Below are 72,089 nucleotides of genomic sequence, written 5' to 3'. Positions count from 1 at the left end.
ATGAGTTTTTGGAACGATGTACTCACCGTGGAACGATGCAATAAGTATATTGACCATATTGCGACTGTGTTGCCCATTGTGATCGCGCGTAATGGGCAAGCATCAGGAAGGTAGTATGGTACAGTATACTGTAGTACTGTACTGTAGTATTGTAAGTACAGTATGATACAGGTAAGTATGGCACAGATTTTGTCTTTCATAGTAGTCAGAGTATACAGTTATTCCAGTATAGACTAGTTTGACAGTACTAACTGCATACTGTAGTCCAATATGGCGTAGCTATACAGTACACAATGCCATAATATGCACCTGACTGCTCAATTTTTTTCTTTCCTGAGAGAGCAGCACCAGCTATCAAAGTATCTGGTTGCAAAGTATTTGGTTGCAAAGTATTTAACAGTAGTCAGAGTATACAATAGTTCCAGTATAGACTAGTTTAACAGTACTAACTGAATACTGTAGTCCAATATGGAGTAGCTACAAGTATACAGTACACAATGCCATAATACAGTATGCACTTAACTGTAACTGCTCAATTTTTATATTTCCAGAGAAAGCAGCACCAGCCATCTGGTTACAAAGTATGTTACAGTAGTCACAGTATACAGTAGTTCCAGTATAGAGTAGTTTGACAGTACTACAAGCATACAATGCCATAATACAGTATGCACATAACTGCACTAATTTTTTGTTTTCTTGTCTTTTCCGAAAAAAAGGATGGCCTGGGGGAGAGGAGGGGTATCGTGTAACGTTTGAACTGTTTGTACAGTTAAGTGTACAGTATATAAACTGCAGTCATGATGTACACAAAACCTCTCCTCTCTCAATGAACAACTGTACTGTTCACAGAATGAGGAAGAAGCTAAAGACAGAAAAAATTGTATTACTATATCTATATTATTATTATATATTATTATTATTATTACTTAATATTATTATCAATGTGCATTATTCATGATTATCCACCGGCCCTCAATTTCCATCTGACAGAAGAACTTAATAAAGACTGCATTTTGTATTATTCATGATTATTTTTATATTGATTTTTTTTGTTCCTGATAAAATAAAATAAATATTTATTTACATTCATGATAATCATAATCATTGACAACAACCCCCCCCCCCCCCCCACATCTACACCAAATAATTTTTTTTTTATTGGTCACTCACTCTTGAACTTCGCATTCGCATTTGCAACAACCCCCCCCCCCCACACCTACACAAAAGAAAAAGAAAGAATGACAAAAAGTGGTAATTTAGTCAGTTAATGGTTTTTTTAACTCTCAATTCTCACAGTGCTGTGCAAATCAGATTGACATATCAAATTCGAGAAGGGGTTTTCAAAGCGTAACCGTAAACAAAGCCTCAAAGGGTTGGGGGGGGGGGTTGAGTAATGCGCAGTAATCATCAACTCCTCCCATCCCAAAGAGGATTACACGCAGGCACAGTGAGATGACGCTCAGCTAGGGACGGATTAAAAACACAATGGCAAACTTCAGAAACTGAATGACTCTGTAGAGGTGTCTGTCGATAAGAGGTTCAAATCAATCCTTGAGTGAACCTTGTGTGTGTGCGTGGGGGAGGGTGGTACAGGGTACAGCAGCATGAAGGATTAGCTGAACTGCAGTTCAAAGAAATGGCATATTTTCAAAAGGCAGGTCATAATAATAATTTGATCCCTACACCCCCAAATACAGTACTGTACATAAAAAGCACACAAATCAACCATGTGCGGTCAAACGCACAGGGTCGCAGTCAAAAGATAAAGCACAGATTGAATATCGTAATATCAAGTTGGTCTAGGCAGGCTTGTGGAGAAAATAAAAATAAAATATGAGGAGAATGTTTTTTTTTTTGGTCACTAACTTGAACTTTGCAAGCAAGCAGTGGTGAATTTACAGAAGAATGCACAGTAATCATCTGCTATCAAGCAGGAATCTGATTGAAACCAAAAAGATACACATTCAAAGGAATGGTGTGGGAGAGGTGTACTGTATTGTAGATAAGATAAGAAGTTGAACTACTGCAGTGCAATAAATTATCCTGTGTTTGCGGGGCGAGCGAGGGGAGAGCGCTGTATATGCCGAAATGTGATACTGTTACAGCACACGCCTATGCGTTTCAACAATTTTCAAATGAGACATACTGTACAGCACTGCAAATGCATGTATAAATATGCAAATTTACAATTACTGCGCACGCACACGCAGACTGTGTACTGACGTAGGTTGAACTGCTAAAGTATTAGACTTCGAAGACAACGCCCCCCTGAGTTTTTAGATGGTATTGCAGTATTGCAGACGGCGATAATAAAATGCTAATATTACGAACGCTAAAATAACGCAATTCACCCCGGACCAAAAAAAAACGAATCAGCCCGCGATTATCAGAGCGCCGCGGATCCGGCCGCATTAGGATAAAGGCAGCCGCCACTGTATTATCATCCACAATGTGCTGTTTCTGATAACATCTTTGTTTGCTAGATTATTACTTCCTATTATTTTGAGTAGTGGGATTCAGGTGTATATATATATATATATATATACCTCTTTACCATCAGAAACCCGTTTTGGCCCCTAGGGGGTGGACTGTACACTATATCGCATTTCCACAACCCTGGCACGCTCTACTATAGTGGCTATATTACCGTATACATTTATCCCTTACATCATGTCCATCTGGACATGCTACTATTCGTGTCATGTATATCTTGATGTTTCATCTGTATCAAGACTATTATCATGCTCAATATGCCAGTTTGTGTGTAACTTTAAAATAACTAATTTGTTTGGCTATTTATGCATTCACTCACACTGTATTGCTATATCTACCTAATTACATGATACACTGTCTCTCTTAATAACCCCCTCATATGTGTGGGAATAACCCCCCTCCTCCCCATTTGTGGGTGGATACAGCACAGAGCAACAAGCCGTGTATGTTAATTACAGACAGGCAACACCAGAGATCAGCCCTTACTGTTTGCTCCTCCCTCTCACTAGAGAGTATATTAGGCGCATAGACACTTGAGTGTATAGCTCCTCCCCCCTTAAGAAGTGTCTCACGACACGAAACGATCATTGGGTGTTGTTATGTCACGTCGGTGGCGTCCGCATGAGGTTTGGTGTTAGTCAGCGGTTGTAGTGTCCACATCCTCAAAGCAGCAAAGGCAGTAGATACGTTTGTATTATTCACGGCTACTCATAGCCTGTCTCTGGTGCTCACGTTCTGTGATCCCTTAATACTATTTGCAACATAGTTGTATTATTGTGTACTCAGCCTGCTACTTTAGTGTGTTACATATTACACTGAGCTGCTGTCTGTGGTTGATGGTGTGATTTATATTGATGTTATACATACAGTGCTTACTATTGCCTATTTGCCCTATCATTACTGAGCCAATTATGGCGTGATACATTTTGCAACTTTATTGTATAACACCATTTACCATCCAGCTATGTTTTAGTGATTTATAGAGGGCTACATTAGAGTATGACAAGAGCGTTTGGTTCGCTGTGCATTTAACCCTGTCATTACTAGCCAGCTCTATCATTAACCGCACTAGCACCTCCCAGCTTGGGGAATATTTTATTCTAAGTTTTAATTCACTTTTACATACTTTTCACTTGTTTCGGCGTATTGATATCCTAATAAACATTTATTATTTTCATTTTAACAGGTTAGACGTCCTGTCGCCATATAGCCCTGCCTTTTGTGGGTGATTGGCATCAGTTAGGCACCTTTAAGGATTACTATATCCTCCCTACTATTCATTATTATTGCACCATGAGTGCGTGCTAAAAAGGGACTTATGTGACCTCGGTCAACATCGTTTTGCATTCTATGCTGGCTTACCTGCCTGATTGGCAGGAGCCGCAGTCCGTGGTGCCACCCACGTCCTATGCTGGGTTGGGTGGTCACAAACTCATCTGTCATGGTGGCTGCTTCCTCGCAGTTGGCTGGCTTGCGGTCAAGGACCCACTCCCGAGCATCTGGCAAGCATCTGTGGTAGAACTGCTCATGGAACATCAGGTTGAGCAGCTCCGGGTAGGTACGGGCATTGTACCCCTCTACCCACCGAGTATCCTGGTGAATGATCCGGGCCATATAGTCAACATGAGTGTCCTTGCAAGTCTTGTCCTCTGACCGGAACCGCTCCCGATCGGTCCCGAGAGTAATGCGGTACCGCCGTAGCAGGACCGTCTTCACGTACTCATAATCCTCACTGGCATCCGAGTTGATTGCCTTGTATGCCTCCTGTGCCTGGCTGGTCAGCTGGGGGGGCAGGAACTTGACCCACTCAACTGGTGGGAGAGAGTACCGCCGGCACTGCTTCTCAAAGCTCTGGAGGTACCCATCGATATCCGTGACCCCATCAATAAATTTCCCAAAACTCTGTTGAGTTATCTTGGGGGGACGGTACTGAGTATAGTCCCGAGGGGTGCTAGGCACAGAAGCTGCCGGGCAATGCTCCAGGGAATGCAACAACTGTATTTTGTCTGCAACAGTAGCTCCTGGCCCCAGGATGGCTACCATAGCCGCCATATCCTCAGGTGAACGACGAACTGGGGTTCCTGAGACAACAAGTACGCCTTGAGCCACCAGGGCGACCTGGACTGGTCCCCCTGGCTCCATTATTCTGCTCTCCGCAAAGGCAACAGCTCCTGCTGGGTTAGCACTGGCAAGGGCATCTGTAATGCGTAGCTCACCACAAACCAGACGCGACCGCAAGGCTGAGGTAGGGAATTGTATAAAACGCCAACCCACAACTGCGAGGGTGCGCCTAGAGTGTAGAATGGTCTTGCAAGCCAAATCAGGAGTATAGAAGGTAGAATAGTCATTATACTTGCCGGATCAGGATTGGAGAGTAGCGGGTAGTTGGAGTACTTTGCCAAGGTCAGGATTGGAGAGTAGCGGATCTTTGGGGTACTTTGCCAAGGTCAGGATTGGAGATGGTAGAATGGTTGTACGTAAGCCAGTTCAGGAGAGGAAAAGAGCGGAAATCCAGTAAACGTAGCAGGGTCAGGCAGCAGCAGGTAGGAAGGAAAAGCAAGGGACAAGGCAGAATGCAGCAAGGCACGGCGTCTCACATGGTTATGCTCAGCAATGAGTGAATGAGCAAAGCAGGTTATAAGGAGCCTCCCTCCAAGGGTGAGCCAGGACGGAGCAAGCAGAGGAAAACTGATAGATTGCTGGGTCGCGCAGGTGCGCCCTATTGTGCAGCCAGATTAGACTCGGGGGCGGAGCAAGATCCCGCATGCGTCACCGATGTAAGGGGATGGCGACCCAATCTCACACATCTCGCGCACTACGCATGCCCATCCGCCGAGCGAGAACGAGTCTGGAGGCGGGTCCAGAGAAGAGCTGTCCTGCGCGTGTCATTGGAGTCAGAGGGTGGCCACTAGACCGTGTGTCACTTGCACACCACGCATGCCCATCACTGGAGCGGGGTCGTTGCCAGGGAACATCCCTGGAGGGTAGGCTGGCCAAACAGATGCGATGCACATCAGTGCAGGGGCGGAGACCGAAGGTAGAGTCCACAGAGGGCAGACCGATCGAGCGCCGACCGCGCGTGTGCATGCAACTGGACCTGTCGCAATTTTGCACATCCTGAGTGCCTGTCGTGGCTGACGCAGTAAGATGAGAATATGGGCTCTAGCCACAAGGATAGCGAATCCTCACAGCATCATCATGCTCCTCCAGTATGGCTATCAGCTCAGCTGCGGCCCTCCATTTGCAGACCACAGTTCTTCCCTCCCTTCTCTTTTCCCTTCTTTTCGTTTCTCTTTCTTTTTCTTTTCTTTCCTTTCCTTTTCTTGACATTTAGGACTTTTATACCCATTTAGCAATTGTATTACTCTATAAAATGTTATTACTAACCATAGAGTTAAACTGATTTGGTCTAATTCTTAGACCTTGTCTTTATTAAGGGGTTAAACTTGTTTATAGTCCTCATTGTTTCTTTATCACCAGATATGTTGCATACAGTGTTTTATTTTATTTCTCCTATGATAATTTACCAGTGTAGTGCACTATTCCATATTGCTATTTAAAAGTATAATTAGGGCTTATGTGCATTTAGTTTAAAGCAAGTAATTATGGTATTAAGATTGTGGTTCACTATTACAATAAGTTAGGACACTGGTAATTCATAGGTTAACATATTTTAAACCGTTTTTTTCGCTGGCTTTTTTTATTACAAATGTGCAGGCTCAGGCCACAGCTCCCCACTCCAAGACGAAGCGCTGCTTTGAGCGTGAAACGCGTTGAGGGGAGACTGTGGTGTAGCCTGTGTTCTATTGTGCGCTGAATAAAGATTTTTCACTCAAAACCGAAAGTGCCTCCGACTCAGTCACTGGCTGTGGCGCCGGATATCTTCTCCTTCAAGCCAGAAAAGCCTGCCTGCTAGAGTCTAAATCCCGACTTTTGAGGCCAAATTCTCAGAAACGATCGTAGCGGACGCGGCTGGGATTTTATGCCAAGTTGTGTTCCAAGAGATTTGGAGTAACTCATGGTCAGGAGAGACCAAGTTCTCAGAAGAGAACGTAGCGGTAGCATGTGAAACTTTATGCTGATTTGGGTTCCAGGAGATGACGGGCTACTGTAAGTCCCTGACAGGGTAAAACTCACCCCAAAAGTTCCCTGCCCCCCGGAAAGTCTAGTTTTCAACCCCAGTCCCAAATTAAGTGTGTATTTTTGTCTGTATTTTGTGTATCATTGTGTGTAAGTGAATTTCTACCAAATAAATTACAATTTATTTCAATACCTTGTTTTGCTCAATGAATGATCCCGGTAAAAAGATGTAAATAACCTGGTCTCCTGTGACACTGATCTTCCCCACAACTTTGCACACTGCATTCATTTTGTCTGAGTGAAACTTTACTGCTGAGGTCTTCATTGTTTGGGAAAATAATGTCAGACCTCTGAACATCGTTCTGATCTCTAGAATATTCATGGGTAGTTTTGATTCTTTTTTCATTGCGTCTTTTGTTCTTGTCTCATTCTTTGAGATATATTCTCTTAATCCTTTTTCCAGTTTGTGAAGAAATTGTGCACCACCAATAACCGGTTTCTTTTAGTTGTAATGCTAAACTCATAGCTCCAGTCTTTGTGTGGGTAATTATAATCACCCATTATGAAAACATGATCTAGTTTTGCTGCCTTCTCCATTTACAAAAGTATTTTCACTTCCTCAATCTCACTGATATTTTATGGTTTATAACATATCCCTACAAACGTTTTCTTTGTTCTTTTACCTCGACTGCTACAGTAATTTCTATCCACAAGGTCATCACATTTTTCATGAATCCCTTCATTAACATCTTCCCTTACAATGGGTTTTAAATCCGGTTTAACCTATGATATCATATTGCTCCCTTCTAGCTATTAACTCAAGCCCCTATTTTATCTGTCAGGCTTCTTGCATTAGCAAGCATGCATTTAAGGGTTTTAACAGTCTGTTCTATTGTTATCTTATCTGCTCCTGCCTTTCTACTCCAAGTATTTTGTCTTTTGACGTTTATGAGTAATATCTGCATTTAAGATGGGTTATTACCTGCTTGCTAAACTCACACTTCCCCCGCACTCCACATCCATGACACATTGCTATTTCACCATTCCTATCTATTCTGTCTAGTCTAATACTTTTTGCTTGTCCTTCCCACCTTCGTCCTAGTTTGAAATCTCCTCCAACATTTCTAACATCCTCCCCCTAGTACAGAAGAAGGATTACAGAGATGGGCGAAACTGTAAAAATAAGTTTTGCAGAATTTCCCAAGTTTCCTTTTATAATCCGTTCCATGATGTAAAATTTGTCGACAGATTGTGCCAGTTTCAATTTGTGCGGATTAATAGAAAAACGCTATTGGATACAATCCGTTGACGGATTTGTAGAATCCAATCTGCAGATTCAGCAATCTGTGAGAGGATTTTTAAGATTGTGGAGTCTGCAAACTGGATTGTCAATGATAAAAAAAAAATTGGCCTTTTTGAAACTGATTTGCGGAAATCTTTCGACCAAAGGAACCGGCCGATCCGAGGCGGATTCAAATTCACAAAAAATATTCGCCATAAATGATAAACCTTCTTTTTAAAAGTAAATTTTTTTTATTAATATTGTTCATCACATTAAGAGATTGTCTGTGCTATATTTGAGTTAGAATCAACCTTATAAATCACATCTTTGTCCTCCAACTTTTGATGTCAGTGAAGCCGCTGTAGACTCCCACCTATTTGAGAAGGAGAACAACTGCGCATCTATGACACCCGTGGAGTGAATGGATACATGCATAGAGAGGACAACTTTGCGATTGGACGAGGAGTTCCATGAATACAGACCCACCCACAGGATGACGTCACACGCACCAAAAAATCGCGGGATTATAGGATTTGGAGAGGCCCAAACAGCGCAGACGATGGAGGGATGCCGTGATGACGTCACGTGCTAACCAGGCGCGCAGAGGCTAGGAGGATATTATGAGGACGTCTTTAGCCAACCACAAGATGGTGGCAAGACCAGATGGTCACGGAGGACAGTAGGGGCTGATAAAGAATGAGGGACACCTGTGGACTTTGTTTGCGCTATAAATAAGAGACACTGAGGGGTGTTATTATGCCAGCTACATTTGAGAAAGGCAGTTGTATCTGCCGAAACATCGGAACATTGGCTAAAGAAGTAGTTTTGTTTTTGCTGAAATCTGTAGTTCCCTGCTACTAATTTGGCCTGATAGAAGTATATCACAACATGTTTCTCTGTTATAGGAAGGGGCAAATCAACAGTCACCTTTATATGACATTTTAAAGTGGCCCAATCAAGAAATTGACTACTTTCATAACATAGAAACGGTGTCTGGGTGTATTACTGTGATTACATGAGAAAAGTGGTGCATCAAAACTTGTCTAATGCTACTTTGGTACCTACGCCATTTTGTATGTAAAAAAAAGAACTAAGCAGATGAAAATCTATTAAAATGTTATATTTTTCTAAAAGGTAGACAAAATAAACATAAATGTTATGGTGTGTAACATAGCTTCTTCAGACTAAATTTGGATAGCCATACTACATACTGCACTACAAAGTTTAAAAAAAATATTCCTTTTTTTTGTTGCATACTAATAAGATTGGTGAGGTCTACTGTAGTAACCAACTTTTTGCACATGGGACCAAGACTAGTTTCAAATTCAACTTTGATATGCTGTATAATCTGTTAGGACACACCCAGTGGCAGATCTCCCATTTGTCCCGGGCTTAAGGCGGCAACATTTGGGGGCGGCGTGCCGATTGAGCATGCGCGGCTGGCAATGTGACGTCACATGGCATCATGTTGCCATGGCAATGGGAGGCGCTGGGGGATGATGGCGGCACCAGGTAAGTGCCTACGGGTGGCATTTTTTTTATATCCAACACTGGATACACCACAACACTTGCACAGAAATCCCGGTTTGAAAAATTAATTGCAAAGATGCGAACATTATAATGGCCCATATTTGCACTTCATTGGGTGGGTAGATTAAGAAAATATACCCTTTAGTGGGGGTATTTTTATGCTTTAGGTGTGTTTGTCCTGTAGCAGAATGTAGCTAGGAGAACAAATATTAAGACCACTGTTTTCAACAAAGTTTCCTAGCTTGAAATACTTTTTTGGGGAAACACTTTACCCACATCTAAGTATGCTGGTGTAACAGGGTCCCCCCTGGCGCCCCTCACCTGCGCGGAGTAGCGAGTACCCCTGCACTGTGTCAGGAAGTGGAAGGGGTGAGCGCATTGCCGGGAGCTCTCGGCATCTACAGCCAGTTACCGCCATTTTGTGTGCGTTCGCACATATGCGGACGTTTGCGCCTGCGCAGTTTAGCCCAGTAGATGCGACGGCTATTACACAGAGGGAGACAGGTCACCGATGGTGCTCCGTAGTGCAGGGACCCCTAGAAGTCACGCATGAGCAGTTAGGGCGATGCGGCAGCCATTAAAGAGTGGCGCAGGCTCAATGGAGAGTAGCGGCGGCCATTACACATAGGGCATGCTGCCCCAATGCTAAAGAGGTCCTGAGTGGACTACAACTCCCAGCAGCCTCTGGGGGCTGCACTTTCAACCTGGTCACAGGCAGCATTGAAGCCAATAGAGCTGGCAGATTCTCATGCTGCCGAGTTGCAACAATGTTGTGTGCAGACAGGGTTTTGTCAGTTGGAGCTGGGGAGCTGTGAGGGAAGGAAGGGTGCGGGGAGCGAGAGCAGCTCCTGCACCCAGATAGGTACCCACATCCCAGGTAGGCCCCAACTCCCCACCAGGTTAGTGGGTAATTGACCAGGGACGGCCCTAGATTAGGGACGCTGCCCGAAGTGTCGTGAGGTGCCTTATTGTCCGGTCACAGCGGTCAGTGCTTTGAGGCCTGACAAGAAGGCATAGTGTTAGCATGCAGCAAGTTTGCTGTGCATATCTAGTAGGTTGTAACGCGTAGCTGCCCCATTAGTTATATGTCAGTGAGAGGCCCCTCATAGGAATAAGGGGGGTTGCTTTGTAGTTAGTAAGTGTGTGTTATATCACCAGTGCCAGTTGCCCGTGGTGAGCTGCCAGAGTCTGGGATCAGACAGAAGTTACAGGGAGAGTTCTTCTGCGTGCAGGGACTAGGGTAGAGGTACACCCCAGGGCCCAGTTAGTCCCCTATGACACCAGAGGAAGCTGTATGGTATTGGGTTGGCCTTAGGACAGGGAATCCTTCACCATAGTTAGAGCAGCAAGAGGGTTGCTGTCTGACAGCGTGTTCAGAGACTGTGTTAAAGAAGCACTCCGGCTGGAGATTCCTTTCCTGTGGATGCAGAGTGTGCACCAACTCCTGCAGAGAGCAGTGCAGCACGCCGTGCGATCACTGTGCGGTGTTGCAGAGCTCCAAGGATTTTCCTGACCAGGACTGGTCAGGGAGGTACTGTAGTATATATTAAGTGCACCACCGGGCCCCAACACAGGGAAGCGCTATCCCTCACACTCACACTGGTCTTTATTGTTGGGGACACTCAAGAGACTGCGGGGAATGTGATGATGGACATGTGTGTGGGGGGATGGTACGCAGTTGTATTGATGCACTGTTATTGATATAGTGTTTTGAAGTAAGGTGTTGTCATTGTTCATTCAGTAAACCTGTTATCCATAATACTGTGTATGTGGTTTCTGAGTGGGTTCCTATGTTAGGGTCATTCTACATTCCCATAGAATCCTACATAGGTGGAGGCGCTGAAACCGAGAACGTTCCAGAGGATTCACCCCAGGCTCTCACTAGCGGAGGCTCAGGCCTCCTGTGAGCCTGCAGGTATAAGCACCACACCTGGTAACACCGTATGTCCTTGCACCCCCACACTATGTCTGAGATTGGGGGGGGGTGGGATACCCGTTACACTAGGGACTAGTTTTTCTTTGCCAATGATGGTACGTTCATAAAACATTCAGATGTGAAGAGCCTTATATGGTCTTACTAATTTGTGGCCTCTATTTGCCAAAATGGTATTTAAAGCTATTTATAACTGATATCAGTGTACTCAGTGGAGCCAGGGTGATAAAATATAATATTCCTGAGGGCATGTGGTTATGCTGCTGCTAAGGGGAAAGTCACTAGTCCACCACAAGTTATACATGAATTACTGACCTACATGTAAGTCAACAAAGCCTCCTTTTATCCATGATAGACAGTATACAGTATATTGATATTAAAAAAGACAAGGTTACAACTTACCTTACAGTTAGTACTTTGATTTTTTTGGGAACATCTGGATTGTCTCAGTGCTGGTTCACATATAAAGTTACCAGGAGTATGTCTTTGTTTGGGCACTAAAGTATCACCTATTTATTGTCTTTCTTGGTTCAAATGGTGAAAGAGGGGGTTAATTTGAGCAGCTTATGATATCAGTAAGAAAGGTGTAGAAATGTTACCAATTCAAGGAGATTACTTGGAAGATACAACATTGTTTTTTTTTAAGTTCCTGGGTATCTGTTTCTCCTATTGTTGTATTATATAACAATTTTCTCTTATCTAATTCAAATTACATTTAGATTGGGCTTTTGGAGGTTTGACTCCTAATTGTGGCTGTGTACCACATATCTCTATAAAGATCAAATCCGCTCACATTATTCGATTTAAATGTTTGGAAACTTAAAATATCTACTTCATGGTGTTTTTTTTTTTTATTACTTAAGTTTTTATTCATCATTTTTCCAAAAGTAAGAGGGGTACAAAAAGAAAAGAAAAAAAAAGGGGGGGGAACAATACAACGGTACAGAATTGCAAATTGTCTGATTACACATTAGGAGTGGAGGAGAGTATGGGAAAGGGGGGGAAGGGGACAGCATTTGAAACCACGTAACATATTAACTACCAGGCGAGTTACAACATAAATCATAAATCATAAGTCATAAATCATTCTGTTCAGAATAACCTAGTCTAAATAAAGGGATAGACCTGCATGTCTAAACCAAGTGGCCCATGTTTCGGAGAATTGTGTAGTGGAACCAATTAGGTAGGCAGTGAGTTTTTCCATGTAGACTATATGCCAGATTTTGTTATTGATAAGGGATGGGGGATTTGGTTATTTCCAGTTTTTGGCGATGGTGCATCTAGTAGCATTTAGAATTTGGGAGATAACTTTAATTTCTTTTTTGTTACAATTGGCCATTGGTTTTCCCAAGACTGTATATATCGGGTCCTGTGGGACAGTGATTCCCAGAACCCTGTGTATTAAAGCAAACACTTCCGCACACCGATACGGCAGTTCCGCCACGCCGGGGGATTGTGTTTCTACTGCGGATCCATGGAACATCTGGTTCGGGATTGTCCACTGCGTCCAGGAAACGGGAACACCCAGTGAGTACAGAGGGGCTTTCTCTGGGTGTAATGTCTCCACGTCCCCTTTCTAAAGGTGAACTCCCTAAGAAACTTACATTTCCAGTCTCCCTTTCAGGCGATAAGTTCAAGACTTCTACCGCCGCTTTCATTGACTCAGGAGCTGGAGGAAACTTCGTGGATCTTGAATTCGCCAGGTTAAACCGCATACCACTCATGAGAAAGAAGGTTCCCATCGCACTCATCGGTATCGATGGACGTCCTCTTACCCCGGCCCACATCTCCTTAGAGACGGCTCCCTTGCTTCTATCCTCACATCTGCACAAGGAGATCTTAATTCTCGATGCCATTCACGCTCCTGGGATACCCATCACCCTTGGTCTTCCTTGGCTACAGCTTAACAATCCTCTCATTGACTGGACTTCCTCTGCTCCCATTTCCTGGAGGCCGATGTCAGACGAGACTCATCAACTGCTGGCCAATACTTCTGTTCCCGAAGTTATTCTACCTTCCGTTTACCATCAATTCCGGGACATTTTCAATAAGGTACAGTCAGACCTCTTGCCGCCACACAGGACTTACGATTGTCCGATCGATCTAGTTCCAGGTTACTCCCTACCCAAGTTCAAGACCTACCCCTTGTCGTTACCAGAATCTCACGCTATGGATGAATATAGCCAGGAGAATCTCAAGAAAGGCTTTATTCGTCACTCCAATTCCCCAGCAGGGGCTGGGTTTTTCTTCATCAAGAAAAAGGATGGGTCGTTGAGGCCTTGCATCGACTACAGGGGTTTAAACCACATCACTATTAAAAATCGTTACCCCCTTTACCTTATTACCGAACTGTTAGATAAATTACAGGTGGCCAAGATTTTTTCCAAGTTGGATCTACGTGGTGCCTATAACCTGGTGCGCATCAGGAAGGGGGATGAATGGAAGATGGCCTTCAACACACGTAGTGGACACTACGAATATCTTGTAATGCCTTTCGGCTTATGTAATGCTCCCGCTGTCTTCCAGGATTTCATCAACGACGTCTTTCGTAAGGTACTCAATATTTTTGTTATTGTATACTTGGATGATATCTTGATTTTTTCCAAAGATCTCCAGGACCATATACACCACACCTCCTACGTCCTTTCCCGTCTCCGTGAACACCATTTGTATGCCAAACTGGAGAAGTGCACCTTTCATCAGACCTCTACTCCGTTCCTGGGGTATATCATTTCCGATGAGCGGTTTATGATGGACTCCGGTAAACTTCAAGCAGTCACTGAATGGCCAAGACCCAACTCTCTCAAGGCCATACAACGTTTTTTAGGGTTCGCTAATTACTATCGTAAATTTATACAGAGTTTTTCCACCATTGTGGCACCCCTCACTGCGCTCACCAAAAAAGGAGCTGATCCTTCTGCTTGGTCATCCGAGGCCATCTCCGCCTTCGAGACACTCAAGGAAGCCTTTATATCCATACCTATTCTCCGTCATCCCAACATAGAACTTCCCTTCGTCCTGGAGGTCGATGCTTCTGATTGCGGCGCTGGTGCCGTTCTTTCCCAGAGACCCACGCCCCAAGATAAGTTACATCCCTTTGCATATTTTTCCAAGAAATTCTCGTCTGCCGAGAGGAACTATGACGTGGGTAACAGGGAACTTCTGGCCGTGAAGATGGCTCTTCAAGAGTGGAGACACCTGCTGGAGTGGTCGAAAGAGCCGTTTACTATTCTCACGGACCACAAGAACCTTCTTTACATAGAGAACGCTCGACGCCTTAGTCCACGACAGGCTCGTTGGGCTCTTTTTTTTTCTCGATTCGATTTTCACCTGTCCTATATCCCCGGGACCAAGAACGTAAAGGCAGACGTACTCTCCCGAATACATTCTTCTGAAGAGAGGCCAGAAGAATCTTTGGACATGAGAGGATTCTCGCCACGTCTACTTTCAAGAATCTTGACAAGATTTTGCACTCCCAGAGACGCATTAAAGGACTTGGTCGTTCCCGACAACAAACTCTTTGTACCATACAAATTTGTTCCAGAAGTCCTGTCTTGGGGTCACTCCTCTAAATCTGCAGGTCATCCAGGTTTTAAGAAGACTACTGATCTCATTCGTCGGAATTTCTGGTGGCCAAGGATGTCTCAAGATATTCTGGAGTTTACCCGCGCATGCCCCACGTGCGCTCAATGCAAGACTCTCCGTCAAAAGCCTCAGGGTTTTCTGTTACCACTTCCAGTTCCCGACCGCCCCTGGTCCCAAATTTCTATGGACTTCATCGTGGAGTTGCCCAGGTCCAGAGGAATTAACACTATCTTGGTGGTCGTGGACAGGTTCTCGAAGATGTCCCATTTCATTCCACTTAAAGGATTACTCACCTCCCCCGCCCTTGCTGATATCTTTACGGAGCAGATTTTCCGGATTCATGGGATACCTTCATCCATTGTTTCTGACAGAGGTTCTCAGTTCGTATCCAAATTTTGGAGAGCTTTCACGAAGAGATTGGGCATCTCTTCTTCCTTCTCTTCCGCCTATCATCCTCAGTCCAATGGACAGACGGAGAGAATCAATCAATCCCTGGAGAAGTACCTGAGATGTTTTATATCCGATTTCCAGGATGATTTGGCTCAACTCCTCTCTTGGGCAGAGTATGCCGACAATTCTGCAAAAAACGAGTCCACCCGGGAGTCGCCCTTCTTTATAAATTATGGGTTCCACCCTCCCTGTCTTCCCATCCCCAACATTCCTTCTGGAGTACCAGCCGTAGATGAACGCATTTCTTCCCTCCAAACCGCATGGTCCAGGATTCAGTCTACCCTTCTCAACTCCTCCCGCAGATCGAAACTACAGGCCGATCGTCGTCGTCGTTCGGCGCCCAGTTACAAACCAGGGGATTTGGTATGGCTATCCTCTAGGAATATCCACCTCAAGGTACCATCTCCTAAACTGGCACCTAAGTTCCTGGAACCCTTCCCTATTTGTGAACAAATCAATCCCGTGGCATTCCGGCTACAACTACCACCCAGTATGAAGATTCCCAATGTCTTCCATGTGTCCATCTTAAAAACATTTATCTCCAGTCACTTCTTTCCGGATCAGACTCGTAAACCGGATCCCATTACTGTACAAAATAACGAGGAATATGAGGTTCACTCTCTTTTGGATTCTCGCCTATCCAGGGGTCAGCTCCAATTCTTGGTGCAGTGGAAGGGCTTTGGCCCTGAAGAGAGATCCTGGGTATCTTCAAAGGACATTCGTGGCCTGGCTCTTCTTAAGTCCTTCAGGAAAAAGTTTCCAGAGAAACCGTTCTTGAGCGTCCTGAGGCCGTTCCTGAAGAGGGGGGTACTGTCAGGAATCGGCGTTCTCCTCGCTTCCCACACAGAGCACTCCCTCCCCGCAGGGAGCCCCTGGACACACAAAACAATCCTGCCTTACCGGCCTCCACGGCTCCTCGCCCCTGCCGCCGTCGCGGGATCACTCCCCTCGGCGATTCCTCTGCTCAGCGCCAGGCGCACCCACGCCCTCCTGCATGCACACCTGCACGCACACCTGCACCATCCACTGGCTCGGTTCACACGCGTACACGAGTTACGGAGCACGCTCAGTCTGCACACTCTTATTCCCGTCCCCCGGACCTCAGGCTCCGCCCCCGCACACTGCACGGGCATACTAACAAGACTCATCTGGCCTGTTATGCCTGCACCAATCTGCAGTGTCTCCCTGTAGCTCTTCCTGTCCCGCCTCCGTTCCTAATTGGACCTTCCTGCTTTATCTAGCTCCTCTCTGCTCTCAGTCTTTGCTCGACATAGTCTCTGTATGGAAGTACTTCTGGATTCTCTCAGTGTTTTCACAGGTTCTGACGCGGCTTGTATGACTACCCCCTCTGGCTCTCGATCTCGGCACTCCTTGGACAACGCACACTCTGGTAACCCCTTGAACACGGCTTGGACAACGACCTATCTCCACTATCCACTACCTGACTTCGGCGAGGCATCCTTCACTCTATCTCTACAACCGGTACCGGCAAGTATTGTCTACCTTACTACACCTGGCCTGGCAACGCTTCATACCACACTCCAGACACGCTCCCTTTGCTGCGGGTGCGTGTATTACCACTTCCCCCCGTCAGCTCAGGGGACGGGTCTGGTCTGCGGGCAGCACCGGCGTAACATGTACTCTGTATCTTCTATACTCTTGTTTGTGGCTGACATGCCTGTGACCCCGACTCTGCACCATTGCTGCCTACCTTGACCTGAGCCTGTGACCCAGTTTGCACTTCTGCCACCTACCTTGATCTTCTGCCTGCACTCTTACTACATTAACTATAAAGGACTCTATTCCTTGGCTCTGGTCGGTGAATATATACCCCCTCAGCCCTGCAAGCATGCTTCCTGATCTAAGACAAGCCCAGTTATAGGTATGAAGTGTGCCATCTAAGTTAAATTGGTCGACAACTACTAAAATGGTTTTGTAACCTTGAAAATGTGGGAGCTTCACAACAAAGTCCATAGATATAGAACTCCATTACTTTTTTGAAATAGGTAGTGGTGGCAAAAGACCACAGTGTCTTGTTGCCTTGTTGACCTCACATGACTGGACATAATCTTTTACATCATGGCCAACCAATACTGGCTAGAAAGAAGTTCTTTCATTTTCCTAATTCCCGGATTGAATGGAGTAAAGAACAGTGCCCACCTGGCTTGTCTCACATTCAAGTGACGAACTGTATGTAAGTATTTTACATTTTTGTGATTGGTAAAGACAGTCACTTGAAGTGGATTTTATTGCTAGAAGCTCCTTATCTCTGATGCTATATTGTTTATTTCAGATGGGCTGAGTTTATGAGCGTAAAATGCTCAAGAACGCAATAACATCTCAGGTTCTTGACATTGTGGCAGGTTTGCTACAAGCGCCCTGTCGGATGCGTTAACTTCAGGGATAAATGGTAAATTCGGGTCTAGATCCACTAGAGCAGCTGCAGAGATGAAAGCTCCTTTCATTGTTCTGTGCTGAATATGTGGAGACCAGGTAAATGGAATACACTTTTCGGTCAATGCAGTAAAAGGAGCCACCATTGTATAGATATAGCGCAGAACAATTTGTAATCCTTCCGGGGAGACTACAAATCCCAGGAACTGGATAGTGTTGATTCAAACTCACATTTCTCGAGTTTTGCATAGAGGTTAAGCTACCGAAGCCATTCCAATACAATCTAGACATGAGCTCAAGTAAATGTTCTATAAGGGTTTGAGCAGCAGTATATGTGCACTTTATATTTATTTAATTTTCCTTGTTATTCACCATTATTAATTGCACCGTGATTTTGTCACCTAATGCACTGCATTTATTTAATTTCATTCAAATATTCACTGTTAAGATAAGTCCATTTTATATTTTATTGACTTTTTTAGTCGATCCTATTTTGCACATTAGTACCCAAATATTTGTATAATATTCTTTCCACTTGTAGTTTCACTAAGAAAAGTGTGGATTTGTATTCCTTGTTTTGTTTCTACTACTGTTTAAATTCAGTGAATTATTGTTTAGCAGAAGGTTTTTTCAGGACACAAAGGTTGTGAGCAAAACAGCTTTATGACCTGAGTTGTTGACACTATTAGTGGTACTGTCTCCTTGATGACTGGGCCTGATGACATGATAATTCCAATGATACAGTAACTTCCTCTAAGGTGGGACATTCCTTAGGTCATGTTGACAGGCCTTTGGTTTGAAAACAGAGGAAACTCCAACAAGAAACACAGGGGCTATCACTATGATAGAATGCAGGGGTTCAGTTGAATTAGCCGAATCGGCCCTTAATCCTGCTACAGCCAGAAAAACTGCATCAGAGGGAAATATACTTAATTTCCACAGATGTAAATAACGGTGTGTACCGGACATTCAGCAGATCATAGTTCCCATAGTGAGAGAGGCTCCGAGTGCTGCTAAACGAGTTACAGTTAACCCAGAATCAAAGATACCAGTATGCACAGATAGAAATGGCAAGTGTGATTCATAGGCACTGCACCTGCATTCTAAACTGACTAACATGACTCTAGCTAGTCCCTACAGTGCATCAATAATAGGTTCAACTCAATATTGGAACCATTTGCAATATGTAGCAAACAAATTTAAAAAATTTAAAAAAATAAAAGAAACGTCCCTATTTATTTCTAGCTATCACAGCCTTCTATGGCTATGCACGCTGTCTACAGTGCTTACTTTTGAGACGTACTGATTTATTTTTAAGCATATTTAGCCATTATTCTGTTATCTGTGTCTCCTGTAAACTTCTGTGCATCAACACTATTGGCTCTATGCAGTAAGCGGCGAAAAAGTGCAATCGCCAAGGGTACCTTATCGGCATGATTTTGGTGATTTTCCCTCTCCGTATGCAATAAGTGCACAGGTGTATCGGCGTGCATGGCGGGGTGCTGTTAGGTTCGCCAATTAAACTTCTTGCTGAATCTGCCGAAGCAAGCATGTTTTGGATTGCGCGGCCCATTTAAAGGAAGCGTGTACTGTTATTCAGTCTCTGTGTTGTTGGGAGAGAGAGAGAAAGAGAGAGACATACAGAGCTGGGCGATTTATATATTTCTGATTGACTGACAGAGTTGTTGTGTATTGTGAGAGGTTTGTCCTTTGTTGTTTTGTTTACATCTTTGTCTTGTTTTCAATTTGTAGGTGTTCGGTGCGATTGACTTTAAATTTATTTTCTGTTCTTTGTGAGTGCTAGAGGTATGGCCGCAAGACGTGGGAAGAGTGATGCTGGTGTGAGTGGTAGTGGTAGTTGTGCGAGTACGCGTCTGAGTGAACGTAGGGTTACGGGGAGTGCTGTTGCTGTGAGTGCGAGTGGTGTTGCTGGGAGTGCGAGTGGTGTTGCTGGGAGTGTGAGTGGTGTTGCTGGGAGTGCGAGTGGTGTTGCTTGGAGTGCGAGTGGTTTAACTGTGAGTGCGAGTGCTGCTGGTGGCTCTGTTGCTGGTGCTGCTGGTGTGTCTGGGGATGGGGTGTTTGCTGGTGGCCCGCTTTTGGAGTCTCTTCCATTGGAAGAAGGAGAGTCCAGTCAGCAGCAGCCAAGCTCTGGGCCTGCACGTGTTCAGAGGAAACGTGTGGAGCGCCCACGTAATCCTCGGTTCAATGAACAGGAAAATACAGTTCTTGTCACAGGGATTCTGGAGCACTATGACTGTCTGTATGGGCATTTATTAGGTAAGTTTATCTTTGCATTGATTCTTCAAATACATGTTATCCTAGGTCATGTGAGATGTCTTAATATCAAAATATTATTCTATAATATCTATCAATTAAACTTAATTGTTACACACATATTCATTCATGCTTTAGAACGACCATAACAATCAATCGATAAATGTTGCTAAAGTTCATACAGTATTCATGCAAGCTTCCTTATATTTCTATGTTTACACGTAAATGCTCATGTGGTACACATATTACACCTAAACCAGCATGTTTGGTATCTCTTGGACCAGCTAGCACTTTAGGAAACTGTTCATTTTTATAATAAGAATTAACGTCATATATGATGTTTGTATTTCTAGGGCAGACAAGTTCAGCATCAAAAAAAGAAATGTGGAATCAAATAACATTTGCTGTTTCTGCGTGTGGGAATCATGTCAGGGACAGGAAGAATTGTCGGAAGAGATTTGACGATATCAGGGCAACATTAAAGAAAAAAATACAAGCACAACGGATGCATGCTTCTGGCACTGGAGGTGGGCCGCCAGCACAACCTCTCATCTTAATACCATTGGAGGAGCAGCTGCGGGAAAAATTCCTTCCCGTCGTCATGGGGGTTTGGCCGGGGACAGGGATATCGGAATTTATTCGTCTCCATTTCCACCAGGTGACAAATGTTACTGTACTAGGCATGTCGTAGGTTACAGTTCTTATCTATATTTCCGCTGATACTTATACTTTCTTCCCATTATAAGCATACCTACATATATATCTGTATATATGTCTCTATCTATCTATCTATCTATCTATCTATCTATCTATCTATCTATCTATCTATCTATATTAATATCTCGTTGTCCTACTAAAATAACAACTTAATATATAAGGTGGCATAGAGTGCTCATTTGCATGTCATTTCCCACAATCCCTTGCTGCAGTGGAAGCGCTGTATGTTGGACGATGATGGGGAACGACAGGGTTGCACACCTGTCTAAGACATGCAAATGAGCATACAGTAATATGTACTGTTGCTGTAAATATATATATATATAAATAATTGATTGATAATCTATGTAACACCTATAAACAGGACATTACTGCCTCATCAACTCTTGTATGGAAGATAGTGCATTTAAAAGCGAAAATAGGTCAATTGCAGTAACACATTTCCTTATGTTTAATAAAATGTCCTTTTTTGTTTCATTTCATATACAGAGAGCATAATTAGGAACATGTAGCATATGTTATTTAATTGTGTTCATATGTAGCTCACTTCAGATTATTAGTTCGCTCATGTATCAGTGTGTGAAACCAGCTGCAATTAATATGTAATCACAGCATACACGAGAACACAGGGGGTGGGGTTGGCCACCCAACCAGATAGCAGGGTCATGTTACGGTCAACTTTTTGGAGACGCCTTACAGCTGCTATAAAAAAAATATAAGCTCAGGGTGCTGTCACGTGTTGGGGAGGGACTACAGTTCGTAGAAGCTGCCAAGCTAAACATAAGTTAATCACATTCATTTGAAATGGTAACTATATGAAAACTTTCACCCACCAGGCCACTATGTATGAAAACGTACGTAACTCATTCGTTCACACATATGTTCTTAGAACCCTATATCATCGGCACATTATCACACCAGTAGCATCTGTGAGCGTCACACTGCATGTGTTGTTGTGTGTCAGCCACATTGAGAGCTACACCTGCTTCTATTAATTGTTCACACATATCCATAAAAAAAACATTAAACATTTCCACTATTATGTACTGAATTATACGCATAGTCAACTTTGCTGTCATGGTAGTTATGTACATTATTATTTTTATATTACTACACAAGATATGCAGTGGATGTCCAATAGAACACTTAATTGTACAACGCATTCCTGCATAAAAATTGTATGTTGTATGGTATTTACCACAAAACTGCCAAGTAGCCTCACATGTACTGTACATTGATGTTTAAATGGATAATGTGCAGGTTGCCAGAATTTTTTTTTAAATTTCATTAAGTGATGCTGTTATTTAGCCATAAATACTCCAAATACACAAACTCTATGTTAATTATGTACACGTGTCAATTAAAATATTACTGTATGTTATTCTTCTATATAGTTGCTCCTGGAGCTCATGTGTCACCTCACACTGAACAAGTCTCATCACCTGGCTCTTCCAGATCCTCATCAAGGCTGGAAGGGGAGTGTATGAGGTGCAGGACATCTAATGTCTACATTTCTAGATGTTATGTTGCCATGCTAAATAAATGCCTTTCACATGTATGTTAACTTCACATCAGTTATTGACACAGAAAATGTAGTTTCTAATGACAACATGTATTGTGTGTCATGTAAACTATCAGCTATGAGTTGTGAGGTTACAACAAACTTTCATTCATTCTTCTTTCACACTGAGTAGAAACATCATTGTTACTTCAAGGTACATTTTACTTTGACACAACAGAAAACTTATGGAAACATGTTATGTGTTACACTGTGAGAACAACTCTCATTATATTGACAAACAACAGAAAGTTCCATGCCAGTTCATACTGTCTTCATTTATTTCTAGAAGCTGATGTTGCCAATGAAAGACAAATTCAATCAAGTGTCCATGAAGATGTTCCCACTCGACGAGTAACACAGCATTCCAGTCCTCCTCCTCGTGACACATACTCAAAGGACCATATCACAAATGTCACAACTAGAAAGAGTCTTCATCCAAGTTCCTAAAGAAATACAAAATGTAAACAGGACATTACAAGCAATTGTTGATAATCTAAGGCAAGCTAATCAGTTGAGAATTACTGCAAGAGAACAACAATTCCATTTTACCCCATCTGAGAATGGATCTTCACATGGTGCAATTTTTTCTCCAGAGTCATCAGGTCTTCAATCACCAGTTCTGGATGGTACCGGTACAGTAGGTGCAAGTTCTGTGCAGGTCCCTGTCAACATTCAACCGATTAAATCTGTTCTAAATCTGGAACGGACACCTACAAATGAGACACGAAAAAGAAAGTTAGGCAAACTATTACTACTAACTAGTTTTTGGAACAAGATTAAAAAACAAACACAGGAAACGGCTCCACCATCAGTCGTGCAATGTGTACCAACTGGTTCACAACTGCCACAGTCCACACCCAGTGCCCCTGAAGTGTCACAGCCCACACCCAGTGCCCCTGAAGTGTCACAGCCCACACCCACTGTCCCTGAAGTGTCACAGCCCACACCCACAGTCCCTGAAGTGTCACAGCCCACACCCAGTGCCCCTGAAGTGTCACAGCCCACAAGCACTGTCCCTGAAGTGTCACAGCCCACACCCACTGTCCCTGAAGTGTCACAGCCCACACCCACTGTCCCTGAAGTGTCACTGCCCACACCCAGTGCCACTAAACTGCCACAGGCCAGTCAAAGTCGTACAGTTAAGGGCAAAGTAGTTGGCAAACGTAAAACGCTCACACAACAGGCAACAAGCAGGCCTGTGACTCGGTCTCAAAAGGATAAACAACAATAAATCATCACATTCACTAAATCTGTAGTTGGCCTTGTGGTGTTTAATTGATTAGCAGATTATTTAATGAATAATGTATGCATGACCAAGTCCTGATGCTTCAAAACATTCAAGTATGTCCTTGTACACATGAAGGTTTTGAAATGTTCAGTGTCTGAATGAACTCATAATTTTTAACATATATGTATGTATTATTCAACAGTTGAAGAATGGTACAACATTACACAGTTGCCATGTTTAGAGAAGCTGACATTCTCTTACCTGTTAAACATTTTATGTATGTGTGTTTGTTAGGTAATGTAGATAGGCATTGCATGCTAATATTATTCATATCCAACTTCAAGTAACTATCTATATAAAAGCATACATCTTAACTTAGAGTTTTCTGCTGTCTTAACTTCTTACTTACCTTCATCTTCTTTCATACATCATAATGTTGGCATGTCATCATGTATGAGTAGGGGTTAGAATAACATATTTGTTAGTGTGTATTAATATATATGTAGACTCTATGGATATATGTACACACACAGTAATATATATATATATATATATAATCATATTGTTTTAATATCCCAGTGTTGTCAGCAAACAGGGCTTGTGTTAATGACATATACATGTTAGGACAGTTGTTTTAATTATGGCAATAATATTATGAAGGCTATAATTCACTCACCTGTATAAAACTTTAACGATGATTTTAAAAAGGCCTACTTACACACATGATTGGCTTTCGTTAAGAACTATATTAAATATATATATATGATCTTATTTAAAAGTACAGGCCCTCATGGCTCAAAAAAGGCCTTGTTTGCTGATAACTACTACTTATACACAGCTGAGTCTAATAGGCCCTCAAACATTCTCACCCATTAATGTTATAAACTGTTATGAAGTCTCAACATAATAAGAAGGCCTGGTTGCATCTAAAGCCTTAAATGTATATATATATATATATATATATATATATATATATATATATATATATATATATATATATATATATATATATATATATATACACACACACACTATAGAGAGAGAGAGAGAGAGAGAGAGAGAGAGAGAGAGATGACCAGGCACAGAAAGAGAGACACAGATAGTGAAACATTGACAAACAGAGAGAGAGAGAAAAACAGACACAGATGTGTGTCTGTGGGTCATTATAGGTCAGTGTAAGCAGTAATCTGTTCATTCTACCACTGTAGAATTTTTCACACACCTTTTTTTAATTAAAACCGTACACTTGTTTTGCACATGTTGATAAAGCAGAAATAAAAGTTTCGGTTACAGAGAAATGGCTATCTTAGCCAAAGAACGTGTGGCAATTATTTTAACACATTTGTAGCGGGGCCAAAACAAGGAGTATAACATAGAGCTTGTATTGTAACTTTGGGAAAAAACACGAAGATAACATGTAACTATTTTCATATTCAGCAGACAAACATATGCGCACAACTTCGACACTCATCACTTCAACACTGCAGAAATGGCAGAAGCTTCCACATTGCACAGCTATCCACAAAAATCATACAAATTTATGATTGCAGAAGCTACAGTATAGAATCAACTGATGAAAAGAGAGGTAGCGTCGCCAAAATCTATAACTTGATCCAAACGAAATATCCATGCTACAAAGAAGCATGTCGAGAATCCAATTTTAAAACTTCTGCACGATTCACTTTATCATCAAATGAATGTTTTGAGCGGGTCCATGATCGCCTAGATCAACGATATGGATGTTGGCATATTGCACCATCATTCAAAATTACCATGGAACATGGAACATATCTTCTGATAAATAGCATATTTTTTCCTAATACCACTTACAATGGAGCTGCACCGATTGGCACGTCTGCTGCTATACCTGCTGCCATACCTGCACCCTCCATTCAGCAAGACCAGATGCAAGATGCACATAACTCCTATGATATGTATCCAAACTTATTTGGACAAGACCAATGTGGATGGGAAAACAGCCAAGAACTGTACGTACCTCCGGACGTTTTGTTTGAAGAAGGCAGTGCAGATTCCTATGAGCGCCTCATGGAGATGTGTGTCATTCAGGATTCAACGGTTGCCTCAACCATGGATGAAAATGTCATGTCTTTCTGGAGCGAGCAGTTGCAGCCAAACCAGTTTTGACTTCTACAAGAATGGTAAATACAATAATCGTTATGCGTTTACTCACAGTAAAAATGTAGACATTTTTTATATCCACCATTTTGTAGCCAAATGCGTGGATACAGCATACCATTGCAGACAGCCTTACATGTAGAGTGCACAAACACATTATTTCCTATTACAACATACTGCAGGACCAAGCATTACAACACATTGTTGACGGAATCACAAAACCTAGATTCATATGTATTTTAAAGTATCATTTCCACATCTTACACTAAGTGTAACACTTGAAGAGAGTACAGGGAAAAATGGCGGTGCATCTGCTGCTGCTGCTGAAGATTGGAAACCACAAACTGCAAACCACAAAATATCCTAGGTGCAAAAATTTATTTAGGGCATAGTAACAGCCAAAAAGAACACTCTGACGCATTTCCCGTGGTATCCCACGCTTTGATAAAGCGTGGGATACCACGGGAAACGCGTCAGAGTGTTCTTTTTGGCTGTTACTGTGCCCTAAATAAATTTTTGCACCTAGGATATTTTGTGGTTTGCAGTTTGTGGTTTCCAATCTTCAGCAGCAGCAGCAGATGCACCGCCATTTTCCCCTGTACTCTCTTCAATTGTTCCTTGGTAGGAGCACGCAGGACAGAACCAGGATATCCCCACGGTCGGCAGTGAGTAATTCATTTACTTCATTTATGTGATCAGTCCTACACACGGTTACCTAGACCACCACATAAGACTTACCTATATGGCTAGTGGCATAATCTATGGGAGTGTGTTTTAACATTGGACTATCTGGAATCCTGAGTCTTATGAACTGTCCTATGCTATGAAGATGTTTTTATATGTTTATATCATGATTAAACATTGCCTACTCCTGGTTAGCATCACAATTGGGAATTAACCCTCCCCTTCCCTTTCACACTAAGTGTAACACACACACCTCGTAGTATAGCATGCAACATTGAAAAAAAATATTGTCTGCCACATATGACGTGGGACCCTTGTCAAGTCCCAAGGCGTCCATAAAAAGGTTTACGGATGGAAGCCCCACCCCCAACTGACGTGCGCACGTGAAAGTGTATTGGCTGTGCCCGTTGCTTATTGTTCCGGTCAGTGCAGTGTGTCATGCGCGTGCGTCGTTGTTTCGGTGCATGCACAGCGTTGGAGGCCAATGTTAATTCAGTGGGAGGAGTGTTTGCGTGCATTTCACGGTGCGTTAATATGACGTCACACGTCTTTTATGCGCTCATTGGCTGATCGGCCGTTGTTTCCGTGCACACACGTCCGTTTACAACGTTTATATAAGTACGTGTATAGAAGTGTTTTAGTTTCGCTTCAATAGCATAACTTCCAAACATTATATGCTTACTGCTAGCAGCAGCATGGAGGGACATGTATTCAACACACAACATCCACATTGTTTAGCGCATGCGCTAAGACTTATTACACACAATCGTGAAGTGCGCGCGCAAACGACGTTGTGCGCGCACATTATTATGTATACAGGCACCGGAAATATGATATCTGTATTAATGCCAGCAACGCCATAATATAAATGACAATTCAGTATCTGTGGTTTGATCCTGGAACTTTCAACATATACGTTACTTATGCGTGAATATACACAATCATATAGAGATGTGTTACGCGTTGTTATGCAGAGACATATATAAATGTGCCATCTTTGACCATCATGTGTTTGCTGTATTTCACAGATGTCGCGGATGAATACATGGGATCACTCGTTATATTAGATGATTGCCACGACGAGAGAACAACTATTATAATACATATGTTACAATTCTTTCTATGCTTGTTGCGCAGATTAACAATGAATACATAATGTTATCCAGTTATGCCTATATTTACTATGCACTTAATTAACATAATGATGTTGCTAAGCACTGAAGTTAGCACTTGTAATTTTTTTTGTTTTTTTCTACTAACATTATATGTCATGCTGTGTTAAATATGCAACCAACATTCTCACTCAGCAAACACATTTGTCTACTATATTGTATCATGTGACTTGTGACTTGTGAAAGAATGTAAATGCTACATAAAAACACGTAGACATTATATCTGAAAGTACACAATTAAAATAGGGAGGTGATAAAAACTGGTTCTTGGTGTTAAAATGTATTTGACACCTATGGCTAAGGCCCCGGTCACGCCGCTGTAACGCGCGGCCGCGATATTGGCGCCGCGTTCTGCCGATTCCATGGTCTGCAGCTCACTGCAGGAGGAGAGACCGGGGTTGTGTGGCGGGGGAGTGACGGGGGTGCGGCCATGACGTCACCCGGCAGGTTCGCTCTCATTGGCTGAACCGCCGGGGGGCGTGCATAATCGGTCTACGCGAGTCCTGCTCTCAATTCTATTTCGTTAGTTGTAGTGCTAACCTAACATGCATGAGCTATTGAATATTACTTAATCATGAAAACATTAGCATTTGTGCGTATATTTTATTCTCACGACTAACTATAGTTTAGTGTTTATAGTAAACGTTCAACACATACAGAGCGAAGTGAGTCTGATGATACAATCAACATTAGTATGTTACTGTATATCATTTGAGGTTGGAAAAAAGCAACAAGTGCAACCCACACAAACACTGCTGTTGAAATGTGTGCGTATGCAAATGTCCAAGTCATTGACGTTCATATGTTGACATTAGTTGTAAAGGGCCATGATAATAATGAATAACTAACGTGAATGAAATTAAAATTCTATTAACAACATTGTCATTGGGTCGAATTAATTATGTAAAGTTGAGAATACAAAGAAATTCCGTTTTGCATGGTGTAAAGATGTTGACACATGTTACATGTACGTCAACTCAACATACATGTGTGACTTATACATACACATGTGACAATGTTGTAATCAACATGAAGAAGCATTGATACAATAACTAATCACATACATTGCAAAGTAAATGATGTACAAAACATTGGTGTGTTTACAGGCAAACATGCATTGAGTGTTATGATATCACACTGATGATAAGCCACTACACGATACAAGCCTGCTCGTCTGCTGATGTCTGGATGCTGCCACTAGATGTGACGTCACCGCCGTGACGCACTACGTTCCGTATCGTATCGTGTATCGTATCGTGTAGCGGCTTATTTACTATTTGCATTACTAAATGCTGGTCGCTGCAGACTTTGAGCACATCCATGGCATAGTATGCTGGTTCAATTTATTGCCTGTTTATCGTGTTATCTATGCTATACACCATTCGAGCTAAGTAGAGATGGTATATATACCCTGGTAGTGTGTGTATCATGGCTGTGTCCTCTGCATAATCAGTGTTAACATATACTGCTAGTGATTAACACATACTACCAACCGTAAAGGTAGATTGGCTATATGTATGAACCTAACCAATCTACTGCTACATGTTTATGGTTATTGAGCAGACAGTTATATTATACAATAATCTGTAATACAACTGAGTATATATAACGTCCTAAAATCCACATAGGTGCGCATCATTGGATCTCTGTTCACATATATATGAGAGCCATTTATAGGCTAGAAACACCCTTTCTAAAGGGGCTCCAAGATAGCATCTGGTTTAACATTGTCTGCTGATTTACTACATAGACATGGGCAGCTGTCTCTGATACAACATTAGCCCTTTCTGCAGCTTTTCATTGTATACTTACAGTTCTGGATATTTGGATATTACTAACTAAATAGTTTGATCTAGAATACTTACCTGAACATACATCAATATCCATAATAGCCACATCAATAAGGGGATTTTTAATACTGCATCTGTGTTTTTAAGGTCAATTTAGACGTAATAAAATGTTATTGTTTTTCACTTCTGCGGTGATTCTGACAGTACTTGCTGACAAAGCAAATCTGCTGGACAATCCTTTATGTCCATTAATACATTATAGATGATTAGAGTGCTGTATATAGAGGGTTGCCTTTCTGATCAAAACCTTTTTCTGATCAACACTGTTAATAACAAAATGCAACAAGCAATTATAATATCAGATACTTTATGAGGCTTATATTGAAGTGCCCCACCAGTTCTATCGAGACACCTAAATCTTGTCTTGAGAAGCCCAAATGTCCTCTCTATAACGGATTACGTAGATATATGGGCAACATTGTACCTCTCCTCTGCTTCACTTTGAGGGTTTGGCACCGGGGTCAACAGCCATGGCTTAATTCCGTATCCTGAGTCACCTATATCCATGGTGCACACATAATGAAAAATTAGTGATAACATTATAACATACAACAATGCCTAGAAAAACAAGAGTTTTGTGTTACCACATCATAAAATGTACTCACCCACCAGCCAACCAGGTCCAAAATAGCCTTCTTCGAAAGCCTGGAACACTGATGAGTTTCTCAGGATAGAGGAATCATGACTGGAACCAGGGAATTTGGCTACCACATGCATAATCTTCATCGTGGCATCGCATACCACCTGTACATTCAGGGAATGGTAGTGCTTACGGTTGCAGTAAGCATGCTCACTCTGACTAGGCGGGATCAAAGCAACACGGGTGCAATCGATTGCACCCATCACACATGGTATCCCGGCTATGGTATAAAAGCCATTCCTGACTTCCAGTCACTCTGTCTGCTCTGTAGGAAAATGAATATAATTCCTAGCGCATCTATTGAGTGCACATAGAAACTGGGTGAAGGCCCGCGAGAATGTAGATTGCGAGACCCCGCCCACTATGCCCACTGTTGTCTGGAATGACGCGGAAGCAAGATAATGTAATGAGCACAGCATTTTAACAAGCCCAGGGACTGCGCGACCTCTGGCTGTCACAAAATCTAAATCTCCCCGTATCTGTTCATAAAGAGCTAAGATTGCTGCTGAACTCAAACGATAGCGACTTACAATCTCCTCCTCACTCATCCCATCTAACAGGGTTCTCTCCCTGTACAACCGAGGACGAGCCACAACTTCTCTCCTCTCTCTTCTCCTCTCATCTCCTTGCCCTCTCCCTCTCCTGTCCGCGTGCCTGTCCCTGTCACTGTCCCTGCGTCTGTCCCTGTCACTTCCTTGTCCTATGACATCCTCTCCATCAGCAAGCCTCTCGTGCAATAGAATGTTCCTCCGTCTCCTAAACATTTGCAGCATTTTGAGGTCTGTAGTTGTGAATGAGCAGGTAATTGGCGTCCTTTAAATACCTATGTGATGATGTCAGGTGAGTTGCTAAAATGCAACGTGTTACATTTACATATCCAAGTTGTTGACTCCCAACCTGTATCCATTTGATATAAGAAGTATTATTTATGTGTATTTAGCAGGCAATCATGATATTTCACAATGATGTAACGTGAAGCTTTGTACAAGCATTCATTAGAAAATATTTGTGGAATGTGTAATGCATGTACCACTTCTGAACGCAACACTCAGTCATCTAATTAGGATACAAGCATGACATTGACGTAGAAACAGTTCACAGCAACATGTATAATTTGCCATGTTCTTGTCACATGTTCACATCAATGAATTATACTGTACATATGCATACATTTATTGCAGCAGGATAGTTGCTATTGATTCAGTTTCAAACTTGTAACAATGAGTAAGTATTCTAGATGTGTGTGTAACGGTATTTCTGAACCGGCCGGACCCACCCAATCTCACTTTGGCCCCTGTGGTCTAACCGGCCCCCATTACAGTGTGGTAGTGTCTGGTGGTGCACCTGTTGGCTACAGGACTCCTGAGTCTCCCGCATGATGGTGTGTGGGGAGGACCCGTCCAGACAGGCAGCTGAGGTAGTGTGCTGAGTCCTACCTAGTTCCAGTGCAGCGCCTCCACCTCATCAGGGTCCCTGCGTCCGCATGGGGATGGTCCTGTTGAGGAACTCCTCCGTGGTGCTCCTCTCTGTACATTCACTCCACACATGTACACGAGAGGGTATTCGAATAAGAGCATCTTTATTGATTGATGTGGGCTAGCTGCCCCACGCAGTAGAATATCTAGCCACTCATCTTGAGTCAGTACTTCCCTTTAAAAGGTGAGCTCTCCTTTAATAGGGATTCCCTATCCCAGCCGGGATATCTTTACCCTGTGCCTGGTCCCTGGACACAGTCTCTTGCAGTTACTAAAACATAACCAGTAACTCAGGCTAGGACTAGAACTTGAACTCCTCCTCCTCTTAGCTGAACTTGTACTAGAACTACTTTTTGACACAGTGCTGTGCCTTATGTACACTCTGGAAGCTGACACACCTCTGACATCACTAACCATGGAGTCAGAGCATGTGACCACTCCCATCCATACACAGGGCACCCCACCAGGGTGTGAGGGCAAACCTCCATAATTACTGCTGGCATGCCCACAACTTACCAGGCCTTACTGTCAGCAGGAGAGATGACTGTAGCCATTTTACATGCCCGCTACATTCTCCCCCTGGTGAATCCCATCGTCCTCGCTGGGACCTAAATTTGTTTACCCTTTTCCAGGAAGCACTGAAACACAAAACATAATTAGAACATCTTACAAATTTTCATAATACACACAGAAAAAAATGTCTACAGTACATTCCGCCAAGCCCGCCCCCGTCCAGCAGCCACGAACCCGCGTAATACATAGTACCTCCTAAAAGTAGTGACTGGGGTCAGGTTTTCTTACCTCCCTACCACCCATATCCAGGACCGTAACATAGTAATGTCTCGGCAGTCCCCTCTCGGGCCTATAGGTCACCTTATGTTTGTAGATGTTCCTTCTTATGCCCCATATGCGTATTAAGTGCTCTATCCGCTCCTCAGCCTTCTTTCCTATCACTGCACTTCCTCTTCCGACTAAGTACATTTCAATGGCCTCCCTAAGCCACTTCCCTCTGTTTTCCTCTATTTCGTCCATGAGAGGCTCAGGGACATACGGGTACTCCAACCCGTGGGATGATTTATAACGAGCCGTTATGGCCCGCTCAGCCCTACTTATCCTGGTCAGGTCAGCCCTACCGGCTCTCCCAGGTAACACCCATGATAGGGGCTCATCAGGGTCCACGGGATCTGACAGGATGCTGGGACCCATGGGTTCTATCTCTCTATGCTCGATCTGCAGCCATCGCTCCTGCAACTCTCTATCCCTTTGCTCAGGGGTGAACTCTCCCGCAGCCCACCAGTAATCCACTACATCTTCTCGCCGGATGAGGAACCGAGTACGGTCCATCCATGCGGAGTACCCTTCGAATAGTGGGGCCCACCAACGGTGCTCTCTGAATCTATGTGACTCCCCTGACTCTCTATCATCTTCCAGGGAAAATACCCCCGATGTCCGTTCAGATCGCGGTACGGACCACCTATAAAATCCCGGGGCCTTTTTCACTGGTTTGGAAGCTACAGGGGGCAACCACTGGCCTACCGCGGCCACTCTCAACTCTCCTCCCCCTTGAGAAGTGCCTTCCGTAGCGCAACTGCGCTGTCTCCCCCCAGTCCGTTTCACCTCCTCTTCCGAGGGTAAGTCCACCGACTCCAAGCTAAGCGGGGATCCCGGGGAACCGATGACAGGGGCAGGGGTTTTATCTAGGGCATGGGAGGGGACATAAGGGCAAGTGATGGGACCCCACGGGGTTACGACCCGTTCCCGGCTGTCCGTAGACTGGTTCAATGAGGACATCTCACCCTCCTCAGTCCTCGGATCGCCCATCCAACTCCTGGGCCTTGGAGGTGATCGGGGACCTTCCCCCGATCGCCGAAGCGTCGCTGCGTCGTTCCCAGCGGTTCCGCCGACGCCACCGGAAGTGATGTCCTCCCCGGAACCGGAAACGCCGCCATCTCGGGTCGGATCCCCATTCGGGATCTCTTCTTCGATGACGACATCCGGAAGCTCCGCCATCGTCTTCACCGGAAGTGATGCCGTCTCTCCACGTGCGCCTCGGACCTGGCACGGCCCTTCCTCCGCTGCTCTGTCTGCCGGGACAAGGTAAGTGATGGGGCTGCTTCTCTTACTAGTCCGCAGGGGCGTTGGCGTCTCTCTCCCGTCACCACCAGGTCCTGGGACGGCGGGACTCCGTCTCTCGGCTCGCCGATCTGCGGGGGACGCCCTGTTTTCCAGACTGCCACTCACCCCACGGGGTGTCGTCCGTCCTGGGTCTCTCTTGGATCCCGATTTCGCCACCGCTAGTTCACAGAGATCCTCGTCAGAGTAATCTCCCTTCCCTGATCTCGGGGTCACCGAGCGTGGCGAAAGTCTTTTCTCTGCGCGGTCGGGGGATGACCCGACCGTCTCGGTTGCTACTGACCCAGCCGACTTGGTCGACTCCAGTCCCCTTTCTCCGGGACTCGCACGGCTGATCCATAGTGCGCCAGGGGACTCGGCGGAGCGCTTAGCCGTATCCCCCGGGGGGTCAGCAGGTTGGATAGGTATAAATGTGGGCATGGGCCACAAATATAATGTCCCGCAATGTGGGCAACGTGCCGCCGTGTTGACAGTGCCTCCGGGCAGCCCGCATTGTAGGCAGAGCCCGACCACCGTCTCGGTGTTAGCCACCCTTACTACTAGTAGCCCGCTGGGTACAGAGTAGGGCTGGGTGGAGACCATCGTGCCCACAGTGGAGGAGCAGGCCATTCTTTTAGTAGGGACCACTTTCAGTATGGGTCTCTCCAGGTCAGTGGTTCCTCGCAACTGACCGGTAGAAGCTTCTGAGCCAGCCACTTCCTGCTTCGGCTCCTCCTTCCGCTGACATAGCTGGAACCCGCCCCCAGGGGTTGCAATTATGGGCGGATCCCACAGGGGAATATCATGCCCCTTAATTAAGGCCGCGCCTTTCTCAGTCCTGGTGGGCGTGGTCGGCGTTTTCGCGCCAATTTCCTCATCAGAGTGGGATTCCTGGGTCGCGACTAGTTCCCGCCTTCTCCTTGCTGCTGCTTTTCGTGCAAAATATACCTCAATTTTGTACGTTACCTCCGCTGCCGGAACTACTTCTTGTAGTGGCGCCGTCTGGATATCAGTCCCTGGGCCCAGTGGGTGCATTCCCACAGGCCATAATTGAAAGTCACTCCCCCTGGTGGAAATCAGGGGAGGGTCCCATAGACTAAGCGGTTGACTCAGCACAGGGGCCGAGTGAGTCACTGTCCATGAAGGCGCAGCCGTAGCTTTCGCGCCATGCCCCCCATCAGGGCGGGGCTCTGCTGTTCGCGCCATTCCCGGCCAGCTCTTTGCAAGTTCTGTATCAGCCATTTTCTCTGCGACTGGCCCATGCGGTCTCCCTAGCAAGCGGGAACCGCCATTTTGGTTGGCTTTTAAGCCCGAAATGTCAGTTTGTTTGCTCTCCTCGCGGGGTTCCCCCCCAGTTATCACAATGTCCTCACACTCTTCAAGGGTGGCCCCTCGGTGTCCCAGACAGGACAAAAACGGGGCAGCCACAGCCTTCGCTCCACTCCAGAGCAGATTAGTTAAAGACAGCTCAGCGACAGTTTGCTCTTCAGTGGGGCGCACGCCACGGGTGCCTTCCCCATCAGCCTCTGGTCGCCATTTTGGATTCTCCGCACCGCGCGGATCCTCCATCTCTTGGGTTGCTATGTTTTCGTACCAATTGTCGTACATGGGGCTCCACTCTGCGGGGCAGCCACCACACCAGAACAATAAAGATTTGCTTCAGATGCACCATCACATGTGTACCTGATCTAGGCTGGACTCATGTTGCACTACCTCAGGCTAGGCTCACTCTCTCAGTGTCTGCTGTAACTCCTTCCTCCCAGTCTGTGCTCCCTATGGTAAGTGTCTGGAATGGGCTAGAGTACTCTGGCTCTGCCATGCAGTACTTGGGGCGTCTACCTCTCTTGGTCAGCCTAGCGCAGACCCTCTCCAGGATTCCTGACCACTTTAACAGGCTATCCCTTCTGGCGTCCTACCACTAGCACTACCTCAAGGTGACTCGGTCAGCTATAGCCCGGCTCCAAACCCCTCACTCCTTTCAGGCCCCTAGGTCGTCCCTGCGAACTGACAATATCCCGTCAGCCCCCTGACCACCCCTAGGTCCGTCCCTACGCAGCACAGAGTGGCAGCAGACACTCTCCCTGTTTCCCAGTGTGCCTAGCTAGAGCCTGTCCTGTTGACAGATCTGATCTCAGCAGCTCGCCTCCAAATGTAACGGTATTTCTGAACCGGCCGGACCCACCCAATCTCACTTTGGCCCCTGTGGTCTAACCGGCCCCCATTACAGTGTGGTAGTGTCTGGTGGTGCACCTGTTGGCTACAGGACTCCTGAGTCTCCCGCATGATGGTGTGTGGGGAGGACCCATCCAGACAGGCAGCTGAGGTAGTGTGCTAAGTCCTACCTAGTTCCAGTGCAGCGCCTCCACCTCATCAGGATCCCTTCGGTCACTTGGGGATGGTCCTGACGAGGAACTCCTCTGTGGTGCTCCTCTCTGTACATTCACTCCACACATGTACACGAGAGGGTTTGTGATTGAGAACATCTTTATTGCCTGAGTGGGCTAGCTGCCCCTTGCAGTAGATTTTCTAGCCACTCATATTCAGTCAGCGCTTCCCTTTAAAAGGTGTAATTCTCCTTTAATAGGGATTCCCTGTCCCCGCAGGGATCTCTGCCTTGTGCCAGGTCCCTGGACACAGTCTCCTCTTCAGTTACTATAACATAACCATCTGCTAGAACTTGCACCCAGATAGAACACAGAACTCCACTGAACTCCTCCTTCACTTAGCAGAACTAGACTAACTTTTGACACAGTGCTGTGCCTTATGTACACTCTGGAAGCTGACACACCTCTGACATCACTAACCATGGAGTCAGAGCATGTGACCACTCCCATCCATACACAGGGCACCCCACCAGGGTGTGAGGGCAAACCTCCATAATTACTGCTGGCATGCACACAACTTACCAGGCCTTACTGTCAGCAGGAGAGATGACTGTAGCCATTTTACATGACCGCTACATGTGTATAAGTTAGCATGAAGTACTTGTAATGCATCGTGTACAATGTAAACATGCAATGTGATTGAGTGTCCAATTGCGGACGTCATAAAAAAAGGGAGGTCACAAAGTACATGTAAACATGAGAACAAAGATCTACATTAACGTTTGATCATGCGTTACACATTACAAGCACTGTATAATGTATATCAACATTACTATACGCTGGATGTGTTAGATGTGTGAAATGTGTAACATCATATAATAAATTGAAGCACACTTAAGTAATATGTTTGATATAATGTGAGCTGCTCCTTTAAGAGTTGAGTATAGGATTCTCCCTTGACACATCATAACATGATGAGTAATGTGACACGCAAATGATGATAACATATAAAAGAACAATGTTATGCAAATAATAAACGTGAGGGGTGACATGATGAAGTGAGTGACCTCCACACTGTAATGCTAAGCACATTTGTATTGTGAGCAATCAAACGTAAACACTACTATAATGTTATAAGTCCCCGCTCCATTGACTCCATTGATGTAGAGATGATTTTTTTTTTCTAAGTGCCGTTCCGGCAAGCTTGCCGAACCTTCTCCCCTCCAACTTGCCAACTTTAGTTGGCGGAACAAATTCCCGATGAAATCTCCATTTCTGAGTGCCGATCAGCACCGATAAGCTGTTTGGGGTTTACTGAATACAGCCGATTTAAAAAAGTGGTGAAAAGTGGCTAAAAGTGGCTTATCGGCAGCCGCAAACCGATAACTTTTTATCGGAAAGAAAAAATGCCGATTTTAAGCACTTATCGGCACTTACTGAATCTCAAACGCAATTTTGGCGCGAAAATTCCAAAAAATGCCTTTTCGGCCCTTATTGCATGAGGCCCTATATGTACTCATTTTAGGTTATTGATTCTAGTTTTATTTAGTATTAATAAAAGTTCTATTTTAGCATAGTGGTGTGCATACAGTACAACTGGTTTTCTTTTGGGAGACACCTCTTTGTCCTCCTATTTGTATTCAGATATGCCCTCTAATCAAGCATTGCACCCACACTATTATTGCTTCCTCATATTTATATAATTGTGGTATTAAGTTGATCAACCTCATTCTTTTGTTTCTCTGTAACCTGAATGAAGCATTACACTTTGTAAAGGAGAAGTATTTTAAGCTTAGAGCTCAGGTGTGTATTATTCCTCTGTCAGCATCTCTTCTGGGAGATGATGACCTGCCTGAGACTTTTCACTTTGGACTGTTTACAAGAAGGCTATTGGACATAACCATGTATTTCCCTCTGTGGTTGTGAGTGACATGCTGCTCTGCATTTAATTAATAGGTTATGTCAGAAAGATGCATCATTTCACCACTGGTATGTAATTGCCCCTAATTATAATGTACAAGAAAAGTATAACCTTGCATCAGACCTGTCACATCTGAACAGTTTAAAAAGAGATATAAGGCACTCTTATTTTCAGTGAAACTGCCTGCTATGGTAGGTCATGTTATTGCTTCCAATAATGTGTGTGTAACTGCATATTAAATAGAGTTTAGATATTACAGATTTAAGTCTAACTCCAGCAGCATTCATTTATTATTATATTGTAAAATGGATTAACATACAGTACTCTCTAAGATTTCTGCCTTGGTGATTGCTAATTCTTATATGCAAATGGCACCCACCAGGTGTCAACAGCGCACATCATCAGAGATGTTCCTAGTTCTCTTTCTTGTGTTGGTGCTGTTAATACTTCCCTATGTGGTCGGCATGTTTGTCAACTCAGACTGCGTTCTCAGAATTCAGACATTAGACCAATATTTCAAGGACGGAGATGTCATCATCGGAGGACTCGTCACTGTGCGTATTTCGACCATGGATAACACGAACCAATTTGATATCCCACCTGAATATAACAAGTTATGTCGTGTGTGAGTAAGCTGTGTTTTTCTTTTCAAGCTAAGTGTTTCCTTTCCATGATGTAAATATTGCAGCTGCCCTCAAAGTTCCACATGTACAAACCTCGGCTTATTTATCATACGGTATGTATAGAACTTTTGATAGTTGCACATTAATAATAGTCGAGAGTCCAGGCGACCTATAAACGGATTTCATTCACGTACAGTACAGTGCATATGTGCAGTGCAGTGTGTTAACAAATGATGCTCCAGAGGGCCTGAGAAATAGCACAATTTTTTTTCAAATATATACTAATATTTGACAAAAAAATCCAGACTCAATGTACTGGTAATATCTCCTTTTCTATCCCTCTTGTATTCCCACTAAGAGGCTGACACTAACTAGGACACAGAGCCTTCAAAAAACACTGAGGAGGAAGATTCCAAATGCCACTAATTAAAAAAGACAGGCAATTTCTGTTACAGATCATGCAAAAGACTTGATGATTGGTTTCACTGGTATTTGTTACATAGAATTACATTTCTAATACATGTGCATGATATAAGTTGACGTGCTCTCATCATGTCTGTCTATATTAATATCACTGCATCATTAGATCCCATCATCTTTCCCTGTACTATCTTCACGGTTGAATCTGATAACCTCAGCAAAAATCGTTTCTATGCCTGGGAACCGTTATTTCACAGCAGAGATGCATTGCTCTTTAATCAATAATGTCTAGCAGTCTATTTATCAAAGTTTCCAAAACTGCACAACTGGGGCAAACCAGTACCAGTACATAAAATCTACTGTGTTTTACTAAAAGAAAAAGTCAGATTGCTTCTTTGATAAATCTGGTACATTTAGTTAAAGATGACCTGTCAGCATAAAGTAATTATAAAGGAAAAACAAACATATTACTAAACATTATCACCTACCCCAGGCTGGTGTTAAGCCTGTCTTGTTTATGTGTATAATGTCCACTACATAAATACTACACAGACGATGAAATTGGCCAACTTAGAATAAGTGCCTCAAGACATTCTCTTTCAATTCTTTAGTAAACTTAATAATCATAGGGGTTGAAGACATTTCTGCCAAGTGTTTTTTTTTTTAATCTCTTTATTTATGGTTTCACAATATTAAAGTATACAGGAGAGGGTGGGAACATATATTGTACATACAGTATGGACTTAAAATATTTTTTTGTGACATAATCCTATGGTACAAAAGTGTTTTAATCAAAAGCGACTGTATCAAAATTGGGTACCCTGGGACTCCTAGTTTTGATACTTAGTAGCTGTGTCATTCTTACTGTTATGAGTGTGTAGGATTCATGTTTGTCAGTCCGTCTCCATTACTATCAGGGATATACTCCATACAGTAGCTACATTGGGACTTTACATTTTATAAGCTATTTTATTAAAGGTTAAGTTTTAGCTCCATTTACCATCAAACCCATAGTTTAAAGAGTGCTAGTTGTGAAAGGTTCTTTCCTCTCTGTATTTACCCATAAATTAACCTGGCTTGCACCTTATTTCTATTTAAACAGGCTGACCCAAAAGCACTCCCCTTTCCCCCTTCTCTATTTTTTGATACAGATTTTTTTTATGCCAAATCCATGGGCTATTTTGGTGTGGGGAGACGGATTTGGCCTAAAATATCTGTGAAATATCGGTGTTCTGCCCATCTCTAGTGCCCACTACTTCCATGCTACCACTGGCACCATTATCAAAGTACAGTATGATCACCTGTATTGGTAATAGTAACTAGTGAATTCCACTCACTTATATTGGTCCTCCTCTTATTGTAGATTAAAGCTGAAGAACTACCAGAATCTTTTGGCCTTTGTGTTTGCAATCAATGAAATTAACAGGGATCCTGAGCTCCTTCCAAACACTTCCCTTGGTTTCCATATCAGTGACACTTGTTTAAATGAAGAAAAGTCAACATTGGGTGCGATTAACATGTTATTTGGAAAGTCAAGATCCATACCCAACTTTAGGTGTGAGCACTCACGAAACATTGTGGCTTTTGTTGATGGACTTTCTTCCAAAGTTACACTCGACCTGGCCAGAATATTCGGGATGTACAAGATACCACAGGTAAAGTTAAAAAAGATATGCAAAACAATCCAAACATACTGTATTGATGAGTATACAGTCGATAATCTTCCACTGTATAACTCATCCTTTTATTTTTCTGTCATATTTTCCAATTGATGCAGGGGTTCTCAACTTCAGTCCAACAGGTCAGGTTTTCCAGATATCCCTGCTTCAGCACAGGTGACTCAGTCAAAGAATTAGCCACCTGTGTTGAAGCTGGGACATCCTGAAAACCTGACCTATTGGGGAGCGCGCTCTCTCGCTCTCTCTCTCTCTCTCTCTCTCTCTCTCTCTCTCTCTCTCTCTCTCTCTCTCTCTCTCTCTCTCTCTCTCCTTGTTTTGCTGGAATAGTGTTTCACAACTTCACAAGCTAAAGAGGAAATATATGGGTCATATCAGTATGTGGGTAAGGGTATTAAAAATGTAGAATAGTAAGAAGCTTTCTCTGGCATACTGTATGGTGGCACATATTGTGGATATGTTGTTTTACTCACCCACGCACACACCCCATGGTATTGCGGTAATATATACAGTGTTCTCTAAGGCAAGAGTGCTCAACTCCGGTCCTCAAACCCCCCCAATAGGCTACAGAATGTCAGGGAAAGCTTCTGACTATTCTACATTTTTAATACCCTTACCCACATACAGATATGCCCCATGCCATATTTCCGCTATAGAGCATGCGAAGTTGAGAGAGAGAGAGAATCACGTCTGCTCTAAGACACACCAAAACGAACAATTATATGGATTACATCAACAGATCTGCTTGCACTTTGCACAACATCTTTCACCTGCAGGTTCTCACTAACGGATTCTGACCACTGACCACCACATTATTTTCCAGATCAGCTACGCCACGTTGGATCCGATCCTGAGCGATAAAGTTCAGTTTCCTTTTGTCTGCCGCACGGTCCCAAGTGAATCAGCGCAATTCCTGGGCATTGTCAAATTATTAAAGCATTTTGGCTGGACCTGGGTTGGAATACTGGCTTCAGACGATGAGTCTGGTGTAAAGGCCAGTCAGATGCTACAGAAAGAGATCACACAGAGTGGGGGCTGTGTTGAATTCAATGAGTTTGTACCTCTTTATAAGAACTTAGAGCACAGCAGGAGGATACAGATCATCAATAGTATGGAAAAGTCTACATCCCAAGTGATTATAGTTTATGGTAATTCCGATTACATGTCTTCTATAAACCTAATCATGTATATCAATTCTTACCCTTTCCCAGAAAAGGTTTGGATCATCGCATCTCAATGGGATGTGTCCTCTGGGTTGTTTTTTAAATTTCTATCCCTTGCGCCTTTTAATGGGAGCCTGGCTTTTACTCCCCATTATAAAGGTATCCCTGGATTTGAGCAATTCCTTGTAACCTTCAACCCTGACCTTTTGCCAAAACACCTTTTGACTTTAAACGCATGGTTTGAATTGCATTCTTGTAATTGGATAACTAGATCCATGTATGATCCTCTCAGATGTACTCGCAATGAGAAGATTGAGAACTCCTCCTATCCGAATTTTCTCACAGATATCTCAGTCTATAGCTACAGTATATATAATGCTGTGTATACTTTAGCACACGCCTTGCACAATATGTACTTTTACAACAACGAACAAGGAAACAACCTGTCTCTAAGTGATGTGCAGCCCTGGGAGGTAAGCTAGCTTTTATATACAGGCTAATGCATCTATTATAATTGCCATGTACAGATAGAATGCCTCAAAGACTTTTTGTTCTCATTGAATTAAAACCATGTTTAACATTGGAACAAATCTCTTTGGACCTCACTTTCAAAATGTTTATACACCAGAAACTTAGAACACTTTGAGTTTTGTTACCCAATAATATAGGAGCAATGTTTAGTACACCAAGTACAATCGCACTTTAACAAATGTCTAACCACAACCAGGAAATGTAAACAGTCTGTTGGCTTTGCAGATATATGCTGTAGCAGGAATTAATTTAATTTGAAAGCTGGTAAATTGATCCCAAAAGTAAGTTTAGAGATGTATGTATGTCTTTATTTATATAGCACCATTAATGTACATAGTGCTTCACAGTAGTAATACACACGACAATCATATAAATAACAAATAATATAAATAACACATAATGGGAAGAAGTGCTTCAGACATAAAAGTAACATTTAGGAAGAGGAATTTCTGCTCCAAAGAGTTTACAATCTAATTGGTAGGTAGTAAGGATGTACAAAGACAGTAGGAGGGCATTCTGTTAAGTGTGTCTGCAAGGGGCCAAGCTTTATGTATCAAATGTATTGTGTTAGCCACAGAGCTACTCATATGCTTTGTTAAGCAGATGTGTTTTAAGGTGGGTCTTAAAGGTGGCTAGAGAGGGTGCTAGTCGGGTATTGAGTAGAAGGGCATTCCAGAGGTGCGGGTCAGTAAGTGAGAAAGAGTCGGGATGGTTGTGGCGGGGAAGAGGTTAACTGGGCTTGTAATAAAGTTCAGGCCCACTTGGTTAACCCTGACCCGTGTGTTAGGGTCTTAGATTGTCAGCTCTGGGACCCAGATGTAAAAAATGTGTTACTGCAACTGTATACTGATTTTGCGACATTAAAGAATGATGTGATTTTATTTCCTCTCCGGGGATGCTGGAATCGGGAGATTTCTAGGCTGTAAGTTTTAGGGTGGGTTTGGCGGAGAAAGTCTTTGCAGAATGCATCTATGTAGCAGGGTTCCGAGTTATAGGATACCCCAAAAGTTGTATACTGAGATTGAGTGATATCCTCTGATACTGCTAAGCGCATTACTCCGCCAACCTTGTTCCCTGAAAACGCTCTTACGACTCACTGCCAGAGTCCCTGCTGCAGCATCTTCCAGACAAGGTAAATGGGTATGAAGGGGTTAAAAGATATCTGCAGGTATACATGGAGTCCTTAGTATAGCATGGGACTCCCCAGTATAGCAGAGGTTCCCCCATACTGTACATGCCCAGGTATCCTGAGCCTAGAGTAGGGGTTCAGGAAGATGCTCACGCTAAGTTTATGAAGCTGAGCAGATTTGCAGTGTTTAAAAGTATATTTCTAATGTGTGCCAGGAATGAGGCTAGAGATTTGTAGAGGAATATTTACACTCACTCCATGCATGACACCAGAATAGGAACTCTCAACTTTTTGCATGCAGCAGACAGGACACCACATCTTTTATTAAACGGGAATAGTTTAATATGTATAGATATTGCTGACCTGTATATGAGCTGAGGGCTTTCTAAGTTATAAACTCTGGAAGGCACAGATGGTTACCAAGCTCGGCTCCGGTGTGTCTGTCCAGGGACCATACTTGAAAGGGCTCAGAGATGCCTAGGTGTGAGGCCATATGGGCCCTGCCATTATTGTAGAGCACCCATATCCTGGCATGAAACAAGGCAACCTAACACCCTTTGCTAAACAGCCAGCCGCTCTGGAGCCTCGCACCGTGGGGGGGAGAAGGGGCCGAGGGGGCTATTTCACCTGCCCGGGGAAAAGGCTCAGGGGTGGGAAACCCTGTATGAGTGTTTTAGATTGGTCGTTATGCGGTTGCTAAGGTTTTTTGAATGGGCTGCAGGTTGTCTGGGACCTGGACACCAGAGGTTTAAAAAGCCCTAACACAGGTCAGATTCTTGGTGTTCAAAGAGTTTCATCTAAGAGTTTTATCAGTTCCATCTTGTGTGATTCACCTGAGATTCAGTCCCATTGGAGAAGGGGCCTGGAATATTTTGCTGTGTGTTTGCAATTAGGAAAGATTAGTTTTGTTATCCCAGTTTTCCAAAGTAAGTGTGTCTTTTTACTGTATTTTTGTGTAACATTGTTGTGTGCGTTCATTAGGTGAATAAACGCAATTTATTTTTATCTCTCTGCTTGCTCAATCAATGATCCCAGTAATTAAAAGTTGTAATAAACTGGTCTTACCGTGACAATGGTGCATAGCGAGAAATTAAATTAAAGCTTTAAAAGTGAGGAGGAAAATTGAATGTGTGATACAGGATTTGATAGGAAGCCAGTAGAGGGATTTCAACAGGGAGGCACCGAGATAGATTTAGGAAATAGTAGAGTGATTCTGGCAGCAGCGTTTAGGATATAGCAGCATTAAAGTATCAATGAAATTCTCTTCTATTTTACTGCAGTGCACCAGTGAATGATATGAGGAATGTGTAAATAAAGTAGTTAGAATAGGAATTACTTAAAGCACATACTGTACAGTATGTTAACAATATGTATTAAGTACTGTATCTTGTTATTTTTTCTCCATTTTCCCTCTGTCAAAAATATTTCCTACGTCTAAGATGACATGAACCTCTCTACCTAGTGATCTATAAGAGGTTAATAGTTTTTTTTTTAAGTAGACACAACCCAACCACATTCTGCAGTATATGCTAAACAAGAGCGGATATGTTGCACAGGAAGTTTTGAAGTAGTCTAATTGTTAATAGAATTAGAATTCCTATAGTTCTTCCGGATTTTTCACCTCTTCTTTATATTTTCTTTATTTCTTTTCCATTCCATCAAAGGAAGGCGGCCTTGCTCAATAGATAATGTCTTGGCCTTCAATTCACAAAACTGTGGGTTAATTTCTATCCCTTTCAATCAGTGCAAACTACAGCAAAGGCAGAAAAAACAGGTTGACATTAGTTGTGGTGCAGGAGATTGTTCAACATCGTACCTGCCGCTACACTAGCCTGTGAATTTGTAGAAGTCATATAGACCCTTATTTGCTCAGGTCTGTTTACCTCACGGATAATTCCTAGTGTCACACCCTTTCCGGGGTCACTCAGAGAAGGGTGCAGTACAATTACATTTTAGGTATCAACTCTACCAGTATGCACTGTATATTACATGTACAGGTGGGCAAATTTTTGGGGCAGATTTGGATCCGCAGTGGATCGGCCGGTTCCTTTGGTCCACAGATTTCAGCGGCTCAATCTCCAAAAGTTTGATTCGCGTCTCACAGATTGTTAAATTATTATTACCAATACACTCCACGGATTCCACAACCCGTGGTCAGATTTGTAGAATCCAATCCGTGAATTCTGCAATTCTTAAGAATCCACAAACGGATAGCTGAATCCACGGATTAGATTCTACAAATCCGTCAACAGGTTGTAAGACCAATGGTGGTTTTTGATGAATCCGCCTGTATTAAAACTGACCAAATCTGTTTGCAGATTTTACACCGCAAAACAGATTGTGGGTGAAAAATGTGAGAAAACCTGGGAAATGGATTTGGGAGAATTCGCCCATCTCTATTTACATGCCCTGTTTGTATGTGTCAGTCCTTGTCCCCCTTTATTTTAATTTTGTCAGTAGGACCTATTAAAGTAGAGGCAGTCCTCGGTTATCCAACGAAATCCGTTCTGAAGTAGCGTTGAATAGTGAAACCGCTGTAATGTGAGTCCCATGTTAATCAGTGGCGGTGAGCGTCAGGTAACGCATTCCGGCGTTGAAAAAAGGCCCTCAGGGTTGCATTGTAAAGCGCTGGCTATGCAATTCATTGTAAAGTGAAATGTTGGATAGCGAGAACAACCTGTATTACATTTTAGTTACTCACTTTAGCCTCCTGGCTTACTCATATTTTCATGTCTGGAGCCATCCACTAAGTTCATTGTAGTATTTTCACTTGATACACCTATCACATGCTGGCTACCTACTAGACTACAAATCCTTAGCTCCTCACAGTTACTCTTCATTAGATAGCCTAGTGAGTGCATTTTATTTCTGCCAACACTCCTCCACGGAGAGGTCATCTGGCTTTGACCCTGTTTTTTTCTGCCAATAATTCTTCCCCTAGTGCACCCTTCAGTCTATCCTTAGAAGCTGCAGCATGTGTCTCTCTCTCGCCCATTGTCTAAACTTCAGCAAATCATTTTGGAGGCTGTGCACTGTATACGGGATTTTTGGAGCAGAGCTGTATCATATGTAAGAACATGTGCTGCACAAAGTTAGATTTATACCACTTCTGACTTGGAGGATTTTTGTGGGCAAATAAAATGCATAAGGCCTGGGACCTGGTGCGCCCGGCGGCGCAGGCGGCCACACGCGAGTTACCCACCAGCAGGGGAATCCTCCCGAGCCGGTCCCCCCTGGCTGCACAGCTTATTACACGCTGTGGCGCGTCAGCCGCTATTGGATACAAGAGATACAAGAGAATGGTGATCCCTAGCACGCGTCACGTGGTGTGGCTGTAAGCCAATGGGGAGGGGAGGCTTCGGGAGGAGGAGAGGCTTCGGGGAGCTGGGAGGAGTGTGGAGTGAAAGCAGCGTGAGTGCCTGTCTGTGTGTGTGTCTGAGTGCCTGTCTGTGTGTGTATCTGAGTGCCTGTCTGTGTGTGTGTCTGCGTGCGTGAGTGCCTGTCTGTGTGTGTGTATGTGTGTGCCTGAGTGCGTGAGTGCCTGCCTCTGTGTGTGTGTGTGTGTATGAGTGCCTGCGTGTGTGTGTGTGTGTGCCTGTCTGTGTGTATGTGCCTGTGCCTGTCTGTGTGTATGTGTGTATGTGTGTGTGTGTTGCTTTACTTACCTTCAATCAGCAGCCCGAGCCGTGGAGGAGGGGGGAGGGGAGAGTAGCGGGTCCCTCCGCTCAAGCCACGCCCCCTCCCACTCAAGCCTCCCACTCCCGCCCACCTCCCGCTCCGGCTCCCTACAGACCGCATATCGCGGTCTGTGTATGTCAGGGCCCCGTCTGTATGCAGTGCGGGAGCGCTGACTCTGGGAGCAGGGCCTTAGCCTAAAAATGTTACAGAGACGCAGACTGCGATACATCTCTTTGTAATATGTGCACCATGTAGCTCTCTCCGACTCCTCCTACTGACATTCCCTAAAGTGCAGAAAAAGAATTCAAGCGCAAATAACACTTCTAAATGTGAAAAACACTAAACAAACATAAATTCCAAAGTGAATAGTGATAATCAAGTAAATGTATACTGTCCTTAATAGAAAATGCAGCTCCCAAACAGGACTCAAACCCAATTCAGACAGAATAGTGGCAAAAAAATAAAGGCGCAAATTTCAGCCAGAAACATAAAAGGGATAAAAACCAGTAATAGTGCAGCACTGAATAGCAGTTTAAATAGAGTTCAGATTATTCTTTAGATGTTAAACTCACGTGTTCCACGTGACAATCAGGCAGTGGGGTTATTTTGAGTAACCAACTCGTAGACCATCAAGATGATTGCTTCACACCTCCAGAGATGAAAAAGGGAGGGGAACCCACATATAAGGAAAAAAAGCACATATAGAGTAAATTGCTTTAATTATTAAAAAAAATAAAATAAAGTAATGCACTTACAAAAGTGTCTTGGAGTGAGTCTTCGGACCACCCAGGATCAAAACACAAGAACTGGACAGACAGCACTCCATTGACAGCCCTTGATCTTGCTGCATTGCTGATAAGCAGTCACTGGGCTGGATAGTTGGAACCTATTCTAGGCTGAAGTTCACCAACTGTAAATGAATGCCCTACAAAGTTTCTGTAATGCAAGATGCTGCCCTACACGTTTCGTCCACAATAGACTTCCTCAGGGGCTAATCTAACGGAATATGGGGTCCCTTACAACAGATTGGTAAACCGCTCACCTAATTATATAGTAATCAAAGACTAGTATACACAGCTGGTGCACATAGGGACAAATATTCTGAACAAAAACACAAAGAAAGGAGATCACAAGATCTCCAAAAGATCCCTATTTGCTGCACTCACAGGACTGACATAATGTTGTGGGGTTAAATACTCCCAGACAAAATTGTCTAAAGTGGCTACTGGAGTACAAAGTTCCAGATAGCAAATGCTCCCAGCATTGTAGGAGGACAATTGCTAATAAAAGCCTACAAATGGCCAAAAAAATAAAGTTTTATTAATTGATATTAATAATCGACGCAATAATGTGAATAGGTACAATGTGTGGGATGAAATAAAATCTCTAATAAGTGGTCATTATTGCTATTGTGATAAGAACTAGAGTAGGATAATCTTCTCTTATTATAATTAATGTATTTATTTATAGCAAAGCAGAATCGTCCTGTGTATAGTTGGAAACATGTGAGTACAGATATTCAGTATATCTTAGTGTATCAGGGGTAATAGATATATATACCTCTGTGTGTTGCCACATTATCCACACATAACAATTTAAATAGTTGTCACTAGTAATGCCAATAATGTGCCCAGCTCACATTTATGTAGTAATGTGGATGATGGATAATGTTCATCTGTTTATATAGCCACATCAACCCACAATTAACCAGACATAGCACACTGGATAGTTGTAATCAAAAATAGCAGTACTATGCTTAGATCGCATATATAGTGGTATAATTTTGATACATTTAAGAGCTCATAAAGCAACATGTGGCAAATAGTACCCAAATAATAAGTGTAGTAACACAGTATGTAAAATGGTAGTCTATTGAGTCAATAGCGCACTATTGGGTAGCTAAGTAGGTTGTATAGTTACAAATTGTCTACTAGTGTTTATCACCAGCTAGCCACATAGAAATGCGTTCCACAGTTGCTTAAAAATGCATAGCGCTATACAACCTGTTACCTGACGACCATAAACAAGTCTGCCCACATCCTCCAAGACGTCAATGAGATGACGTCATGCCCGACGTACGTTTCGAGCTCGGGACTCGCGCTCTTAAGGTACATTGTAACGGCATAGGTGTCCTTTATACCTCCCCAATGGGAGTCTTTCTAAATGTACCCAATCACCGTAGTTCAGGGAATCATAGCCAATTGAAAGGTGCTCCATGCACTAAAATCAATAAACATTAATAAACGGGGAAATAACCATATTTAAAGCTAGAGGTGACCATAACCATCCAGGTGATATTTAAAAGGTGCCCAATAAATAGACTATCATTATCCAACATAACAGAGTGTTTAATAATATTCAAGCATAAAGGGCATATAGATAATCCAGAACGATGCTAGAGTATCTCATATCATGATCTGGTATAAGAGATAAATATAGGGCTATGATGTACTTATATGGGGATTTCATACAAAGATAAGATATACTCACATATTATTAGATTGGTAAAAAAATTGCATGTTCAACCAACAAATATACAGTGTGTATAATGTAGAAATGAACTAACCTGATCTGTCCACCCTGTAGGTCAAAACGGACATCTAAGTTTACACTATATACCTGGATCCCCTCCTGCTACAGTAGTATATAGTGACATATCTTAAATGTCTGCTGAACATGCCACTTCTACATGAATGGAGAAAAGATAAACCCTTCATTCAAACCCATGAGACTTAGTGTTTTAAGTGTATACTGTAAATCCATTACATTCTTTTTGTAATAACTTCTTGTCTCAATCTCCTTTTCTTGGGCCCCAAGGTATGTGCTCGATACCAATAAAGGTAAGTTTGTCACTGTCTCCATCATGTTCATTGATTATATATGAATATGTGGTCCCCCTCCTTTTTAAATGTTCCGCCGTCACCTGAGATGCACATGCGTCGTGTCATCAATGACATCACAACGCTCTCTGGCATCCGGCGCGTCATCGCGAGTTGACGTTCAGTGATGTCACGACGTTGCCTGGAGGCGCAGTGTCCCGAGCTAGAGGAGATACAAACTCTGCTAAAAAGGGCAAAGTAATTAATTCAGAATTAATCTGTAACATTAGTAAGCCCATATTTTCAAAGGACGAATTAATTGTCCTATCTAATGGCTTAACGTTTGCTCCCACTGCCAATTTTAGTTCGTTCAATTTGTTTATTGATGCAAACAAATTTTTAAGGAACCTTACTGTAAAAAGACATTTTTTGACTCACCAGATCAACGTAATGTTCCAATTACTGGATCTAGGGATGAGTTTGTACATACACAAGCCTCAAGCAGAAATCAATGTTTTTCCCTTATCAAGATAAGGGTAATTTTGTTGACACTTTTTATCACCTTATTATAAATTATTTTGAATCCATGGATAAAAAAACAACTAAAAGTAATAATAATTTAAGCCAGAAACATAATCCGGTTCTTTAAAATTTATCAGAAAACACAGATATAGTAATTAAAACAGCAGGTAAAAGCAGTGACACAGTAATTAGGGATACAACATACTATATTGAGAAATCACTTCGACTTTTAGGTGATTCAGAAACATATAAACGGTTAACAAGTTGCCGTCTAGAGTACTCTTGCAATATTTGGAAATTCTGCTAAACAGAGGCAAAAATGAATCCCTTTTCCTAAAGTTCCAGTTTTTATTTTTTTGCCTAAGCTGCATGAGGACCCAACACGCCCATCAAGTAGAACTATAATATCGGGTATTGGTTCAGCAACATCAAACCTATCCGAATATATAGACACATTCCTTCAAGGATATGTGATAGATCTACCGTCTGAAGGATACGACACAATTCATTTGCTCAAAGAGATAGAGTGGAAAGAAGAATATATTCTGTGTACGGTGGACGTGTCTTTTTTATACACAGTTATAGACCACCCTAAAGGCTCTGATGCAAATAAGAGGATCCTTATTGCTAAACAGAAATTGGATCTAGCTCAAATTAATTTCAATTTAGACAGTATTAATTATATCTTAACACACAATTTTTTTTTGGTTTCATGGTAGTTTTTATTTGCAGCAATATGGCACCGCCATGGTGCCCAGGTTTGCGTCAAGTTACGCAAACCTCTTCCAAGGTATTTGGGAGGAGGATGTTATTTTCCATCACAATCCGTATGGGGCAAACCTGGTCCTATGGCGGGGTTACATAGACGATATTATTTTCATTTGGAATGGACCTGAGGCGCTTTTATTAGAATTTTTAGATTATCTTAATACTAATGATTGGATCCTTAAATTTATTGGAATCCACAGTACCAGTTCAAATCCATTTTTAGATTTAGTCATATATATAGAAGTGAATGTTATACATACTGCTGCGGCAGTCTTTATTCAAACAAATCACCGGTTTGTACCTGGCAGGTTCTTGGAATGCGACACTGTTCACCTGGAGCATGCCGCGTTCCAAGCCAGGGGTCATGTCCGGCTGACGCGCGGCTGATGTGTTAATTTATAATGGTTCAGGATTTAATAGGCTGCAATGCTTCGCGTGTCTGACAGATGGCATAAAATCATGAATTGTAATGCAGTATATATATATACAGTATATATATATACTGTATAACAACAACCCCTATAACCCCTAACATACAGTACTGTACACATACAGTACTGTATATGCACATCAATGATACTATGGGCCGGCGGGGGCGAGATGTGTTTGCAGCAGAGGGAGATCCGCTGCTCTCTCTGCGTAAACATCGGCACATTAAAAATCATTTAAAATACATTTTTATTCATAGTGTAGATGTGCAGGGGGTCTCCGGAGCTGAACCGCGTTTGTTTCAGGTCGGGGGACCCCCTGCTTCCCGAGATACAGACCCCTTTATGAGGTGCCGGTATCCCTCTGCGTTTAAGTTCCCGATCACGTGACCGCGGCCTGTAAACAAAGCAGAGGGATACCGGCAACCCCTAAAGGGGCCTGTATCTCGGGGAGCAGGGGGTCCCCGGACCTAAAACCACAGCGGTTCTGCTCCGGAGACCCTCTGCACATGTACAGTATAAATAAAACACACACATCAATAAAGAATCGTTCTTTACCTTAGCGGCTATGTGCTATGGTAATGCAGCAGCATTTGTGTATTTTAATAATATTGTACAGTGTGCAAGGGGTTCCCTGAGCCAGAAATTAATGCTCAGGGAACCCCCTGCTCCTGCACAATGTTATTAAAAATACATAAATGCTGCTTCATTACCATAGCGTATAGCCGCTAAGGCAATGAAGGGTTAAGGCAGAATAAACAATAAATACATTAAATACATATTTTTAATGTGTGTGTTAAACCTCCCTGCCTTCACTGTAATCGATGTAAAAAACCCTCCCCCTATTGTGTGTTTTAAACCTCCCTACCTTCACTGTAATCTATGTAAAAAACCCTCCCCCTATTGTGTGTGAAGCTTCCCTGCCTTCACTGTAATCTATGTAAAACCTCCTCCCCCTATTGTGTCTGCTAAACTTCCCTGCTTTGACTAATCTGTGTAAGCTCCCTTCCCCCTATTGTGTCAGTTAAATCTCCCTGGCTTGTGTTTCTGTGAGTGCAGTGTACAGTATGTAAATGTGGGGAGGGGGATATCGTGTAAATAACCACACCCACACCCACTACCCACTACACATGGCCCCTCCACTGCTGCAAAAAAGAGACAAAAATTAAAACATACAAAGTAATGTCCCCTAACCCCTTAATCACCATAGCGGTTATTAACCGCTACAGTCATTAAGGGGTTAACCCACCCTCACCCACCACTCGGGATGCCTACATACCCTCCCACACTAACCCCCCCCCCCGTGAGGCCTAACCACCCAGTACACACAAGGGAAGCCTACCCACATACCATTGGGGAAATACCCCCCCCCACCCCCAGTACCCACAATAAAAACAATACAGTGCCCAACAATAAACATCATTCTATTTATTAAACACCCCCCCCCCCCACCCCCTGTGACCCCCACATGTATTTTATTTAACTTGTTAATTTTTTCAAAAGGTTTTTTAACATGTGAATTTTTTTTTGGTAGATCATTTCTTGCCACTGTATGTATGTATGTATATATGTGTAGAGAGATATATACATACAGGGTAAGAAATGATGTTGTTTTAAAAGCTTGATTTGATGTGTTTTAAATTAATTTGTCTATGCTGCTATGCATTATTGTGTGTTTAAAGTATTTTAAAATTAGATAGATGTAATCCTTGGTATTGTATTGTGTGTTTGAGGGAGGTCAGGAATAGCCTTGGTTTTAAAGGTTGTATTTTGGTCGGTACTGATATTTTTTCACAGGCTAAATTGTTCTGCTCCAGGCGTGAATTAGTTAATTGTTTCATTGTTCGGGATGGAGTGTGAATTGTTTAGGGATGTAAATAATGATTACTAATTGATTTTTGTTTACTTGGTTGATTCATTTGCAGAATGTATAAGGGGCATAGATTTTATGCATCATTTATACAATGTAAATGCAGCAGCAGCGGAGGGGCCATGTGCAGGTGGGTAGTGGGTAGTGGGTGTGGGTGTGGTTATTTACACGGGATCCCCCTCCCCACATTTACATACAGTACACTGCACTCACAGAAACACAGGCCAGGGAGATTTAACTGACACAATAGGGGGAGGGGGGCTTAAAAAGATTAGTCAAAGCAGGGAAGCTTAGCAGACATAATAGGGGGAGGGGTTTTTACATAGATTACAGTGAAGGCAGGGAAGCTTCACACACAATAGGGGGAGGGTTTTTTACATAGATTACAGTGAAGGCAGGGAAGTTTAAAACACACAATAGGGGGAGGGTTTTTTTACATAGATTACAGTGAAGGCAGGGAGGTTTAAAACACTCAATAGGGGGAGGGGTTTTTACATAGATTACAGTGAAGGCAGGGAGGTTTAACACACACATTAAAAATATGTATTTAATGTATTTATTGTTTATTCTGCCTTAGCCCTTCATTGCCTTAGCGGCTATACGCTATGGTAATGAAGCAGCATTTCTGTATTTTTAATAATATTGTGCAGGAGCAGGGGGTTCCCTGAGCATTAATTTCTGGCTCAGGGAACCCCCTGCTCACTGTGCAATATTATTAAAATACTCAAATGCTGCTTCGTTACCATAGCACATAGTCGCTAAGGTAAAGAACGATTCTTTATTGATGTGTGTGTTTTATTTATACTGTACATGTACAGAGGGTCTCCGGAGCAGAACCGCTGTGGTTTTAGGTCCGGGGACCCCCTCCCTGCTCCCCGAGATACAGGCCCCTTTAGGGGGTGCCGGTATACCTCTGCTTGGTTTACAGGCCGCGGTCACGTGATCGGGACCCTGAAACGCAGAGGGAAACCAGCACCTCATACAGGGGGCTGTATCTCGGGGAGAAGGGGGTCCCCTGATCTGAATCCAAAGCGGTTCAGCTCCGGAGACCCCCTGCACATCTACACTATAAATAACAATGTATTTCAAATGTATTTATTTATATTCATTTATTTATTTATTTAGATTTATTTATTTATTTTTTGGCGGCTGCTGTGTGTGAGTTTTTTTATTGTGGGTAGCGGGGGTGGGTGAAGGGAGTATTAGCCCCAACGGTGGTTGTTTAGGGCTTGCGGGGGGGTAGCGGGAGGGGTTAACCCCTTCATGACCGTAGCGGTATTAACTGCTACGGTTGTGAAGGGGTTAAGTGCACCCGCAACCCCCCCGCAAGCCCTAAACTCACACCAAGGGCCAAATACCCCCTTCACCCACCCCCGCTACCCACAATAAACCGGGCACGGTGGGTTAACCCCTTCATTGCCTTAGCGGCTATACGCTATGGTAATGAAGCAGCATTTCTGTATTTTTAATAATATTGTGCAGGAGCAGGGGGTTCCCTGAGCATTAATTTCTGGCTCAGGGAACCCCCTGCTCACTGTACAATATTATTAAAATACAGAAATGCTGCTTCGTTACCGTAGCACATAGCCGCTAAAGTAAGGAATGAGTTTTTATTTATATATGTGTTTTATTCACAGTGTAGATGTGCAGAGGGTCTCCGGAGCAGAACCGCTGTGGTATTAGGTCCGGGGACCCCCTGCTCCCCGAGATACAGGCCCCTTTAGGGGTTTCAGGTATCCCTCTGTTTTGTTTACAGGCCGCGTTCATGTGATCGGGACCTTTAAACGCAGAGGGATACCGGCACCTCATAAAGGGGTCTGTATCTCGGGGAGCAGGGGGTCCCCCGATCTGAAACCAACGCGGTTCAGCTCCGGAGACCCCCTGCACATGTACACTATGAATAAAAATGTCCAGTACTGTATGTTAGGGGTTATAGGGGACGGCTTCAAAGACAACAGCTCGCAAACGCCCCCATGTGTTTTTGCATGGCATTGCAGTATTGCAGCCAGCGGGAATAAAATGCTGAAATCACAGCCGGGAAAATAACGCAATACACTCCGGGCGAAAACGATACAAAACCGAACATCACCGGGATATACCCAAATTTGCGGAACTAGCCGAGTTAGAATAAAGTTGGTCGCCTCTGTACCATGACTCACTTTGAGTGTAGACTGTAACAATTTTATTCTAAATACGAGTTGTCATCATGGGAATTGGCTTAAAAATGTACCTTATGGCCAATTCAGGCGTATTCAAAGAAATTGTTCAAAGATTAATATGTTCCAGGAGCAAGCACAGGTACTAGAAAATAGGTTTCTAGAGAAAAAGTACAATCCTTTACTAATTAAAGAAGCCAAAAATAGGGCCTCAAACTTAGACCATGATTGCCTGTTAGGAATCCCTAAAAAAAAGAGAGTATAAGACAAATTTTATTCCATTTATAACACAATATAATAGGGTCCTATCAAATACAGAAAATAATACGTGAACATTGGCATGTCTTGAAACAGGATGATATTCTTAAAGACTATTTACTGGATATTCCTCAATTTGTCTTTGAGGTTTCTTGCTTTAGTAAAGACTATCTGGCACCAATCGCTATAAAAAAAGAAGTGGTAGTATAAGAAGGAATACGGTTACCAACTAAACCACATGGTTTTTTAAATGTGATAAATGTAAGGCCTGTAGGTTCGGGTGGAGAAGACTGATTCCTTTATCTCTAATGTAACTAAGGAAACATCTAAAATAGGGAGTTTCATTAATTGTAAAAGTTCATATGTGAAGTATGTTCTTTTCTGTCCTTTGGACATCAGTACGTGGGCCGTACCATTCACCCACTTAGAGTCAGAATTTTAGAAAACATATGCAACATAAGTATAGGACTAGAGATATAATGTGTCCCTACATTTAAAAAAATATCATCGTTCTGATCCCTCTGGTCTGAAATATATGGGTATTGAACAGGTGCTTCCCCACTGCAGGGTGGGTGTCATATTCTCTAGTCTGCTGTTACCATGCTTGCCACCGGGACTGCTGCCACTCTCAATGTCTTGTTCTAGCCTGCAGTACCTATACTTGTCCACCGGGATTGCTGCTGCTAAACTAAGGAACATTCCAGAACCTGATACCTGACACCTCTGCACCTGTGCTCCACCTCTCAGCCTGCCTATATAAACCTCCCTTTCCTGTTCCTCCTTGCCTGTTTATACTGGTTCCTTAGCTTCTTCAAGGTTCCTGTGTTTACTGCTGTGCTAGCTATTGCTATCATCCTGTTCCAGTTTCCTCATTGCCGACCTCTGCTTGTTTCCTGACTTCGCTACCTGCCGCCTGCCTCGGACCTCTGCTTGTTTCCTGACTTCGCTGCCTGCTGCCTGCCTCTGATCTCTGCTTGTGACCCCTACTTCGCTCCCTGCTGTTCCTGCCACTGGGATCCACTTCAGCCGAAGTCCTATCCTTGACAGAATAAACAGGCCCTACCATGGATTCCGCTGGAACAGACCCGGCTCAGGCTCAGACACTCCATGACTTACAACATATCATGGTTGGTTACCAGGAACAACAAAGACACGTGTTTAATCGTCTTTGCCGCTTGGAAGAACAAACCACCACCGCGGAAGCTGAGAATCGTGAACTACGTTTAGCCTTAATCACCTTGTCTGGTCAAAACACTGTGCCTGTGCAAAACGCACCCCGTATATCCCTTCCGGAAAAATTTGGGGGGAAAAAACAATATTTCCGGAATTTCCTTAATCAATGTAGACTTGTGTTCAAGCTTCAGCCCATCATTTATCATACCGAAGAAGCCCTGGTTGGACTGATCATAACCCTGCTCAAGGATGAGGCCCTTGCTTGGGTCTCCCCTATGTTAGAACAAGATAGCCCACTACAAAGGGACCTGGAGGAGTTCATCGAAGCCATGAGTCTTATTTTTGATGACCCAAATCGTAGTGCAACCGCTGAGGCAACTCTGAACAATCTTCGTCAAGGAAGACGCTCGGCAGCTGAATACGCCGCTGAATTCCGCAGATGGGTTAACGATACTGATTGGAATGAGGCCGCGCAGAAATATCATTTTCGGCAGGGTCTCTCGGAGCAAGTTAAAGACGAACTAGCCCGGGTGGAGCCCCCAGAGAGATTTCAGGACTTTGTCCGTTTATGCATCCAAATTGATCGCAGGCTTTCGGAAAGATTATTGGAGAGACAGGGGTTCATGCCAAGCAACCCCGGGTTTAGAGATGTCAGTACCCCAAGACGTTCCAGGGAGACTGAGGAGGAGCCGATGCAAGTAAATACACTGCGGGGACCCATCTCAACCGGGGAAAGGAATAGATGCCGAACAGAAGATCTCTGTTTATATTGCAGAAATGATGGGCACTATCTCACTGATTGCCCAAACAAGTCCAGGCGGTCTTCTTTCCAGAGTCCTAGGAGAAATCAGCTGCACGCTATTTCAAAGACTGTTTTCTCTGCTTCTCAAGGGAAAGATAACCCTCCTTCGCTACACCCTCACCTCCTGGTTCCTATTATAATCGAGGAAGGAACATATCGTTTTTCAACCACAGTAATGGTCGACTCAGGGGCGGCAGGGAATTTTATGGACATAGAATTAGCCAAGAACAATTCGGTATCATTTGTAGCCAAGGAATCGCCAGAAAGGATGGAAGTCGTTGATGGTTCTCCCTTGAGCTCTGGACCTGTTACCCATGAAACCAGTAACTTAACACTAATCATGGAGCCCAATCACCAGGAGAAGATTTCATTTGGTATCATTCCATCACCTTTGTTTCCAGTGATTCTGGGAATTCCATGGCTCATGATCCATAACCCACTAATTGACTGGAAGACAAAGACCCTCACGTTTCCCTCGGAGCACTGTCAGCTAGCCTGTCTACATAAAATTCCTATACCAGAGTGTGTAGGAATCCATAAGATTTCCTCGTCTCAAGAAAATCTTCTGCCGGCTCCTTACTCTGAGTTTTTAGATGTGTGTGACAAGAAGAACGCATTTACGCTTCCCCCACATCGCTCTTATGACTGTCCCATTGAATTATTACCGGGTGCTGCCATTCCGTTTGGAAGAATCTATTCCCTCTCAGAACCGGAATTGAAGGTTCTCAATGACTACCTACAGGAGAACCTATCAAAGGGTTTTATCCGACCCTCTACTTCTCCAGCAGGCGCTGCGCTCTTCTTCGTGGGAAAGAAAGACGGTTCTCTACGCCCCTGCATTGACTATCGGGAACTAAATAAGATTACGGTGAAGAACAGGTAGCCATTACCTCTGATTCCTGAACTATTGGAAAGAATTCGGTCAGCCAAAATCTTTACCAAATTAGATCTCAGAGGAGCGTATAATTTGGTCCGCATTCGACCCGGTGATGAATGGAAAACAGCCTTCCGAACCCGTTATGGGCACTATGAATATCTGGTGATGCCTTTTGGACTCTGAAATGCCCCTGCTACCTTCCAGCATTTAATTAATGATGTCCTCCGAGAGTTATTGGACCAATTCGTAGTGGCATACCTGGATGACATCCTTGTCTTCTCAGATAACATCATGGATCATCAGAGACATGTCCGAATTGTCCTTGAGCGTCTCCGTAAGTACAAATTGTACATCAAGTTAGAAAAATGTGAATTTGAAAAGACCAGCATGCAATTTCTCGGTTACATCATCTCTCCCGAGGGTTTGAGTATGGACCCAGGCAAAACTCAAGCCGTGGTGGAATGGCCAATCCCTCGGAATGAAAAGGACATTCAGAGATTTGTGGGTTTTGCCAATTTCTATAGACGTTTTATTAAAAATTTCTCTGGCATTATTGCCCAAATCACCCAACTCACACGGAAAGAATTCCCCTTCAAATGGTCTCCTAAAGCGGATGCGGCATTCGAACAATTGAAGTCACTCTTCACATCTGCCCCATCCTCATCCATCCAAATCCAGAATTACCATTCATCTTGGAAGTGGATGCATCCGACTCCGCTGTTGGTGCCATTCTGTCACAAAGAATTGGACCCAAGATGCTCCTTCATCCATGTGCCTTTTATTCATACCAAATGTCAACAGCTGAACGAAATTATGACATCGGAAACAAGGAACTTTTGGCTATAAAAGCTGCATTCTCTGAGTGGAGACACCTACTGGAGGGGGCCAATCATCCAATTACGGTCTTTATGGATCACAGGAACTTAGAATTCATTCGATCCGCAAAGAGACTGTCTGCGCGACAAGCCAGATGGGCTCTCTTCTTTGCAAGATTTCAGTTCCATATCTCATACCGCCCTGGCTCCAAGAATGGGAAAGCCAACGCCTTGTCACGGTCCTTTCCTAATCCTAGTTCAGACAAAGAGCAAGAAGAAACTATTCTTCCAAAAAAAATTTTTTTGGGCGTCACATTCTCTGCCGATCTCCTCACACGAATAAAGGGAGCCTACTCAAATGACACTTTTCTTAAAAACCCTCCTCCGGAAGCAGAACTATTTCTATGTGATGGTCTCTGGAACTGTAAGGATCGTCTGTTTGTCCCTAAGGAGGTAAGATTAGAGGTGCTCCAATTAATGCACGACTCCCGACCCGCTGGTCACCCAGGTGTCCTCAAGACACAGGAACTGTTGTCTCGCTCTTTTTGGTGGCCTAAATTAGCACATGATGTTAAAGACTATGTCCTCTCCTGTGAGACTTGTGCTAGGACCAAGACCCCTCGAGCATCACCTGTGGGTTTACTGCAGCCTCTTCCGGTTCCAACTCGTCCTTGGGGGTCCATATCAATGGATTTTATTGTTGACCTGCCACGATCAAATGGACATAATACCATCCTGGTAGTGGTGGATCGACTTACAAAGATGGCTCACTTCATTGCAGCACAGAATCTTCCTTCTGCAGACCAGACAGCCAAGTTGATTGTGAAAGAGGTGTTTCGGCTTCACGGGGCTCCTGATGAGATCATATCCGATAGAGGGGTACAATTCACTTCAAAATTTTGGAGGACCTTCTGTTCCTCTCTAGGAATTCGTTTAAATTTATCGTCTGGCTATCATCCACAATCCAATGGCCAGACAGAAAGGACCAATTAGACTTTGGAACAATACTTACGATGTTTTGTTTGTCATCTCCAGGATGACTGGATTGATTTCCTACCATTAGCTGAGTTTTCATACAACAACTCACATCATTCATCGACTCAGAAGAGCCCCTTTTTCTCAAATTATGGATTTCATCCAACCTTTATTCCTTGTTTTCCATCTTCGGGCCCCATTCCGGCAGTTACAGAGAAACTGGAAACTCTGCGAGACATCCAGGAGACCCTCAAAGAGACACTTCGTGAGACTCAAGTAAGGTACAAAAGAGCAGCAGACCAACACCGCAGACCCTCCCCAGAATTCCAAGTCGGGGATAAAGTCTGGCTTTCTACAAAAAATCTACGTCTAAAGGTTCCAACCATTAAATTGGGCCAAAAATACATCGGGCCATTTCGCATCTCAGCACTAATAAATCCAGTGTCCTTCAGATTAGAGCTTCCTGAGACCATCAAAATACACCCTGTGTTTCATTCTTCTCTGCTGAAACCTTTCCGTGAGAACCCGTTTCCTGGACGGAGACTTCCTCCCCCTGAACCCGTCCTCGTGGATAACGAGGAGGAATTCATTGTGGAAAGAATTTTGGATTCCAGGTTACACCGAGGGAAACTACAGTACCTGGTTCAATGGGGGGGCTATGGCCCAGAGGAGAGGTCTTGGGAACCCAAAGATTTTGTACATGCTCCGCGACTAGTCAAAGCTTTCCACTGACGATATCCAGACAAGCCTAGCAAGGATCATCCAGAGAACGCTCTTGGGAGGGGGGATTACTGCTGCGACACACTTTATTCGAGCAAATACCCAGTATGTACCTGGCAGATACCTGGAATGCGCAACTCCTCACCTCTGACAAGCCCCGTTGCATTTGCCTTCCCAGCCTGGGTTCATGCCTGGCTGATGGGCGGCTGATCTGTTAAATGATAATGATTAGGATTTAATAGGCTGCAATGCTTCGCGTGTCTACCAGATGGCATAAATTCATGAATTGTAATGCAGTATATATATATATATACTGTGCAGTATTGCAGCCAGCGGGAATAAAATGCTTCAATCCCTGCCTGGAAAATAACTCAATGCACTCGGGCAGAAAACAGTCACAAACCTCAATACACCCGGGTATACCCGAATTCGTGGGACTAGCCGAGCTCGAATAAAGTGTGTCGCCAGTGTAATGTCATATTCTCTAGTCTGCTGTTACCATGCTTGGCCACCGGGACTGCTGCCACTCTCAATGTCTTGTTCTAGCCTGCAGTACCTATACTTGTCCACCGGGATTGCTGCTGCTAAACTAAGGAACATTCCAGAACCTGATACCTGACACCTCTGCACCTGTGCTCCACCTCTCAGCCTGCCTATATAAACCTCCCTTTCCTGTTCCTCCTTGCCTGTTTATACTGGTTCCTTAGCTTCTGCAAGGTTCCTGTGTTTACTGCTGTGCTAGCTATTGCTATCATCCTGATACAGTTTCCTCGTTGCTGACCTCTGCTTGTTTCCTGACTTCGCTACCTGCCGCCTGCCTCGGAACCCTGCTTGTTTCCTGACTTCGCTGCCTGCCTCTGATCTCTGCTTGTGACCCCTACTTCGCTCCCTGCTGTTCCTGCCACTGGGATCCACTTCAGCCGAAGTCCAATCCTTGACAGTGGGAATAGTACAATAGCCCTGTCTAAGAGAGAATCCTTTTGGCTCTATCATCTTAAGACCCTGCAACTGAAAGACCTAAATGTCGACTTTGACATAAATGCCTTTTTGGATTAAAATATATACTACCATTAATAAACCTTTTTATCTTTGTTATCAATATATTGGTTTTTTTTAGTAATTAGCATTTTTAGATATTGTTGTGAAGACATTTTGATTGATTTTACTTTTTTGTTTGCTAAGTAATTTTAGTGGTAAGCTATATTTATGACTTTTAAAATTATGGTCAATATATATATATATATTAATTGTCTTTAAGAATCAATGACAATAAATTTGTTGTAAAATTTGCAATTTTTAATATGTGGCATCTATTGTGTTTTAACACTGATTTTTATTTTGTATTTTAGATGTTACCATTATCTTAAATATGTATTATTTTTTTTATTTTTTTATTTATAAAAATGTTTTACCAGGAAGTAATACATTGTGAGATACCTCTCGTTTCAAGTATGTCCTGGGCACAGAGTTATAAAGAATACATGGTTACAATAAAAGAACAGGGTTATACTGTACATTTACTTAACAGACATTTCATGGACAGATAAAGTAGGAAAATTGGGTACAGGGGATAAATGGCTTGTGAGTTTCAGATAGAAATAGAGCAGCTGTAACATCAACTAACATCAGCGAACGGCAGGAAACGGCTGTGCGCCTTGGGGGCAACGCAGATGTACGCTGGAGTGGGTGTGGTTGAATCTGATGCATCTGTGAACAAAAGATCTTTTCTTTGTGTCCCCTTGGCTCATTAACATTCCAGTGGGTGGGGTTGCCGATTCAACAAAGATCAAGCAGATATTAACCCTTGCACGCTGGTCCTGTGCAGAGGGGAGCAGTTCTTGGGGGGCCCCCATCAGGCTGTGCGCCTTTGGGGCAATTCAGATGTACGCTGGAGTGGGAGAGGTTGAATCTGATGCATCGGTGAACAAAAATATATTTTCTTTGTGTCCCCATGGATCATTAACATTCCAGTGGGTGGGGTTGCCGATTCATTTGTATTAAGTACAAATGGTAAAACTGTGTTTATTATGTTGTTGTATTTTTAATGGTGTTGCTCTTATATATCTGTATAATCTGTATTGTATTATTATATATGGATATCATAGCGTGTATTAGAGCAGTGGTGCGTAAACTTTTTTCCCTGCGCCCCCACTGAGACGGTCTCCGCACCCCCGCACCCCCCCTCAACCCTATTTACCTCCGCTCTGGCGTCATGACGTCACATTGCCATAGCAATGTGACGTCAAATGACCTTCCAGCATAATTTGACGCCGCGTTGCCATGGCGACGCAGGAAGGAAGCCGCCAGAGTCAATGTAAGTAAAGGCTTACAGTGGCCCTGCAGCTCCCCCGGCACTTAATTTAAGTGCCTTTGGGAAGCGCGCAGGACCTCTATAAACCCCGCGCCACCTTGCATGCAGTCTCACGCCCCCAGTTTGCGCACTGCTGTATTAGAGGATAGTAACCTTGATAATGGCTGATGATGCAGTGTGCGGTAGCCTTTTTGGGGTTAGTGATAGTCTCCATGACACTAGCACAAACAACTAACGTTGTTACGAGGGAACCGCCGAGGGATTATGCCCACGGCTCCAGGCAACGTCGTGACATCACTGAATGTCAACTTGCAATGACGCGCTGGACACCGAAGAGCGTCGTGACAGCATTTATGACGCGATGCATGTGCATCTCGGCTGCGGCGGAATATTTAAAAAGGAGTGGGACCACATATTCCATTAGATTAGCCCGTGAGGAAGTCTATTGTGGACGAAACGTGTAGGGCAGCGTCTTGCATTACAGAAACTTTATAGGGCATTCATTCACAGCTGTTGGACTTCAGCCTAGAATAGGTTCCAACTATCCAGCCCAGTGACTGCTTATCAGCCATGCAGCAGGATCAATGCCTGTCTTGGTAGTGCTGTCTGTCCAGTTCCTGTGTTTTGACCCAGGGTGGTCCGAATGGTAATTTCAAAGACACTTTTGTAAGTGCATTACTTTGCGTTTGTTTAATAATTAAAGCAATTTACACTGTACTGGTATGTGCTTTTTTTCCTTATATGTGAGATTCCCCTCCCTTTATCATCCTATGAGATGTGAAGCAATCACCTTGATGGTCTACGTGTTGATTACTCAAAATAACCCCACTGCATGATTGTCACGTGGAACACGTGAGTTTAACATCTAAATCTAAAGAATAATCTGAACTCTATTTAAATTGCAATGCAGTGTAGCACTATTACTGTTTTTTATTCCCTTTTATGATCATGGATTAAATTTGCGCCCTTATCTTTTTGTCACTATTCCCTAAAGTGCAAGCTAGGGCTGATGAAATAACATTGGAACAAAATGCTTTGATGCATAGGAGCAGGGTGAAAATCCTTTGTTCTTGCACCAAAATTAATTACATAAATACATAGACACATTAATCGTTTTGTGACTGATCTTTTGTTGGTTAAATAATAATTTAACAATGTTTTTTTGTCTAAATCATCTTCTCTCTCATGTCTCTTACATTCCAGACTCATTTAATTTTAATTTACACTACATTTTGCACACTGAGGTTATCAATATTTATATAATGCTTCTTTTTTTATTTTTTTTTTATTTCTTAAGCTCAATAAGTACCTGAGGAAGGTCCGTTTTACAAACAGCGCAGGAGATGAAGTGTTTTTTGATGAAAACGGAGACTTGACTTCTGGCTTTGATATTATCAACTGGATTGTTTTCCCTGATGAGACTTTGGTTGGTACAAGAGTCGGGGGAATAAACACGCAGGCTTCTGCAGAAGAGCAATTCATACTTCATGATAAGATAATCCAGTGGGGTAGCCGGTTTACCACGGTAATTTTACAACGATGTTTCTTTGACTTTGCTTATTTTTCTGATTACAGCCCTGATTGATCAACTAATTACCAACACGGTTGATTTTTTTTAAACACAGTGTATGTGCGAAGCTGCAGATGTTGACAACTTGAGATATGCCTAGTGCACTAACATTGACATCAAATAGTTGTGTAACCCTCCCTCCCAGAATTCTAGGGAGATTACATCGGTGTATACTCCGCATGGGATACTTTGACTCAGGAGCTGGTTTCAGGTGGCTTTACAATGCGGTAGCAAGGCTGTAGAATAATAGACCCCAGGAACTTTTATAGTACCGCAGTCATTTATACGTGTCCCCATGGACATGGACCTCTCCTACACGTTATCAATATTGTACTGTATTTCATAATAGACATACATGAATACAGTTCTTCCATTAGTGCCCACTGTTAACACTGAAAGGAAGTTTCTTTGACTTACTGTAGTTGCTCTGAGTAAGTGTGGATCCGGCCCCCCCTATTTGCTTCAGAACCCAATTACTCTAGGTGCCTATGAGAATCCTGACACTCTTACTTGTTCTCCAATAAACCCTGGGGAACAGGGAACTGTATCCAGGAAGAAAAAGAAACTACTTTGGGCAATATTATATGTGCTAGGTGATATCCATGTAGTGTGATGCTCTCCAAGTTATACTCACAATGGCGTGGTGTAATGAAACATATCCCAGATCAGTGGCAATTCTGTAGCTGTGATACCAGGAAATCCAAGTTTACTCAACAAGAAAAGAGGAATAGATATAGTGCAGACGGTATATGTTATACAAATACACTATATGGTAAAAAAACAACCCTCTACATTCGAGGCGTACATGAAATGCAATCTTTTGGGCATAAAGACAGATGTTTTAGTAATTTCCAGGGGGTCGGGTGAGTCGCGACTTTTAGAATTCGGTTAGAAGAGACAATGGGAACTTGTCTCTATTGCTGTGGGTTTGAATGGAGAAGAATAGTATCCATTTATTTATAAAATCATTGATAAACAAGTGCATTGATTTATCGCGCAATAAAAATGTTGGTAAAAATGGTATTCACCTAGAAAAAAATCAAAGTTTTTGAAAAGTTTGATTTAAAAAATGCACCATCGAACAGCTTTTTTATTCTTCTAAATTCCATCGTTTTATAATCCTGGCGAACAGCAACTGATAATTGAAACTGCAGCCCGGAAGAGCTGCATGGAAACGCTGCGTCTCTATGCACGGCTCTTCCAGGCAATCGTACAGTTTCAATATTAATTTTAATAAGTGTGCGGGAGCGGGGTCTCCTGAGCTGAACCGCATTGATTTCAGCCTCGGGAACCCGTACTTCCCGAGACACAGACCCGGGTGCCGGTATCCCACCCATGTTTAAATCCTCCATCTCACTTGACCTGGGGATTTAAATCCTGCATGGCATACCAATACCCTATAACGGGTCCTGTATCTCGGGAAGTAGGGGTCCCCGGGGCTGAAATCAATGCGGTTCAGCTCAGGAGACCCCCTGCTCCCGTACACTAGTATCAAAACCCCCCAAAAATATAATTACCATAGCGGCTAGCCGCTAAGGTAATGAAGCAGCTTTAATTTTATTTTTTTACTAATAGTGTACGTGAGCTGGGGATCTCCTGAGCTGAACTGCTTTTATTTCAGCCTCGGGGACCCCCTGCTTTCCCAGAAATAGGCCCCAATATGGGATGCCGGTATCCCCTGTGCGTTTAAAACTACAGCATGGCGTGGGAGAATTTAAACATTGCGGGGATACCGTCACCACATACCGGGACCTGTATCTCAGGAAGCATGGTGTCCCGGAGGATGAATTCAATGAGGTTCAGATCAGGACATCTGCTCACCAATACTATTAGTAAAAATAAAATTAAAGCAGCTTCATTACTGTAGCGGCTATCCGCTAAGACAATGAAGGGATTAAGGCACAATAGCAGGCTTATTGGGGGCAGAGTGGGTGTGCAAGGATGAAGGCTGTCCTCATCCTCATCACCGTCCTTGTCTTCTGTTGGCAACAACAGTGCAATAAAAATACAAACGTATGGCCCCCTAACCCCTTAATCACCTTAGTGGTTAGTAACCACTGTAGTAATTAAGGAGTTAACCCATCATCCCCCTTCTACCCACCCGCAAGGCCCAACCACCCTCCCTGGGGAATCTACCCCCTACCGCTACCCCCGTTACCCATTGATTGGCACAGTGTTAAAACATGCTTTGCCACTATAGCAATAAATGGGCAACTAAAAAAAGAACAGGCACAAAATAAAACAAATTACAGAAAAAAATACAAATTACAAATGCCAAGAAACCAATTGATTGGCACAGTGGTCATCATGCCCATTTACCACTATTACAGTAAATGGGCAAGCTAAAAAATAAATACGCCAAAAATATAAAATTAAATCAAAAGAATCACCAAATTAACAAGCCAAAAATAAACAACAATTAGAAAGCAAAACACCAAAAAAAAAACAATAATTACAAAAACAATCAACACAAATGATACAAATCCATCAACAAAAATACATATAATAGAAATAAAGCAAGAATGTGCCAAAAAATGCATTTCTTGTCAATGTATTTATTTATAGCCCTAAGGCTATAAATACATTGGCAATCAATGGCCAATAAAAAAATACAATCAAAATAGAGTGGGTGTGAAGGGGGTACTTGGCCCAGGCTGGGTGGTTAGGGCTACTGGGAAGGTTGCGGGAGGAGTTAACCCCTTCATGACCATAGCGGTAGTAACCCCCGCTACCCACCTGGTAGGCCTAACCACCAACCCTCAGCCAAGTACCCCCTTCACACAACCCCGTACCCCCAATAAACATTAATATACCTACTACCTACCAATACACAACCCACCCCCTCTACTCCCAACAGCCCCCCTAACATATACAGTACAGTAATGGGCAAAATTACTATTATCCAGATATGGATAATAGTGCATTTGCCCATTAAAAATAAAACATTACCCAGCCAGCATAAAGTAAATAAAACTTGCACTGATCCCTGCAAGTATGAAGGCTGTCCTCGTCCTCATCATCGTCCTTGTCCTCTGTTGGCAACAACAGTGCAATAAAAATACAAACGTATGGCCCCCTAACCCCTTAATCACCTTAGCGGTTAGTAACCACTGTAGTAATTAAGGGGTTAACCCATCATCCCCTGCTACCCACCCGCGAGGCCTAACCACCCTCCCTGGGGAATCTACCCCCTACCTCTACCCCCGCTACCCATTGATTGGCACAGTGTTAAAGCATGCTTTGCCACTATAGCAATAAATGGGCAACTAAAGAAAAAAAAAAGACACCAAAATAAAACAAATTACATAAAAATATACAAATTACAAATGCCAAGAAACAAATTGAATGGCACAGTGGTCATCATGCCCATTTACCACTACAGTGGCGGCCGCCTTTAACCTAATGCGGCCGGATCTACGGCACTCTGATAACTGCGGGCAGAAGCAGTATGTTTTTTTTTCCGGAGTATATTGCGGTATTTTAGCGCTTGTAATATTAGCATTTTATTAACGCTGTCTGCAATACTGCAATACCGTCTAAAAACTCAGGGGTGCGTTCGCGAGCTGTTGTCTTCAAAGGCTAATACTTTAGCAGTTTAACCTACATCAGTACACAGTCTGCGTGTGCGCGCGCAGTAATTGTAAATTTGCATATTTATACATGCATGTGCAGTGCTGTATGTCTCATTTGAACATTGTTGAAACGCATAGGTGTGTACTGTAACAGTATCACATTTTGGCATATACAGCGCTCTCCCCTCGCTTGCCCCCCCACACACACAAGATAATTTACTGCACTGCAGTATTTCAATTTCTTATCTTATCTACAGTACAGTACACCTCTCCCACACCATTCCTTTGAATGTGTGTCTTTGTGGTTTCAATCACATTCCTGCTTGATAGCTGATGATTACTGCACAAGCGTCTGTAACTTCACCACTGCTTGCTTGCAAAGATCAAGAGTGAGTGACCCAAAAAAAAAAATTCTCCTCATTTTTTATTTTTATTTTCTCCACAAGCCTTCCTAAACCATCTCGATATTACCATATTCAATCTGTGCTGTAGCTTTTGACTGCGACACTGTGCGTTTGACTGCACATGGTTGATTTGTGTGCTTTTTATGTATTTGAGGGTATAGGGATCAAATTATTATGATGACCTGCCTTTTGAAAATATGTCATTTCTTTAAACTGCAGTACAGTAAATCCTTCATGCAGCTGTACCCTGTACCCCCCTCCCCCATGCACACGCACAAGCCTCGCTCAAGGATTTGAACCTCTTATCGACAGACACCTCTCCAGAACCATTCCTTTTCTAAAGCTTGTCATTGTCCATCGAAATCCCTCCATTTGCCGTTTTCCTCATGAGATGACAAAGTTTTCATTTCTGATGGGAAAAAAAAGTAAAAGTTTTACTGTAATGGTCATTCAGTCCCCTAAAGAAGTTCCCACAATCAGTCCCACCAATAATTTTCTCGGGGGTCGTCTCCTGTTCACATGCGCATGCGCCTACTTTTGAAGTGATGACACGCATACTGTATGCGTTTCAAGAAGGTTCCAATGCGCATGCGCCTAGCGTTCCACCAATTGTTCAGTATCTACAGTACTGTAGAAGCTGCTCAGCCAATGATATTGCTTACAGGAGACTCGCTTGACTTTGCATTGATATTTCAAAAACAGAATAAAATACGGCAACATTACTCACCATAGACTTTGCCAATTAGCTGGCACCGAGCCATTGCCAGTCCCGTATTCTTGATCACACACGTAGTTGACAGATGACAGCGGGACTACTACACCTGTAGTCAGCTGATGAGGCTGGAAATTGCTTAGGTACATGCAAGCTTGCTGGAATCTGTAAGCGAAATCCAGCTCAGGCTGCAGGTATCCGGGCGGGGACAGACAGCAAGGGTTGTCGGTCACCAGGTTTTCACTGACGGTCGGACCGTTATTGGAAGCCAGGGCTGGTGCTGGCGCATTGCTTGCCTGTGACTGACGTTTCTGAGTTGGTTTTAACATGACCTTTCGCCTTTTGACGTCTCCATGATCATAGATACGGGAAAACCCCGGTGATACACACCAATACCCTCCAATAACATCGGGATCAATACGAAAAAAACATGGATCGATACATAACTTTTTCCTTATTGCACGCTTCCACATACGAGCATCTGGTGAAAATTTGTAAAAGTCATAGTTTTCGATAAAATACTGATAAATTTGAACAACTGTTGCCATCTTATCATCTGTTGCATTAATCGCGGCCCATATTAAATAAGCGTACGTTCTGTCGGGTTTTTGGAACACGGACTGCAGTTGTGCACTCATCTCGGAACTCTCAGGACAATAAAACCCCAGAAACTGTGCATGTATTTTTTAATATGAAAAGCCTAAATTGATACATTATTGTAACTTCTTCAGTACCAAGGCCAATTTACAATGGACCACTGTGGTATTTTTAAACACCTGCAAGTCGACACATTACTGAAGCGCATGAGCATTACAATTCATGAATATCTGCCACCTGGCGGATACGCGAAGAATTTCAACCAATTAAATCCGAACCATTATCAATAAACACATCAATAAACAACACATCAACCGCGGGTGACGCCGGCATGAATGCAGTATGAATGTGGTGAAGTGCGGTGAAGTGCGTGGCATTCGGAAAAAATCCCCGAAAAAATTCGGAGATGTTGGAGAATAAAATGGTCCACGGCTGTATTACAGTAAATGGGCAAGCTAAAAAATAAACACGCCAAAAATATAAAATTAAATCAAAACAATCACCAAATAAACAAGCTAAAAATAAACAACAATTAGAAAGCAAAACACCAAAAAAAAACAATAATTACAAAAACAATCAGCAAGAATGATACAAATCCATCAACAAAAATACATATAAAAGAAATAAAGCAAGAATGTGCCAAAAAATGCATTTCTTGTCAATGTATTTATCTATAGCCTTAATGCTATAAATACATTGGCAATCAATGGTCAATAAAAAAAACACAATCAAAATACCTGAAAAATAAAAATGACATACATTCAATGTTTTTCTTACCTTTATAAATGTCTTCACTCTCCGAATCCTGGTGTATCAGGAAGCTCTCCATCCACCGCACAATGATCTTCAGCTTGAAGTAAGTTCTTTCTTCTTTTCTTCTGTTCTCTTCTTTCTTCAGTTTTCTCTTTCTTGCTTGGTAATCCATTCCAGGGGGTGCATGTTGTCCCGTCATCTTCTTGAGGTCAAATGAGATGGAACAGGCCATATATAAGGCCTGTGATGTCAGATTTGACTGTCAAATGAAACAGCTCCAATCCGATTGGATGGTGTACCATGTAACAGAACCTCTTGTTTTGGGTAAAGTATGTGACATCATGTAAAGGGAGGGAAACCAGCCAATCAGTAAGGCTGTGCTTCCCTCCCTTTAAGATGACATTGTTAAAAACAAGATGGCTGCCATCACATGTTACTCCAACCAATCGGATTGTGAGATATACCTTGCATGGTATATCCCCAATCTGATTGGTTGTAGTAAATCATGTGATAAATTCCACTATTTTTAAAGATGTGACATCATTAAAAGGGAGTTATGTCACATGCTGAAAAAATGGAATCTGTCACATGGTGTACTACAACTAATCAGATTGTGAGGTATATCTCACAATCCGATTGGTTGGATTAACATGTTATGGCAGCCATCTTGTTTTTGGAAACATCATGTTAAAGGGAGGGAAGCACAGCCTTCCTTATTGGCTGGCTTCCCTCCCTTCACATGACATCACATCCTTTACCCAAGAAAAGAAGTTCTGTCACATTGTACACCATCCAATCAGATTGGCAGTGTGTCATTTGACAGTCAAATATGATGTCACAGGCCTTATATAAGGCCTGTTCCATCTCATTTGACCTCAAGAAGACGACAGGACAACATCCACCCCCTTGAATTGATTACAAAGCCA

At 43.1% G+C, this 72,089-nt stretch overlaps 1 protein-coding gene across 1 annotated transcript; it reads left to right on the top strand.

Moving 5' to 3' along the window:
- Positions 1–38,132: 38,132 nt before the first annotated feature.
- On the top strand, positions 38,133–65,140 carry LOC142499949 (vomeronasal type-2 receptor 26-like). Its single transcript, XM_075610007.1, has 4 exons — positions 38,133–38,466; positions 40,248–40,539; positions 41,384–42,196; positions 64,853–65,140. The coding sequence occupies exons 1-4, from the start codon at positions 38,204–38,206 to the stop codon at positions 65,138–65,140; spliced, it is 1,656 nt and encodes a 551-aa protein (XP_075466122.1). The 5' UTR covers positions 38,133–38,203.
- The last annotated feature ends 6,949 nt before the right edge of the window (positions 65,141–72,089 follow it).

This window comes from Ascaphus truei, chromosome 7, assembly GCF_040206685.1.
Source record: "Ascaphus truei isolate aAscTru1 chromosome 7, aAscTru1.hap1, whole genome shotgun sequence".
NCBI lineage: Eukaryota > Metazoa > Chordata > Amphibia > Anura > Ascaphidae > Ascaphus > Ascaphus truei.
The sequence above is the reverse complement of the archived record's forward strand: the minus strand, read 5'-3'. Positions and strand labels throughout refer to the sequence as shown.

Bases quoted from the DNA above. Each gene is read 5' to 3' on its own strand.
- LOC142499949 (XM_075610007.1), top strand. From the start codon at position 38,204: ATGCAAATGGCACCCACCAGGTGTCAACAGCGCACATCATCAGAGATG. The intron at 40,540-41,383 runs GTAAAGTTAAAA...ATTATTTTCCAG, and splicing joins GGATGTACAAGATACCACAG to ATCAGCTACGCCACGTTGGA. The intron at 42,197-64,852 runs GTAAGCTAGCTT...TTATTTCTTAAG, and splicing joins GTGATGTGCAGCCCTGGGAG to CTCAATAAGTACCTGAGGAA.